This window comes from Typopeltis vanoorti, chromosome 4 (genome assembly GCF_054136105.1).
Source record: "Typopeltis vanoorti isolate ZY-2024b chromosome 4, IOZ_Tvanoo_1.0, whole genome shotgun sequence".
In the NCBI taxonomy this organism is placed as follows: Eukaryota; Metazoa; Arthropoda; class Arachnida; order Uropygi; family Thelyphonidae; genus Typopeltis; species Typopeltis vanoorti.
Window position 1 is genome coordinate 13,306,419 of NC_143552.1, and position 72,089 is coordinate 13,378,507.

The 72,089-nt window shown below is 33.8% G+C and overlaps 1 protein-coding gene across 1 annotated transcript; it reads right to left on the minus strand.

The window, feature by feature from the left end:
- Positions 1-1,845: 1,845 nt before the first annotated feature.
- On the minus strand, positions 1,846-37,828 carry LOC150107116 (myosin regulatory light chain 2-like). Its single transcript, XM_090391643.1, has 8 exons — positions 37,693-37,828; positions 21,931-22,089; positions 20,871-20,946; positions 15,910-16,011; positions 13,216-13,291; positions 9,924-9,972; positions 5,075-5,200; positions 1,846-2,230 (listed from the first exon to the last, which is right to left on the minus strand). Exons 1-7 carry the CDS (start codon positions 37,693-37,695, stop codon positions 5,087-5,089), a joined length of 579 nt encoding a protein of 192 aa, XP_090247769.1. The 5' UTR covers positions 37,696-37,828; the 3' UTR covers positions 1,846-2,230; positions 5,075-5,086.
- Positions 37,829-72,089: the final 34,261 nt, after the last annotated feature.

The following is a 72,089-nucleotide window of genomic DNA, read 5'->3' on the forward strand; positions in this document are numbered from 1 at the left end:
TTACAAACATCCATGGCCACGGCAGGATTCAAACCCGCAACCTTTTGGTGGGAGAGCAGATATGCTAACCACTCGACCAACGAGGCCGGCAAGTCATGACAAGTGAACTTCAATCTTATCCATCACTCCAGCTTTTTCTCAAGATATCTCTTACATTTTGGTAAGGAACCTGGAAATGAAAGACCAATTCTGCTAACTTAAGGCTAGAGTGTAGTTATAAAAGATTTCTCCAAATGCTATTATGTAACTTTACACTGAGTTTCTGTATTATGGTTGAGTTTATGTCTTTATCCCCTTATATGAAGGTATTTTCACTTAGTTATTATAACTAAGCGAAAATACCTTCACATAAGAGGATAAAGCCATAAAGAAGATGATGCCATTAAGACTCCATCGAATTTCATTATTAGAATGATGCAATGCACAGGTAGAATTCTTCAAACTAGAACTGATAGAAATATTCTCAACAGTAAGGACTATTAGAGAATTGTAAAGACGTGCGATATTTATGTGTAGTGAGGAAAAGATCCATATAACTTGCTGGACAGAACAAGTCAGGGTGGACGTGTTTGGAGACAGTGAAGATACTCTCTTCATTATTATTTCATCCCTGTTATAAAACTTGATGAACTAAAGAATTAAATTAAGTCCATGTCATGTTATTCAGCTCACTGATCATTGTTAATTTTAGAATGTCTCAGCAGATGCAATTGTAAGATACATTCGTGTTTTCAAAAGCCGAAAATTAGCGATCTGATGAGACTCATTTTGGTTACTTCTCATATCACTAATGTTTGTTGTATACATTTTTTGAATCTAATCCTTCTTTACATAATAATGCAAAATACTTCGCAGAAAGTAATAGATTTAAATAGAACATATGTTCATTATAATTTATAGGAATATTTCAGGATTTTGGTTTTGTTGTAGCATGATGCAAAGTAAGACTAAGTTATTTATATGAGTAATCCGTTATATATCGTCCAATAATGTACATGAAAATAAAGATAACTACAGAGCTAATTCGTTTTAATCAAAGCCGCATTCTTACACATCTTTGGTATGGTGGGACATACGATCGAAGTAATTAAGGGCATGTTGTTTGATTGTATCTGTTATCCAACTGATATTCTTGTTTTGTCCAGCACAGGTTCCGGAAGGGACCTCCTCCCCCATACCTTCTTTTGAGACCGTGCAACTTATCTTCAATTCAAAAACTCCTTTATTAAACTTCCTGCATCCTAGATAGGATTCGAATCAAGATCTTTACAATCAAAAGGCATCCGTCGATACTGACCAAGTTGGAGCCTTATCGTTCAAGGCATTATCAGCAGTTTCTCATATTATGCTGATAATAGAGAAGCAGATTTTTTATTTTCATATGAAAAAGTTCATGTTCATGAAATTTTATATATTTTATATAGCATTTTATATTAAATATAAAATCATGCTTGATTTTCATTTTTAGTTTTATTATTTTTTAAAATATATTTATTTAACTGCAATCGTTCTTCTTATGAAAAATAAAAAGCATTTGAAGTTATCTTCTAAAATTTGCTACCCTGTAAAATAAATACAATTCATGCATGCATACAAGTAAATAATATTTTTTGTTATGCTTGTTATGTGTCCTTGTGTTTTGTGATAGTCATCAATGAGCAAAATAAGTTTTGTTGGGGAGGGGAATATAAATGCGTATTACTGGTTAATATTATTCGTTTCATTAGTTTGTCTTCATATATTGAAAAGTTTTCTTAACAAACTGGTTTGTCTGTGCGAGAAAATATAATAACCAATTTATTTGATCCTGATGCCAGTACAAGTACTCGCTGTGTAGAAATCTAGTCGACGACTTGAACGTTTTTATTACACGGATTTTTATGCCCATAATACAAAATAAATACCATATTGGCCAAAGGCAGACCAGTTCGATGGCCTTGGACGGTAAAAGAATGAGGGAAACAGTCCTCAGGCAGATGAACCGGTTGAAGAATGCAAACACAGACACACATGTTACGTAGAAACAATGCGCGGTCATAAAAAGATTGGAGGCTGTTCTGTGGACTGAGTCCATCCTTCCGGCCGTCTGAAACGTGACAGAGGATCTTTGTTAAAGCATGTAGGCGACAAGAAATTCCAGATGACACAGAAGTGACTGAGAAGAAAGAGGCTGAGAAGTGACTAGAGCTAGATTTCTGGGCCACGTACTGACTGCCTTAGGGTAGTGTTCCTGTAAAGAAAAAAGTTATGAACAAACCAAGTAATAACAAATCAGACAGAATATTTTTAATTTAGAAAAATGTAATGATTTACTTTATTATAAATTACTATATAATATATTTATTTATTAATATATAATAAATTACTCTTTTGGATAATATTTAAGAAGTACATTCTCATTCTTCATATTCTCATCACTCTTTGTTTTAAGATAAGAACATACTTTTTTATTTAACATAAAAATCTTATTCTCTCTTTAGAATCTGTTGAACACACACACACACACACACACACACAAAATTTCCTTTTAAGGTATAATTAAACAACTTAATGTCAGAAATTTATAAAATCATAACCATAGAAAGTGCTTAAGATCAGATCGCTGGCTCTATTTCGGATCAGTCACTATTCTAATTCAAGATTCTGCGAGTCAGTTTGGTATCAAATGCGATTTACTAGTAAATACAGCACTGAGTGCATGGAAGTGATGTTTTGATTCTGGTTTCCAATGTGGAGAGTACGCCACTTAATCTTTTAAATGAAAAGATTTAAAAAGTAAAAGTTTATAAAAAAAAGTAAGCGTTTATAAGAAATTTTGATAGAAATCTGAGCACACTTTTATATCATAGCCATATTATTTTAATATCTGCTATTGATCTCATCAGTTTAATTTAATTACATTAGGGTTGTTATCAATTAAGCTTTCAATATCCACTTTTTATTAATAAGAGTAAGCTAGTTATCTAAAGAGGTAAAAAAATTCGTAAGAATGAAATTTCCCTTCCTTAATTCTCTCTTAGCACAATTATCCACAGAAGTGGTGCAAAAGATAGCAGTTAGTTGCACTACGTGAATGCCCTTCATTTACTCTTCAAGGAAATCCTTGAATTTCTAAGAATTGATCTACATTACGTTTAGAAACTAGAGTACTGTAGTTAGTGAATTCTCTATAAATAATAGAATAATTCTCAAAGTACAGTGATCGTGGCTTGTAGCAAATACAGATACAAACAATGGTGAACTGTATCCTTGGTATTTATATTTTAAATATGAAATTTGTTCTGACAGTCCCCTCCTATATGTGATGCTATTTTTAAGGATCTGAAATGACCGAAGGTTTTTCTAATGCCTGGCCTGATAATTTAAAACATTTATTTCTTTTACTTATCGAATGACTTTCAGTGTCTACGGTAATATTCTGCTCTAATATCTTTGCTACTTTCTTTATATTTCTTTGATGTCCGATGAATTTTTTTTCTAATTCTTCGTTGACATCTCTGAGAGTTCCAGGAAATAGTCTACGTAAGCTCAAGAGCTGTATTCTAATGCTTATGCTGCAACCAAACTCTAGTTTCTTGAAAATAATTTGATAATTTAGCTCTCTGTAATTATTTACTAAATTTTTAAACCCAGTTCAATTTATATTTTATTTTTACCATCCCTCATCGTACTTTGAACTGTTATCCGAAGTTGTCATTCTCATCTGAGGATCCATAAAAGCTGATTTTTTTTATGCTTGTTTCTGAGAAATGGCAAGGAATCGATCATATAGGCACTTTCGCCTTTGTGTAAGGATTTTATGGACTGCTTCATTGAAACTTCGTGCTATTGATTCCTCACCCAATACTGACGACCTACTCTTCTGTACTCTTCATGCATAAACATCGAGATACAAATATCTGGTTATGTAGAGTGTGTGTGTAACCGGACTTGGCTACTTAATTTATAAAGTAGCCAAATTCATATTTATTAATATATAACCTCATTAAGTAGGTTAATGAGATTAGATATTAAGTTTTTCTTAAACATTGAATTTCTGAAATATGGAATTTCTACTTAATGATTAAGACTAATCATTAAGTAGAAATTCAAAATATTATAACTTTCCCACAGTTGCTACTGTTGTTTGGGAATTATAGTCGAAACAACTAAGACTGTGAGTGCTGTGTTTGTTAACTGTGTGTTTTTCTCGTAGGTTTTGCACGTTTGCAGGAAACGAAGGATTCCTGCAAATGAGGAATCCTACTTTAGCATATTGTACGAAATCAGCATTGGGAATGAATGCATATAAATGGATGCACTATGTAATGAGTACAGAGTGTATAAAGTACTTAGTTTAAACTTTTGAGTCAATCTCTGTTATATGTGAAAATAACTTGCATTTTAAGATAAATAAATTTCTGTATATGCCATAGCAAAAACATAGAAAGATTTTGGAATTAGCATGAAGAATTACCAGGAAAAGAACAGATAAAATATTTAAAAAACTAAAATCCAGTGTCATCTCTCTCTCTCTCTCTCTCTCTCACTCACACTTTCTCTCGTTCTCTTTGATAGAGGATTAAATTTTTTTCACGCAAGCTTTCTAGAACTAAATTCTGAGCATCATAATTCATCAAGGACAACAGACAAGAATAAACTTAATTTATGAAGTAAATTAGCAGCGTAACAAATCTCTAGATGAAAGATGTCTTTAGGTGGTAAATGAATGTCACCCAGCAGTGTATGACCTTGTCATTAGTCTTGAAAATGATTTCAAATAAATAAATAAATAAAATTAAAAAAATAAATATAAAAATAACGCCATAGCAGTGTTTGCGAATTATGCAGTTCTTACTTACCTATGGTAATAATACAAATGTACTACATGCTCATAATCTCCCATGAGTGAAATTCACATAAAAGTATCATCGAAGAGCAACAAAATAATAATTTGTTTACACAGATTATTTAAATAGCAACGTAACATATCATTCGGTGTCATTTGCTGTTGATCTCCGAAAGCAATGTAAGTGCTCGGTTATTAAGGACAAAGTTATATATAATGCATTTAATATAATTTAGTTGTGCTCACCTGTGATGTAGCTTATGCGCCAGCGCCTTCGTCTTCTTCAGCTCCTCTTGTTAGGAGTTGAGCAAACTTTTTGATGTCAATCATACCTTCCTTGTCAATTGGAGCCTCGTTAAATGCTTCAATGACCTGCAGCAAAAATATCACCTGACTTAAAGAGAGGCATTCTGAATGAACGTTCACTCAGTAACGAAGATGATGAAAACATTGCATTCTAACAAAGAATTTAATAAAATCTAAACTTATCGGTAGCAGATATCTTAGTTAAACTGTTTTGAGAATCCTAATTGTTTTTGTATATCTTACGTAATACTGAATTTGAGCCCCGAGAAATTTTTAAAGATGCATTAACGATAGCCTTTTCATAGAAAGAAATTTAATGAGTAATTTTCGGCAAGATTTTTTCCTGGAATTCTGCATATATCATCATCATCATCAACAACCATGGGTTGTTGATGTTGATGTTGATGTCATCAGACACCTGGGCCCGTAGGTGTCTGATGCCATCTTGATATGATTCTTCCATTGCATTCTATTTTGTGCAAGATGACTCAGTTTGTGTATAGAGTTTCCGCACCATTTTATAATGTCATAGCCCCATTGTCTGTTTGGTCTTCCTTTTTTGTTCTTTCCTTCAATCATCCCAAACAGCAGCATTTTTATTTTCCTCTCATCGTTCATTCTACATTTATGGCCAAAGAAACGTAGTTTACTTTTGATTATATTCTTGATCAGCTTTTCTTTTGGTTGTATTCGTCTGTAGTTTTCTTCATTGTTCACTTTCTGGATCCAGCTTATTCTCAAGATCTTTCTATAGCACTTCCTCTCAAATGCTAATATCCTCCTTTCAGATTCTCTCAGGAGTACCCAGGCCTCACATCCATAGAGCATGCTGCTGAACATACAGGTTTCTATAATGCGCAGTTTAGTTTGCATCTTTATAGCTCGGCTCTTTCATATTTTGCCCATGGTTTTTAAAATAGTTGTATAGTTGTTGCTCTGGCTATTCTAATTTTTATCTCTTTTTTGGGTCCAAGTCATGCGTCATGAGGCATCCAAGATATGTGAAGTGTTCCACATTTTACAGTTGAAATCTGTCTGTCGTAACTCTGTTCCGTAAATCCTGTTGTCCAAATATCATTGTTTTAGTTTTTTCAAAGTTGACATTTAGTCCATATCTTTTTCCTTCTGTGTATAGTTTTTTGTAATGTCTGTTCCAGCCTTGCTGCGTCTTCTTCAATTAGGACGGTGTCATCTGCAAAGCAAGGGTAGTTTATTCTCATGTCATTTATTGAAATGCCTCCACCTTCTTCTTTAATCTTATCTAGTGTTCTTCCCAGATGTGTGATGAAGATGATTGGTGATATTGGGTACCCTTGTCTTGTGCCTTGACTAGTGGAATACCAAACTCCAGTCTCACCTGCTATCCTGATTTTTGCTTGTGCTTGGCTGTTTATATTTTTCAGCAGGTGGATCGATTTATTGTCCAAACCATAGGATTCCAAGACAGCCCATGTTATATTTTGGTCATTATTATCAAATGCTTTTCGGAAGTACACAAAACAGCAATATATCATTTTGTTCTTTCTTCCAGCTTTCTCTGCTATTAGTTTTAGTGCGAGTATTTGTTGCACTGTACTTCGATCTTTTCGAAATCCGGCTTGCTAATCAGGAAGATGTGCTTCCATATGACCCTTCAGGCGTTCTGTTAGTATTTTCATCAGCACTTTGCCAAGATGACTCATTAATGCAATAGTTCTGTCATTAGTGCATTCTAAAGCACTACCTTTCTTATGAAGAACAACCAGGACTGATTTTTTCCACTCTTCGGGGCCTACCCTGATCTTCATATTTCATTACACAGCTAATGCATTTCTTTTACAACTGATTCTCCCCCATATTTTAGCATCTCGCCTATTATGTTGTCATCTCCAGGACTCTTGTTGTTCTCGAGATGGTTTATAGCCTTATTCACCTCCTCTTCCAAGATGTCATTTTCAAAGATCTCTGCATATTTAATTTAATTTAATTATTTTTAATTCTTAATGTTATTATATTTAATTCTTAATGTTATGTTATGAAATTTAAATGAAATTTAAAAACAAGGAGAGAAAAACAAAATAATAATAAGATATGAGGAAAGACTCGAAACTTCACAGCAAACAAAGCTCACATTACTTAATTTAACCATTATAATACCGAATACCAATTTAATTATATATATAATATTCATCCAAGCTTGATTTGCTTCCTCAGACTTAAGTAAAAGGCTGGTTATATTTCACTAATTCGAGCCCTACCCAAAAGGCTATGAATTGTGGAATTACCTTCTGAATATGAATGCTGTGCTGAACAAAGCGGCCTTTTGCAGCCTCCCAATTTTTAATTCATCTAACTTGAGTGCTTCTAGATGTTTATTCAATGTTTTAGGGATGGCGTCTAAAGCACCTATTATTATGGGAACAATTTTCGTTTTCTTTTGCCAGATTAGTTCAACTTCGACTTGGAACTCGTGATACTCTCTAATTTTTACAGTTTCTTTGTCGTCAATCCGATTATCTCCTGATACTAATATTTCGACAAACTGAACACGCTTGTTTTCACTTTTTTCAACCATTGCTATATCGGATGTATTACATTCTAAGCTTTTGTCAGTCTGGAATTTGAATTCTCAGAGTATTTTATCTTTTTCATTCTCAATCACTTTCTGATGAACCTTATGCTTCCAATAGTCTTTAGATACTTTATACCGTACGTTTTACATCAATGCCAGTGAATTATCTTAGCTACATTATCATGAATTTTATGGTACTCAATTTGTGCGATTTTGTTGCATCCACTTTTAATGTGGTCGAACGTTTCGTCCTTTCCTTTGCACAATCTACATTTACTGTGTTCTAGAATATTTTGCATTTTTGCCTTCAATAACATTGGTTTTAATGTTATTGAGTCTAGTCTTGTGCGACAAAAATCACCGATTCTGTTTCTTTCTTTAGTGCTTCATTTATCAACTATTGCCAGGTCAAATTGCTGTCAACACTGTCCTCTATGCTGTGAAGGTATTTCCAATGCGATGCCATATTTTTCAATCTTTCAGTTCTCACTTTTACTTGGTTGGTTTTGTATTCCAATTTTGTCTCCATGGGTTTAAACAAACCCTCTTTTCTTACATCAATTAGAAAATTTTTCCGCTGTTTACTGCAGGTAATCATTCAGATTTCGTTTTTCTTTTTCAATAAATTGCTTAATTGTAATAATCCTCTGCCTCCTTTCTTGCGTGATAGATAGAGCCTATCACTGTCACTCCGAGGATTGAGGGCATGGTGCATTTTCATTAATTTTCCAGTTTTTCGGTCTAAATCTTCCACCTCTAGCTGGGTCCATTCAACAATGCCTGCTGAATATCTCAGAACAGATATAGCCCAGATGTTAATTGCTTTTATCAAATTTCCAGCATTAAGCATTGACTTAAGGAGCTTCCTTAATCGCCTTATGTATTCTGCCCTAGCTTTTTCTTTCATCTTATTGTGAAGAATTTCTGATGCTTCTAAAATCCCCAAATATTTGTAACTATCTTCGAAGTTTATTGCCTTGATTGTTTTCACCATTAAGCATCTCGAATTCCTTCAGATCTCAAACTTTGCTCTTGCTATTCCAGCAATTGTGCATTTGTCTAAGCCAAAATCCATTGATATATCTTGACTGAATATGTGCACAGTATTAAGCAACGATCAGAGTATATTCTCTAATTTTGCATACAACTTCAGATCATTCATGTATAAAAGGTGAGATATCTTTTCACTTTTTTTGCGCAGTTTGATAACCATGAGCAGTTTTATTTAAAATTCTAATTAGGGGATCAATAACAAGATAAACAATAGAGGAGATAATGAGTCTCCTTGAAAGATATCCCTTTTTATGTTTAGCTCTCCAATTTCTTCTCTATTCAGAACCATCTTTGTTTTCCAATTTTTCATGCTGGATTGCAAAAATGAGGCACTGAATCAAACGCTTTTTTATAATCTATCCAAGCCATATGAAGGTTGTTTTTTCTACATTTGCAATTTTTCAGAATCATTTTATCAATCAGCAATTGGGCGTTTATGCCTCTTGAGTTTTTGCTGTTACCTTTTTGTTCAATTGGGAAAAGAGAATTTGCTTTAAAATAGCTGCATATTTTATCAGCTAGTATGCCTGAGCAGCTTAAAAGTTGTTGGCAGGCAGGTTATTGGTCGGAAGTTTTCTGGGTTTGGACCTTTTTTTTCCCTTTATGATCAAAAATATTTTTCCTACTGTGAGCCACTCTTCTTTGCTTTGTCCTTCTAGAACATCATAAAATTGGCCAGCAAGTATATAATTGTTTATATATATATATATATATATATATATATATATATATATATATATATATATATATATATATATATATAAAGAATTCTGTTTACTTAATTCAGATTATCTTCAGTTCTTCCTTCTCTTATCTTAACTATAGTAAAACGATCACTAAAATCATCATGAATTACGGCTTAAACTTGGTTTTCACACGTACAATTTTGTTCATTTTGTTCATTTATTTTGTAGAACGGCATAAAAGACGACTCTATAACCATGTTAAATGAAGTAAGTCGGGAAGCGTATGTAAATAAACTTAGGCTTAATTTGATGAATATCAGTAATAAATAAATAAATAAATAAACACGAGAGTATGAAGTTTCGTTTAAAAGTTTTGTTTGATTAAAAATTCAAATATTTCCACACGAAATATTCCAGCAGTTTTTAGAAATATTCAAGAAATATTCTAACTGATTTGCTTCGTATTAGAAGCACGTTAAGCTAAGAAATTTACCCTCACCTCATCTTCGCTGAACTTTTCACCCCATGTCATGAGCGCATGCTTGAGGCTGAAAAAAAAAGAGAGATTAATTAGGATATTCAGAAAGCATATAACATATACCATTTGCTATAATTATGTTCACATGTATAAAAGTTTACCAGAATTAGAAATGTTATATGTTGCGATACTGAACAATAACTTTTGATTCCCTAATTGTTAATAACACAATTAGGGAATCAAAATGGACGAACGCATACTATCCGTATATGAAGGGAATCAATCAGTGATACAGAAATTGTGTCAAATCATTCCCCCCACCCACCAAGAGTTCCTACGGGAAGACCGATTTGGATATAATTTCTGTAGAAATAATGCCGCCAGTTCTGTCCTAAAAGAGTTGCGGGCAATGAGCCTGCACTGATGTGTAATATTCTATGAAATTAATGTTGGAGATTGTGGGTGAGCTAAAAAGACGAGCGATTTCATCTGCTTATTCCTTAAACGATTACCAGATACAACATGTTTGTTAAGCGTTATAAATGCTTTGCAACCGTGAAAACATAATTTGCCTTCAGAGTATAAATATTCATCATCATATTTGTGACGACAAACGTCGTCATTTCAAACCAATCCATGAATTATAACACAATGCAGTTCTCATATATATATACCCACTTAATGGGAATGAATTTAGTGCCTTATATTAATTTTTCAACTTCAGATACTTAACAATCCAACGACTTTTGTCTTGGTAAGTCTGAACATCTGAATATATAAGTTAGTTATGTACCGCTTTTATTCTCGAAAGAGTGCTGACTTTTGTTTATGGAAGTTGTATTTAAAAGACAGCGAGTGTATGAAAGTATCATGTGAAGCTTTATGCAGAGGTTTCCACGGACACACATTGATGCTAATGGGAATAGAAATTCTAATTTTGACAGCAACCCGTGTATACATTTGTAATTAGAAACAGAACAACATTTTATTAACACTGTCTAGGGAAAACTAAAATATGCACATGATGTCGCAGTTAAAGGAGCAGCCTCTTTAAAATTGCAGACTCTTTAAAAATATTGAAAAATGAATATAACCAGCTGGGGAGAGAAAAGGGGAACAATTATATCAAATATCGCTAATCTGTTTGCCTTAATTATATTTTAATCCTTGGTGAAAATTACCACTTATTATAACGACGCGCAGCATCTTAATATTTTCCTGGATATTTTTATACATCATATTATGTAAAGCAACGTTTCCCAAAATGTGATCCAGGTCCAGTAGCGATACATGAACAGAATATATCAGTCCTGAGAAAATAACAGAACTGAAATATTCATATGACGGTCGATAGAAAAAATTAAGCTTAAAACCATCACAACAGAACAGAAATAGAAACCTCAATTAGACAACAGGCCCTGATTATTCAGGGCCTGTTGCCTAACCCATATCAGATACCAATAAAACATTAGACATTTTTAAGTTAAGGGGATAAAAATCCCTTATTGTTTATCAGCCAGTAAGCGAAACTAAGATCGAAAACTACGATCTGTAATATCAACCTCGCCAGAAAAAAATAGCCGTTTGGCTTTTCATCTTAGTTATACTATGTTATAATATATTATATTATATAATATAGTGACACACCTTTCGGGCAATCGTATAGCAAAAGTATGTAAGTTTTCTTCACTTAAACTCTGATATTCTAGGTCTACCTACTCACTGATGAGACCCCAATCAGGGTGGAAACCGGTGCGGGGAAGATCTGGCTTTGAGAGGCTCCACTTGGAGGTAGGGTTTTGCCTGTCTCTGAGTGGGGCCACCGCTGAGATTATGGCTCTGCTTGGTGGTGGGGTGAGCCTGCCACTGGGTAGAGCCAATGCCGAGAAGTTCTTCTCGGTGACGGGGTGAACCTGTCATCGAGTGGAACAACGCTGAGTTGGGCGATCTTTCGGGATCGTCTTATTTTTAGAGTCCGCTTCACCTATACAAAAGGTTGAAACCGGTCTGGGTAGTGACCTCTCCTCATAATGTAGAACAGTACTACATCTCTTAAGAGCTGTGTGTTTTACATTATGAGAAAATATCAAGAACAGTGAGGGACCTTGCTCCACCTTTGCAACGAGTTGCCGTAGTGTGGCACTACCAAGTGGTCACTTACGTTTGGATACGCTGACAGTTCGTCGGCATGAAACGTTACAGATCGTAGTTTTCGATCTTAGTTTCGCTTACTGGCTGATAAACAATAAGGGATTTTTATCCCCTTAACTTATATCAACCTCGCCAGAAAAAAAATAGCCGTTTGGCTTTTCATCTTAATTAGACATTTTTGTTGATATTTCCAATACACTTTTTTAATTCTGGGAAACTACATATATGACTATATCAATGCTGAAAAGTGAGGGAAATCTACTTTCTTGTTCGGATCATTAATAAAAAAAAAACTTGTTCTGGTCTATCAATGATGGATGCATAGAGAGCATGGCATCCTGATCATTCAAAATTTGTGCCTTCTTATTCTGCGACTTTCGTGTTTTGGGAAATCGCTCTGGCTAATTCTACGAGCGTGGTTTTAGTGACAGATTTAAATGAGTCTATTTTTCATAGATCAAATATTTGGTTCTTCGGTTCTCAAAGAAAACGATAAACAAAATGTTTTTGCGCATATCTTTCTAAAAAGTGTCATTTTATTAGAAAATAAAAAGAAAACAGGAAAAAAAACCAATATGATTTGGACAAAAGTAGAAGCTTACATCGATTACTGCGAACAGAAACCTGTTATTACTATGGACAAATCAAAGTAAAACATCATGTATTCTAATGCTTAAGTAGAATATAAACAAGAAAACCTCTTTAAAATGTACAGACGGATTTATCATGATTTAAAAATATAAACTATTAACTTTTGTCACAGAAAACTGAAATAATTAAAACTTTTTTTATAATATGTTTACAATAAAACGAAATGAAGAATATTTTTGCAACTTTTTATATAATTAAAACAAACAAATAAAATAAAACATATTTCCTTATGAAAATATTCTAGACTTTTCTTGCTAATTAATTAATATTTATTTTTATTGATATATATATAACCTGCCTTTCTTTGAATTTTAAGCATGTTTTTCATCCGAAATCATTTATCGTACTAGTGCAATTACAGTAAAACTATACCATCTATTATTAAATCAATAATAAATACGCTACTTCAATCACAAAACAAGCAAGAGATTTTCTCTCTTTATCTTTTGATGTGTTGTATATAATCACTGGTCAACGTATATGTAGATTATCTGAATAAATGTAAACTCACGTTTCTTCCTTGCATTTTCCTTCACCCTCATCATACAGGTTAAAGGCTTTGATGATGACTTCCTCTTCGTCAGTACCTGCACATAAACATGTCGTGTTAATTACCCCATATTATAAACAAATGAAGATTAATATGTTATTAGCGAGAAACAAGAGAAAAGTATTATAATACTGTACTGTAATTGCTATTCAAGCAATTTCACGAAAAAAACGTAATATTTCGGATAATTAGTGGCAAATGGATCAGCATACCATAATTATGAGAAAAAATAAAGGAAGAAAAGTACCTAAAATAAACACCAAATAAATAAATAAATAATCCAGTAATAAACTGAAGATGCTGGAAAATTGATCTGCTCTGTCTCTGATGTACACAATTAGAAACCAAAATTTATGGCTGTGTTAAATTTTCGATTTATTACGCTGAGATGTTTAAATAATTAATTTCTGTAGCAGTGAAGGAATTAGTTTGCCTTTTTATTATTAAATACCTCAGTATGGAAACCGGAAGTGATTCCAAAATGTTCCAAATTTGATCTGTAGAGCAGGACTACACGATTACCCTTTGCCCAACCATTGTTTTGATATACAATAGGTTTACAGCGCCTTTATTGAGTGGAATTCACATGAAAAAAGTTACTAGTTGTTGTTTAGAATCTATCAGGATTGCCATATATATATATATATATTGCAATACTTGAAAGAGTTTCTGGTAAGCGCACTTGCGCATATTATAACAGATTTTGAAGCGTGTATTTGTTTCAACTCTACAGAAACATCACTTATATCCGTAACTTATTGAGACTAATCCTTAAGACCTCTACATTTCTAAATTATCAATTAACAATTGGATAGAAGTTTTGAATAAAAGTTTAAAAATCAAACATCTTTTTTTGAAAATTTACTGAGGACCAGTTAGCACTGACCTTTTAAAACTAATTTCAACTTTTTAAATTAAGTATTAATAATAATACTTAGTTTAAAAAAGTTTAAATTAGTTTTTTTTTGAAAGAAAGCATTTTTTTTTTTGTAAATACCTCCTATGGAAAGGAATATTCCTAGAATAAAATTCTTAATTAAATTCGGACCAGTATTTGCGAAAGATTAGTAGCAAAAGTAAATGGATAAATCCTTGAAACGTGTTATGGCTGAGGATATCCTGGCGTATTATTTTCTCCTGATCTCTTAAAGTTTACTTTGCTTATATCGATTGCTCTTATATTTACACTTCTAGCCCTCAAGGAATAGTGACAGATCGTAAGGTTTATAAAGAGGTACGTATGTCCTGTATAGTTACTACAAAGTAGCGTCATATGTCATGTTTTGTACCAGTTTTTTTTTTTTTTTTTATTATAATCAGTTAACGTACTTTAATGGTGCTTTTAAGAGGACTAATTTATTTCACCCCCCCCCCCCAACTCCAATGAGGGTGGTGTCCTTGCCGGACGTCATTGTAGTGCATATTATTGTGTCGAATGAATATAACAAGCAGAATATAAAAGATGCTTTTTTTTCGATGTGTGGAAATGTTCCCAGGTATCATCTGAACCGTTTAGCCAAGTGGTTAGCATATTCGTTATTTGATCAACAGGTGGAATTTCGAAACCACCCATCCGCGTGTAGGTTTATGAAGATCTTTAGATAGTATACGAATGTCATTGCCTGGCGTGAAACTATCCCACACTGTGTGTTGGAAAACTGAAAAAGTTAAAATGAATATAAGAAATGTTCGTTGTAGATCTCTAATCATCCAGACCAAATTTGTTCTTGAGAAAAATTACAAAGCATCAGTAAGTTTCGCGAGTGATTCAGTAAGTTAAGAAATCAATTTTGTATTGCGCACATCTCTGTCTGCTGCATAATCTGTTAAATTAAGATTTATTTCAAAATATATATGTAAATAAGTATTTATTTAATTACGAGCGACAGTTTTGCACGTGGTCTTTTAGACCATCGTTTTCTGCTTACATTGGTTCTGCCATGCTTCCATATGTCATTATGATCATAATATGCATAATGTTTCCATTACACATGTTAACTGAAACGTAATATTTGTTAAAACGGAGTATTAGATTAACGCTTGATTAAAAGTTCGATAAAACAGCCTTTTATTTATTACCTGCGATTATTTTATTTATTTCTCACTGGTTTGCTTGTGATAAAGAGTGGTAAGATTCACATTTAGTTAATTAAAGCTATTTAATTGTATTTTGATATTTGACAAAAGAAATGAGTATTACTTGCAACATTACAAATGAGAAATTATAACTGCAAGATTGATTGTATCAACTAAAATTCCTTCTGGAGTACATTGAATTGTCATTATATATGCAGTATATATATCTGACAAATGATATGCAAGTTGTGGATGGACAAAACTCGGTTCTGGTTAAATATTTAGTTCACATTTAGATTTCAGGTTTGAAATAACCTGAAATTAGCTAATTATTTCTTTAAAAAATATCAAATTCCAGAAAAAAATAGGAATGCTTGTTCATTTTTGAAATCGATTCTGGTTGGAAATGTGTTACGAATCTTATCTCCAGATAAACGAAAGTGAAACTACCCCGTACCCACAACTAATATACTGTAATATACTGAAAAGAAATCGAAGATATTCTATAGATTAGGTATTGCTACTTTTAATTTGCATCAGAAGCTATCATACAAAAAATAAAATAAAGTGATTACTTACCTGAGATTCTGTCACCAAAGATGGTTAGGAACATGGTGAAATTAATGGGGCCGGGGGCTTCGGAAACCATGGAATCCAAATCTGCATCGCTGACCAATCGGCCTGTAAATTTACAGCTTCAAATGTATAATATTATTCGAAAACATTATCAAAAAGTTTAAAATATGAGAGATCAGAAATGATAGCACTAAATGATAGGTTATAAAAGTTATATTGCACAACGTTATATGTAACTATAGTAAGTATATAATATAGTATAACATACACCTACATTTTGTGAACATGTTGCAGTTCACTCTCTACTTTCATCTGGGCTCGTTTAAAGTAGCGAGTGGTCTAAAGCAGTGGTCTTTAAACATTTTTGATCGCGTACCCTCAAGACAGAAAAAATGAATAGCGCTTATCCCCAATTGATTGAGCAAATATCTATTGTAATAAGTATTATGAAGAGGAAATATGCCTTGTATCATCATATAATAATTAAAAACGCTAGATATTTTTACACATTATTTTTATTATTAACAGCTTACAAACATATTTATTACAATATTTAATGTGAACAATGGCCTTGCATTTCTTTCATAATTTCTTGAAATTCTGGTTTGATGGCTTCTGATACTGCGATACGAAGGTCTGGTTCCAAGTTTAATTTATTTTGATATTTGGTTTTTATACCTGTCATTGCAGAAAATGATACCTCAAAAAATAAGTAGAACCAAAACTGTAGGAGTTCATCATTTGCTGTGCTTACTAAATTGTTATACTCGGACTTCAGTCCCATCCACCAATTGTGAAGAGATTTCTGCTGAAATTCGTTTTTCAAAGTTGTGTTTTATCTAATGGCAATTAATTGCTCTTGAAAAATAATCGGAAGGTGGTCAATTTTTACATTTTCTGCAAATGGGTATAAAATCCATTGAAATGCTTCGGCAGGAAGATCTGTGAATAAGTTACAAAAATATGTCTCTAAACTTTTTAAATGTGCAAATGTTAGACTTTTCGTTTGTTTTACATTTACATTATTTTCTGTAACGAAATCAGATTAAGATGGAAACATTTCTAAACATCCCTTTTCAAATTTCTCTCTCCACAGCACCATTTTCTTTCGAAATGCAGTTATTTTTTCATTCTTTGTTAAAATGTTACCTTTTCCTTGAAGAGACATAAGCATGTTTACGTTTTCAAATATATCAGCTAGGTAGCATAGTATTAATAACCACTTATCGTCATTGAAAAGATCTGCAAATTTTTTATCTTTATCTAGTAGGAAAATGCGTAACTCATCTTTTAGTTCTACAACTCTCTTAAGTACTTTTCCTCGAGATAACCAACGAACCTCCGTGTGGTATAGAAGATTTTCGTGGATACTGCCCATCTCTTGACATAGTACGGTAAATATTTTACTGTTCAAAGGCCTCGTTTTTATAAAATTAACTATATTGATAACATCCTGCAGTATTTTGTGTATATCAGGATGCATTTTTTGCCGCAATAGCTTGCCTGTGGATAATACAATGAATGAATTTGACATGTGGTGCTATTTCGGTTACTTTTCCTTTGAATCCTTTCTTTGTACCAATTAAAGCAGCTACTCCATCGCTAGTTATGCTTAAACAGTTTTTCCACAAAATATTGTTTTTTAACTAAGAAATTATTTACAGTTGAGAAGATATCTTCCCCTGTACATCTTTCCTGAAGTGCCTCACAAAAACATAGTTCTTCGTGTAATTCATTATTAAAATAATATTTAGTAAATACCAATAACTGAGACATGTTGGCAACATCTGTGCTTTCATCATGCTGTATAGCAAATTTCCCACACTGAGTCATTTGTTTTAATTTTCTTCTTTAAATTATCTGCAATGATTTCTATACGTCTACCAATAGTATTTGCTGATAAGGGAATACATTTTAGTTTATCTGCATATTCTTTTCCATGGATTATTTATACCATTTTTATGGCGATTGGGAATACAAGTGTTTCCTCAATAATGTGTGTGGCTTTTGGTCTTTTGCAATTAAGAATGCAACCTCAAGAGATGCCTCCAAATATTTATCGTTAAGTTTAGTGAATTTTTTTAAGTTGTTGGATTGAGAATTACATGTCTTCAAACATCGTTCAAAGAATTGAAAAGATTTGTGTTCATGTTCAGGATGTTTAGTTTTTAAGTGTCTTACTAATAATGATGGTTTCATACTTCCATTATAGCATCTCATGACACAATACACATGTAAGACGAGGTTCATTGTTGACTATCGTCGATGTAAATCCTCATTTCAAGTAGTCTTCTTGATAATTTCGAACTTTCTTGGGCAAGGTTTTTTTAAGTTTCAGATTAATGTTTTTATCACTTAATTTAACTGATAACGAACTTGTTTGAATAGAAAAATCAATCCTATCTTTTCCTTGTTGTTCGTCTGATGTAGAAGTACTATCATAATTATCTTCAATTCGCGGTTTCTTTGGAGGAAATGTTTTTTAACCATTTATCCATTTTGAAGGCTAATTTGTAAAATTTAAATATAATTCATTTACTATTGATAATATCAAATACTTTTAAAAAATGAAGCGATTTTGATAATATTAATTCACTATTTCAGTGTAAACGTAAAAGTAAGCACAAAAAGATGTTGGAATTGCACAGAAACAATATACTAAAAATCGTTAAACTTACTACTAATAGTCAAATAATTAATACAAATTGGTATCATCTGTGGATAGCAGGATAACTAAGCAATTTTCCTTTTCTAGTTCGACTTGTCAACACTAGGATGCTCTACAAACAATGGCAATCATAAGAAGTAAGAGATTTACTCCTTAGTTTTAAAAAACATGACAGCTTTGCCACGGACGATTATGTGTGCAAAGTCGCCCAATGTGCGCTACTCGCAAATTTAAGTTTACAGGATCTTTATAACGTCTTTGTCTATATTAGATATATGTTTAATTGATGAAAGAAAGTAATATTCTTTATCTTTAATAAATTACTTAATTTTTTTCCTATCGATATAAAACATTTTTTGACGTACCCCCACCTATCGACTCGCGTACCCCCTGGGGTACGCGTACCACACTTTGGAGACCACTGGTCTAAAGCATGTTCAGAAAACTAGTAATGTTTATGAATCCAAAGAGATTCCCCCTTAGTCTTAACGTTGTTTGTGTGTGAGTAGTGACACGTATATATAGTACGCATTTTATATATATGATATAATATACGTATTCTGTATGATTCATTTAAGTGATAACATCTCTTAGCTATTGCTGCTGTTAAACAATGAAAATACTTTTGCTTTCGTGAACACCATTCCCTCCTGGAAACTGATATTTCGTGAATTAATCAATAATTTGGTTTAAAGGCTGACAAAACTTCTTTACTTGTATGAAAGGACTGTGAAGAAGGTTTTAAGCACAAGGCATATTGCATTTGCTGTGATGAAATATGCTTATACTGACTGAACTTGCGAATAATTTAAAGCTTTTTCACAAAACGAACTTGCTGATTATCCCACTAGAACAAGGTTATCCAAAAGAGTGGATAATTATACAAAATTAACGTTAACTCCAAATACATAAAAATAAAATCCTTGATGTTTTTAATTCATCTTTGGAAATTCGCGTTTATGATAAGATTATTATATAAAGAACTAAACAGGCTCATATAAGCTAATGCATTACAATACAGTAAATTATATTCAGCAAAAAATGGACGTTTCCGTCTATTATTAATTTTGCTGTCGTTCAAAGTGAGTGAACTTTGCGAATAAGTAGGGAACTAGGTACCGACGACAACCGATGGTTCTCAATAAAGTTGTCTGCAGGAATGGAGAATACTTGTTGAAATCTAATAGTGAACATCTAAGTTTTGCAAGGTGAGAACTCAGATCTTGCTGACTTGTCTATTTTTCAGCGTTCTCTATTAATTAATTTTAGAAAGGTCAATCACTCTTCTGAAAGGATAGCATAGTTTTAAGTTTATTAACTTAAATTCCTCAGCACTGGATTCTTTACACTAGCAGAGATCTTTCTTAAATAAGCATTCGATATACAAATCCAGCATTAACAACTGGGCGCAATGTTTGGCAATATTAATTTCCTCTATATGTATACGTGTATGTTCTGGACGCGAGAGGGGAAGAGTTATCTATGAAAACCTCTATATCGCTATTGATAGTTGCCACTTTTGCGGAATGGAACAGTACAGTTTATTTAATATTCATTTGGCATAAGAACTGCCAAATGTAATCGTATCAAGAAAAAAAATATATATATAGATATATGTAATTTTTTTTTTTTTTTTTTTTTTTTTGTAAATTGCGAGTGTTCTTTCTGGACTCCAACTGTGATTAAAAAACCTGAGTGTTAGAGAAGAAAATCCGTCCATCTCCTTAAGGTTCTTTGCATTCTAGACAAAATTGAAAGCCAGGTCTTTAAAACATTTACAGAAAAAACCCAGAATTGCATGGATAAATAATACTGACTATTATTTATAAAGGGGAAAAGGATAAAAAGTACGAAATGTATACTTAATATGACCCTTTCAGCAGGTAACTTTAAGTTACTTTGAGTAAACGGAATAATTTGAAGAATCTTTATAATTAAACTGAAATTGTTGGAAAACAATTTAATTTAAATTACTTTTAAATATTTATTATATTTTAGAAGTACAAAGTTGGATTAAAAATGAAAGTGTGAAAATGAAAGCCCGTATTACAATTCCTGTGAGGATAAGGTCCATCCATTGACCTTTCTTATACAACAATTGCCTGCTTTGTATTGTATTGGCAATAGCCATGCTGTATATTAAATACTGGCTGTTGTATTGATATATACATTGTGGAATAATAATGCTAAAGAAATTGAAACAGTACTTAATGTATAACAAAAATGTTTAGATTAGAAAAAGAAAATATGTAATCTTTTCTTAATCAGATGCAGTTGTACCACATTAGATACGTACCTAGGGAATCAAACGTTGCCCGGATGTCATTCTTGGAAATGAAGCCATCTTTGTCCTGGTCAATCAACTGGAACGCCTGCAATTAAAAGCTTGACCTTCAAGGACAAGTCATGCTATTTCAGTCATGTTATATTACTTAAGATATCATTAAATCTATAATCGTTCTGCGTATAAAAAGCTCTAATGCACAGAAACAAAATATGTATATATATAAAGAAATGCAAATACTAGATGGTTATAAATTAGAAATTATGTGTCGCGCTTGATTAAAACAAAAAACTGCCAGGATACAACTGCAAAAAGAATGTGGTTTAAATCAAAGTATTATTTTCTCTCTGTTTTATCTATGAATTTAGTTAGTTTAAAATGTTATCATATTTTTCCATTAACCCACCCATTATAGACATATTTTTAGATCAAACAATTTTCTTTAATAATAGTCGCAAATTAATTTTCAGACGAATGAAATATAAGTAATTCTGAGTTATTAATCTTTTCGACACTACAGTCAACTCTGTTTTCCTTTATTTTAATATAACAAGCCTTAAAGACATTACTCGAAGAGACTTATTAATTAGCTAAATGGATATTGCAAATCATGTAGTTGTCTTATTAACCTATGCTATCTTTTCAGAAGAGTCATTGACCTTTCTAAAATTAATTAATAGAAAACGCTGCGAAATATGTTATATCAGTTTGGGTAACGCCTGTTGTGTCCATGATGATGAAATCTTAGAGGACAACCATAATAAGATATGAATAACGAATAAATTCCCGATATGCGTCTTCATTTGGGCACGGTTAATGTGCTAAATTATCTCTGGTAGGTTTCAGCACACTAAATTGTTATAATGAAAACTATTCCGTTTTATTTTACTATCTTGCTTCCATGCTTTTGATTGAATTCGATCAAAATGCATTGTTGTTAAAGACACTCATTTACCGCTATCAGTAAATGATAAAGGATTTGTTTCCTAAAAACTTCAGATAAAGCTTATTCACCGGTGGTGAAGATGTTAAAACATCACATTAACATAAATACTAACATCAGATGTTTTACCTCTTTAAACTCCTGCACTTGATGTTGAGTAAACATGGCGAACACATTTGATCCTGACCTCTGGACCCTTCTCTTCTGAGACGGGGGTTTGGGAGCATCCTCACCTTCCTCTCCCTTCTTCTTACTCTTCTTCTTCTTTTCCTTTTTCTCTTCGTCTCCCTGTTAGAAATAAATAAACAGATTTAATTGAAATATATCTATTATTAGCAATGTCTATGTTATTGCAATTACATTTAATGAAATGAAAACCAAAAAAACATCGCTAGTTAAAAATTCATTTACAAGACAGAGAGCCTCAGAAAACTTCCAGTAAATAACTCTTTTACAGTTAGTTAGCCAGTTAATTTGAGTTAAATGTTTTAGCATATGCATCCATATATGAGTGTACATCGAAGGACTGATAGATAAAGTTGCCCACAAGGCAATAATCTAATTGATGCAAGTAACGTAGTGTTACCAGGAAGGTACTAATGGCTAAGTAAGCATCAGACCTATAACTTTGTTAAACACCTTCGTTCAGGTTAATAAATATTTTAAATCCATTGAAAAAAAAATTAAACATCCTTAATGTAAGCAGTTCATTAAATATATAATTATTTTAAAATTTCTATTTAATAATTAGAATAATTAGGTATAATTTTTAAATGATATGTTTCTTGAACTTCCTCCCATGCCTTGCACCTATTAAAAAAAAAAAGAAAAATCTTACCTTTATACATACATTTTCTTTAAGAATTCCGGACTTTTTTTGTGAAATATAACTTTATACACACATAACTGTAAAAGAATGTAACTCCTACATTACTAGAAGTATAAATTCAATCAATAACCAGATTTTATTCGCATATGAAGAAAATACACTGAATTACTGATTGGCTTATTTGAAAGTCCATTGATTAATTAAGTGGAGCCTCTTTTCTCTGATCTAATATAGGATCGAATACATAGACTGAAATTGACTTTTAAGGCTTAGAGAATGGTATGATAGTACGCCTGTAACTTTTAAAAAAATTTCTCTGTGATGACTTATCGTACTGATAAGTATACGTATGGGCGTAGGTTCAAAGAAGCGACCGAAATAATGCGATTTCCTACTCAATGTGATAAAAGCCAGAGTCTCATCTTAAATCAACTATAGACAGCATATATAAAATACTTGCATAATAATAATAATAATAATAATAATAATAATAATAATAATAATAATAATAATAATAATAATAATAATAATAATAATAATATTATTATTATTATTAATGAACTAGGTTATGAGAGAAGCACATCGCGTTACGATATTCGCCATCTTCTTCAAGCTTAATTTGAATAATAACAACTGTTAATTCAGAAATATCTCCATGAATACCTCTTTGCTTTTTTAATCTGAAGAAGTACACGAAAATGTTGTATGGAATTTATTAAATAAAATAATTTCTTGCTAAAAAGATTGTATGTGCCAGTCAGGAAAACATCGATTTATGAAGCCACGAAAACCTTAACCATCAATGTTATATATTGTTTAGCGTATTGTATTCAAGGTCGAATCCTTTTCCAAGAAATCGTATTAACATTTTGGATGAAATGCAGAAGGTGACTGATCAGGCTGATATTTGGCATGAAGAAACATGCATAAGGAGCTTTCTTCATGAATGTTAAAGGAATGAATAAATTGAATTATACGAATATTTCTTAGAAATCAGGTTTGGGAACATATTTTTAAACTAATTAATGATCGATGTAGGACTTCAAGGTTACCAGTCCATCATTAAACTAATTAATTATTGCCGTAATAGTAGTAGATACTGAAAAAAATGAAGGCGCTGTCTATTAAATAACTGCTTGAAGGAAATACATGGCCTTTTATAGATGGTTCATTTATTTGCTTATAAGAATTCTTTTATTGTAAATGGTTTCATGAAACCATATCAAGAGTTTGCTCAAAATTTCTTTGTGTTCTGCCGTTAGTACTACCGTATAAGTCGTTTTCCATCAGATTTAAGCTAATAATAAACTTGATTCATAAGACCTAAAACACAGTCGAGGAGTATAACGAAAGATGAGAAGTAATACTCATTGTGGCATGTTCTGATGTACGTTTTAATAAGGAAGTGGAAAGAAATGTTTGTCCAAAGAATTGCGGTTCTTAAGAAGACCGCACTCTTAAAACGTACGGAAGAAAAAAAAATTATGTGGATCCCACCCAGATAAAATTATAAACGTATAGTTTCGTGCACGAGCAAGAGGAAATAGGCCTGGAACTATTTCAGGCAATTTCGACTATTCAGGAAACGTAGCTGTGTCACACCGGTAGATGAAAATCATCTACCACCTAAAATTGAGACAATAGTGAAAATTTGAACAAAATGAATACTTCAGTTTCATGAATAGATTATGAATATTATATTGCTTTTTAGTTTGTTCTTTTTCTCAATTTTTAAAATTAAAAACAATTTTAAACGCATACTTTTAAGTTTAATTTAATTTAATTTTTATACTAAAAACAAACACAATCATGATCAATAGCCGTATAAATTATAAATATGAATAATCACAAAGTAATATTCATAGATATAATAAAAGTGATTTTGCAAAATAGCCCACACCCTCCAGAACCCACTGGATTTTTTCTAGTTCTGTATATTAAGAATTATGATTAGGAATGAAACTTTCAAGTATTTCAATTTATTAAAGTTTCCTTTCACTTAATTAAATTTTTTAATAATCTGCGACGCCAGATGTTTCTTTAGAGATATGCCTAAATAAGAACATAATTCAAATTAGACCGTATGGATGATTGAATAAATCAAGAGAAAAAAAATCCTGACGTGAAACAATCCGAACAAAGTGTGTAATTGCGTTTCATTTATTGAAAATCGAACAGCACTTCAGAGCGCAGATAAGAAATCTAATATCAGTTTTGTTGGTGTTCCATTGCTGTCATAGGAAGTACAACCTCGTACCTCTTTTCTAAAATTATCGAATCTAGGAAGTTGGCTTCGTTTAGTTGGCTATCTCCCTATCCTTCGTTCTACTTGTGCTGTCTAAATGCAGTGTGTTTCGTCAGCTTGTATTTTTATTGTGACGTGTCTGAAATTCTTCTCTTCTCATTACGCACTGGCAAAGGCATTTCTTAAATAAACACAAGACATTCATTTCTCTGGGAGAAAGGCAGAAAGGAATTTGATTAAACTTGCCTCTAGGAAACGTAAGAAAAGGAAATAAATAACAAGAAACAAGGTAAATTACAGTGAACGTTTGAACATGTCCGGTGTTCCTTTCTGATCAGTCGTTAATGAGAATCAAGAATAAGATAATTTCATGCACCAGCAATTCATGTTTTCGAGTCGAGCTTTGATATGCAGAGACTATTTTTCTATGGATGACAACAGTTCTTATCACGCAATTTTCCGGCTTAAAAGCTACTTATAGTAGTACAAATCTACAATTACTGTGCGTGTTACACAAACTAGCGGGACTGTTTCTGGAAAAGGATAGGGTCTAAATTTGGCAGCAGACCAAAAAAGGCTCTAGGGACTGTGGTTTCCCTGTCTTCAACACCAAGTAGAAAGAAGACACTGGTCACACTATTTTTAGCACCTCTATACTTGTTTTCAGCGTTTCCTTTCTCAGCTGCCCCTTTGTTTTTCCATTATTCAGATAGAGGGTGCATTTTGCATCACTTGCTAGTCCATATTCACTCCCAAAGTCATGATAAAAATAACTTGGTCGGCTAATCAGCAACCAAGCACTCGTGGCAGGTTCAATTGCCAAGAATAACATACTTTTAGAAATATTTGATTCTTTCATTTCACTTCTATCTGCCATTTTAAAATTCTCATGTTTATAATAAGAAAGCGATGAGAAAAAAGGAAGTCCATCCCATTAGTATATTTCAGGATCAGAACATGTGAAGAGAACTTCTTTTACTCGTAGATAAAAATGATACAAAAAGACGGTTTGAAACTTGAACTAGTACAACAAGTACAAGTCAATTGTAATTAAGCTACAGTCTTATCCATAGAACACAGAAATGTATAAAAGGATCTGAAATAAAGCAGATAAGTTAAAATAAGTTAATGTTGCACATAAGCACATAAGTAAATGAAAAGGAGATGCATATCTTGCATTAACATTGTCTAATAATGCACAGAAGACGGTGCATTTCAAGGAGAAAATTTCTACAGTTCTAAATTTCGTAAGATCCATCATAATACAACTTGAACGAGGTAGAACGTTTTGACTACTAGTAGTGAAGAGAATGTAGGTATTTCGAGCAAAGTGAGAGAGAATGGAACAGAAATCAAGCTTTTCGAAAGCCAGGTCAACCATATATATATATATATATATATTAAAACCAGGTTTTTATTTAAAGTAGCTTGGTATCTTTAACACACACACACACACACATATATATATATATATATATATATATATATATATTCTGAACATTGATTTTTATTCGGTAGAAAATATTATAAATTATTTAAATGACTGATACCGAGAGCTAAAGAGATAAAGAGATGATAAAGATATATATATATATATATGTGTGTGTGTGTGTGTGTGTGTGTGTGTGTGTGTGTGTGTGTGTGTGTGTGTGAAAAATAGACTAGTGCAAAATCTACTTACCAATTAATTTTTTTTTTCGTGAGCCTTGGTTGCAAGACGTTTGATCTCACACATACACTCACGAACCAAAACATTATGACCTTCCACCTCACATCATTGTCACCTTGTAGGGCAATACCTTTTCCAAAACTCCCTTGGAATAGGGAGAAGGGGCCCAGTGATATGCAAGAGAACAATCCCCATATCAGGATACTGCCACCACTCCTTTCCTGACTAACCAACTGCATGGTCTGATTGGAGCGAAAGAGGATGGATGGCCATAATGTTTTGACTCGTGAGTGTACGCCATCTGCATTTCTTAGTGATAAGTCTAATGTATCAGGCATTTCTACAAATAACCCTATCCTGTTATTTTAGTGATATTTGTCAAAGTTCGACATTCATTTATGTCAATTTAATTGACAAAATTTGTAATTTACGTCAGTGTGTTATAAAAATTAAAAAAAAAAACAGTTAGAAAACTAAATGATATAAAGATATAAAAACATAGTTTGAATAAAAATAATCGTAAATAAAGCTAACTTCTCTGTAGGAACACAAATGAGTGATTGTTAATAGGAACAATTTACAGCATTTATATGAGTTCTTTCAATCTGAATAAATTATTTACTAATATCTCTTACTTTATTCATAAAATACGATTTCACCACTTTGGTATAATGAAACGTCACACATATATATATATATATATATTTTTTTTTTTTTCCCTTTTTGCAAGCGGATTAGTATGAAGTTCTTCAAATGAAATGTAATTTGAAATATAAACACGTCATTTGGTCATCGATTACAGATAGTTACTTCATGGAAGTTTTTTCACTTGGCTATGCTACTAATTATTATTGTACTAATTATCTATGCTACTAATTATATATAGGTAAATACGACTTCTCCACTACTTCTACCTTAGTAGAAGTAGTGGAGAAGTCGTATTCACCACCTCTGGGTCTGGCTCCCACTGATGAGACCTCAATAAAGGTTGAAATCGGTCTGGGTAGTGGCCCTTCCCTTAATGCATAGCATTATACATGTCCGCAAGGAGATGTGCTTTGCATTATAGGAGATACTAAGGTAAGTGATGAGAACTTATACCACCTTTACCACGAGTTGCCCCAGTCTTGAAAGTACTTGAGGCAGAAATTTGTTTGCTTACACTTGGATAAAGGACAAAACCCAATATATAATTAGATAGTTACTTCATTTGTAGCCCCGTGATATGAATTATGATAGTTCCGTATACTAAAATAGAAAAGGATATTTAATTGAATGAAAGGCGAATATGTTTCTTTATGCGGATACTTCTCGGAAGAAAAGTTAAACGCCTGAAAAACCAAAACCCTTCCATTTTATTTCCTAGCATTATTGTTTTGCTCTGCTGGGAAGTTATGTTTACTTTTTGCCCTTAAAGGTACTCTCAACAACTATTGCCGTCTTATTTTGTTTTTCACTTCATGGGATAGGCTAGTAATCTCTTTCCGTTTGTTAGCATATGTGCAATATATTTCTTTGGTAATTATAAGCCTATCTCTGTTTTTTATCTATTTTTCCCAGAGAGCCTATTTCAGAAAGAATGGCATATTTGATATTGGATTTGATATTGGATCCGTTTGTTTATTGTAACAGCAGTGAGGTTCGAATTCCGCATAAGGCTGAGATGTCCGCAAACTCATGAAAAAGATTATGTTCCGAAAATTAAAATCTTCGAGAAATATCTGTCTTTATTGGGTTTTTAATATTTCGTTTATTATATAAACATTTGATGAAACAGCACTAGAGGATACGTTTTTATAAGTAGGATTCTCAAATTCCCTAACAATTAATATTGCAAATGCCATCTTCGTGTAGAGTTTATTTATTTTGTTTATTTATGCATTTATGTATTATGAAGTGTCATGCCATTTTTTGTTTGCCTGCATAGCTTTCCTGAAGTAGAAATTCATTGTAGAATTTAATAAAAATCATGAAGATTAAGAATACGTTAATTAATTATTTTAAACAATGCATAATAATTATACCTTTCAGAATACTTTTAACATTTGTTATTCAATTCTATACCCTAACAAAACTTTATTTGATTAAATGGACGCGTAGCTGTACGAGTAGACGAAGAGTATTTCATCTTGCAATTCTAGTTGAACTCGAGGGACACTAATAAGGGGTTACTAAATAAAAATCAGTTATGCATTGTAGAACAAAATCTCCACGGTTTCCTTTCCCTATTAGGCAGTAGAGTTTTCGCAAAAGAAAATAAACCAGCAAGAGAATACACGTAATTGAGAGATGCAATATGCTTGGCTCATAATCTTATTTATTTGGCCTAAATTCTAACCGACCACTTCGCTAAAGCATTAAACGAATACTTCCTCTTAGTATCATTTTAAATCATTTTAAGTTTTGTGATTTTTTTCCTAACACAAATAAAATCAGGAAAATAGGATCTCTTGGAACAAATATAACATAATTATTAAGATATTTGAGGAAACGGCTTGCGTTGTAGTTTCTTTACTTGATTGTCGATCTCGCGATTCTTTAAGTTGCTGATGAAGCTGTTTATTGAATCCTGCTCATTATTCTCCAAAGACTGGAAATAACATTATAACATACGAACTCTTTGTTTTCATACACTTATCTAGTATAAGTGAAATGTTTAAATGCATTTAATTTTCATCATTCATGTTCTTAAAGAAGAGAAGGAGTAAATAAATAAATGTGGTTATCCCTAGCAGTTTTATTATGCGTTTCTTTAGCCATAGAGAATAGAATATCAATTCATAAAAAGATAACGATAAAAGAAAAGAAAATATTTCTGTGAGATGAGGAAATAATGATACGCTTGTGAAAAAAGAAGAGGATGAATTCTAACATGCGAATAGATCGCTTTTGTTTGATATTATTCGTTTCAGCAATCTACAATGGCGTTCAGTTCAGATTCGCCTGTCATTTTGCATTTCGGTGCACCTCGTATGTGAAGAGTCAGTAACAGCAATGTTACCATAGCATATTTTAACTTAGTAAATACATTTGTTTTTAACTTAGTAAATACATTCGTGAATACATTTTGTTTTTCTCATTAATATGAAATTTATTTATATTTTTCGATTTTTCCTCTTTTATTTTCTTAGTAAACAAGTTAAAAAGAGTATAATACGTGTGAAATATGATTTTCCATTTGAGCATATTTATAATCTATGCACTTTCATTATAAAAGTGTCATCAGATCAGATTTTTATTGAACAATTTTTTTGATTCCTTATTTTAAACTAAACTGAGTTATACTGTCTCTGTTGTACTACCTTTTAAATATCTTGTATTGTTATTAACCCTACTTACATTCTTTTTCTTATTTAATTGCTTTTATTAAATGAAAACGATTAATTAGTAAAGAAAATAGAATAAACAATTAAATAAATAAATTACTGTTATTTCTCATAACAAATAACAAAGTCTCTATAGGTAATTTAATATTCGGTTATTAAAAAGTTAGAGAGTGGTAACAATTACCTTTTTTCAACAAAAGTTCAACATACATTGTGTAGAAAAGCATTTATGTATTTGTTAGTGCGAGAGATTTTGCACTAACAAATAACACTACGCGCTTTACAGAATTACAAAAGAACCGACCAGAAATGGAATCGAAAGACAGCCATTCAACGAATAAATAAATTTCTAATTTGAACAACATTGTTGGCTAAACAACACCAATGGCCTAACATAGTCAGTCACACGAATAAAAAGAAACTTCATAAGGAAACATGCAATCATAATATCATAATTTTATATTTCTTGAAGAGTCCAATTCTTTATCTCTGATTGTATTTCTATAATTTATAAATATATTTTAAATTATAATTTTTAAAAATATAAAACATTAACTTTCAAGACTGCTTTATTTTTTTCAAAAATAAAAAGTTTTATTACATGCTGTTTTGTAATCGCCCCTGAAGTAGAAAAAATGCTGATGAGTTCATTGAAGTATGATGTGCATGTTTTCACTCGTTTCATGAACATTCATTAAGGTGTAGTAGGGATATATGACTCTAAACTACTGCTAAATATTGTTCCTAAGTTATTGAACTTTTGGTGATTATGGTGATTAAAATGCAATGAATTTAAACAGAAAAAAGTATTACTAATAGGTAGAAGAAATAAGGAACATTAAAAACCCGTGGTTATTTCATAACTGAATCTATAGAGCATTTAAGAACGTTTCGATCAAGTATAATCGAAGGCAATTCCGACGCCGAGAAATGTATTCTCACAAGTTCTCTGATCTATTGTCGAAACGTTCTTTGTTTCTGTACGTTGGGTTATGGAATAAGGACGAAATTATAATCGCCGAATTAAAGCCTTTTAAGGCTATTCTTCAATAATTATTAATAGTGTTTTCTGAATTTTGCTCATAGCGAACATTATAAAGTATTTTATCTTATAATGAAATGGAGTAATTTGTTTTAAGAAGCTAATAATGATTATCAATTGTTCGATGTATTTTTTCATTTATTTCACGAAAACAAATTTTTGAGATAGAGATCTCAAATATAGAGATCACGCGATTTTTCTTCTGCATAACTGAGATTTTTCCTACTGCAAAAATAAGCTACAGAACATATGCTTTGGCCGATAAATTCTGAACTGTTGAAATTCCTCCTTTTTCATTGAAAATTTTAAATTTATAAGAAGTGACATCATCGGACTGTAACACGCCAGTTGACGTAATATAAAGGCAGAAGGAATGTCATGAGATTATCATTATTATTATTTTAAATTTATAGTCATCAATGGCAATATAAAGAAACAACCTATTTCATTTCATAATAAAACTCAGTTTTTCTCAGTGGTTTTTTGAGATCAACAGATCTTCGAAGCAGCCGAATACCGAACTAAGGATCACCCATTTTAGTAGTAAATAATAAATCACAATATCTATAATACATGTATTATATTATATTATATTATATTATATTATATTATATTATATTATATTATATTATATCTATAATATAATACTTGTACCCTGAAGATGCCAACAGCTAAAGTTTGGTGAAACTAGTAGGTTTAATAAATATTTATTAGTTAACACTTGATCTATTGTCCAAATAATTACTCTAGTTAGATGATCAAGAAACATGTATTATAGATTCATTATGAATCTATAATACATGTTTCTTGATCTTTCTATTTTAAGCCTCATTTAATTTATTGGACAGCAAAAATAATAGTTTCAGCTTTAAATGAAATCTTTTTATAAAAAATCATTATTAGGAAAATATGATCCATCACACTTTTTCCGAATCTCAGTACTACGCAAATCCAATTTCATTATCTAAGATAACTGTGAAGTTCGTATTTGTCCATATATGGATGATATATTGAATATATTAAAATCGTATGTATACACATCATATTTTTCAAGGTTGGTTGTATATCTTGGTTTAGATTTGCAATCTGTTATTGCATATTGTACCTAGCAAAAATTATTCACTTATTCGCTATCAGTAAGTTTTAAGGTAAGGAATTTATGCTGTTGAATTCAACTCTAATGCGTTTATCTTTATAAGGTTACTGATTAAGGTGATGAAGGGGCTTTTTCTTGAGTAATACTTTCTAATTAATATCTTTAATTAATTAATTATAAATTGATTAGTTAATTTCTAATGGTGAAGAAAAAAGTAAAGCCCAAAGTCGAAGTTAAGTAAACCTTCAACTCCTAAAATGATAGATGATAGCCTAGACAAGTTACCTTCTGCTATACCATAAACAACGAATTCCATGCCACTCTTCCTTTTGCGTTAGAAATACATCAGAATAAATTTGGCTAGCTTAGTGATAAAATTCTTCTGATCCTTATCGTAACCCAACCCTTTCTGAGCTTAGAATTTGCGTCATGGCTACACATTCTCATATTCTGCAACATCGGCCTCTATAGCTTGGAAGTTAGCCCGTATCTAGCCTATTCCTAAAAAGGGAAATAAATAAGCCTGCCTACCTAGCGTGACCTTGCTTTCATTTGGATCGTCTCAAATTAGCGGAGAACGTCAACAGCCTTATGCACTGCATGGAAGCTCACTTACTGATCAACAACCACTAGTATTGGTTTTGCCATATCTGGACACATATGCCTGATATGAGAAGGATTCGCAAAATTCAAGCAATTGCTCCTAACATTTTTCGGTATTTGAATAAGTCTGCGTATAAACCATTCTCAGCAAGCTTCTGTCTTATTCATTTTCTTCTGACTTTGCAAATACGAGGTCAGTAGCGCTCCGTATTATAGTAAATACGGATCGCTACTGACCTCGTATTTGCAATAATAGATACTTTTCTCGAACTTCGTTATAAACTGCAGCATTCTGTTCTCTGACCTATCCTTTAGATCGCATACATAAATGATCTTCTTTGAGTGACAATCTATTCTATCTATATTTTACTGATTACTTCACTCTTTGTTTTTACTGAAACTTTTACAACGCCCATTGTCAAAGCTTTGATATTATTTCTTCATTCATTCATTCATTCAAGAAGACCTTTCTCGCTTTCTGTCCTCTGCATGGGACTGATGTATCCTTACATGTGTGGGAGCAAATATGAAAATGGTAAACAAATCGCGCTCTCTAAAGAAAAGAAAAAGTGAAAGTTCTTTATTTTGCCATCCACCTATGTAAAGATAGGAGTTTTCACCCACCGCACATTTTACTTTTAATATGAAGGTGTTTGTTAATTTACACATATTAGTTCAAGTAATGTGTGAGCAACGAACACTAGTATACCATAAACTGAAATTTCAAATGTAGCTAAACGCAAAATAATGTTACTTAAAACACCTCTTTACTAATATTTATCTTGGACCCAATAACTCTTTTAACATTTTTCAAATAAAAGGGAATTACCCAGCTTCACCTTCACGAATTCGTATTTTTATCCTTCTGAAAAACAAGCTGACCTAAGAACACCGAATTAGCATACAATGACTTCAAGTTTGAATTAATTATCCAAGCGTAATTTAAATAATTTGGCAAAACAGTCAACAGAAACCGGGTCTAATGAGGGTTTTCTATTCATAAAATATCGATTTCTTAATTAACACAAACCATGTATAAGAATACCAAAGGGTAGATTAAAGTCAAAAATCTTATGCTATTGATAGGCTGGTTTTTGAAAGATCATTGAATTAGTCATTTTTAGTCGCACTACCATTATCCAACTGAAGCAAGAGACAGTGCAGTTATCAAAACATCGCATTGCTGAATTATGTTATAAGTATGGAATATTTTGTTTTATTTATTCTTAATGCGAACAAGTAAAGTTCGTGACATTAACAGATGCTATTAATTGAGAAAAGGCAATATGTTGTAATAATAATAAAGTGTACTATTAATTTGGTTCAAATTACGACTCTCTCTCTCTCTCTCTCTCTCTCCGTATACAAAATGCAAATATTTTTTCGCCTCTTTTCATTAAATATCGTTCCTGACTTTTTTTTAACTGACATAAAAACTACCAGTCTCATTTTCATAGTTTAGTGCAAAAATTTGAAATTTAATTGTAAGTATAACTAATAAGATAAAAGTATAGATTTTTTCTAAGTAATAATTTGTAAAACATAATAAAATATTTAAAGTAGAAAGACATAAATCTGTAAATATATATTTTAAAGGGATTTAAACCGTTTTAAAAGCGAAAACCTAAACCTTTTAAGTTTATAATATACTATTATAAATTTCGTATATAGGAACTATCAATAAATAAGGTTTTACATAAACTTATAAATGAATAACGAATAAATACAATAAATATTAATTTACAACTTGAGATTATTTTCCCCCTTTCTTACCGAATAAAATGATGAAATTATTCTGGAAGCAATTTAATACTCAGACTGTGAAATTAAACAACCTGTATTATATTAGAATCGCGGTCACCAAACCATTTGGTGGTTAACTTCCTTAACCTGAATTTGGATAAGTACAATCCTATATAAATTAAGGAAAATGCTCAACATAACCCTCTTTTTTTCACTCTAATGGAAGCTAAGATTGTACAATGTTTCAGAAGGTTTTTAATAATATGCTAATGAAGTGAATCTGGTAATAGCTTAGATGATTTCGACGGAGCCCGTGGGTTGTAAGCTTCGGGTTCGAATCCCGTCTGTGGCGCAAACGTTCATTATGGCTTTTCATTTGAAGATGATTTAGTCAGTCTAACATGAGGTTGAGGGATTTTTTTTTACTCACAGAAACTCGGGTTTTTTCCCCTCGATATTGCAAATATTGCAGAAAAGCAAAATGACGAGTCTATTAGAAATTTATTTAACATAAAAGGAACAATGGCATGGCTTTCTGACGAGACAGAAACGAAATACTGAAATTCAACTAGTTTTGCAAAAAAATAAATAAAAAAATAAAATAAAATTACTGTTGCCCTTCCCGTCGTCATATTTAGTTGAATGTGGCTTTAGCACTGTAAACAACTTGCTACTAAAAAACGAAATCATCTGGATGTCACAAACCATCAGGATTTGAGATTGAAAATAACTAAATTAGTACCTCAAATAAAAATTCTTTGCAGCAGACATCAAGCTCAAGGATCGCATTAACTTGGATTTTATTTTACCGAGTTCAGTTCGATTTATGTTTTATAATATACAAAGTGTAATATGAAATTTATATTCATTGAAGAGAGTAAAATTAAAAACAGTTTTACTCATGTTCCATTTTTATTTAAAGTACATATTTATATTATACTTTTTCAGAACTTGGCTGACTGTTATGCTAGGGGGGGGGCATCAAAATCTTTCGGGCGTTGAGGTGGGGCATGATCTAAAAAAACATTGGGAAACACTGACTTAGACTTAGACCCTTTAGTTGACTGAACTTGGTTCAAAGTCGTTTATGATGGGAACTTCTATATGGCTTTTATAGCTGAGGATTAGATAATCTTTCTCATATATCATTTTCAAGGGTTTTCCTTCAGGAAATATATGTATCGTGTCTTTTTCCTCCACATAAATAGAGAAACTGGTTGGCTCATACACAAACTGACCAGCATAGTAATCTTGCAGATGGATAACAGTCCTATCACAGCGTTATTAGGTTTCTTCGAAAATAAGTTACTTGGCTGTGACAAGTCCAGCCTCATGCTAAGAGGAAGAAAGCAGAAGATGGCGATATTATAGTAGACTAGAATGACTGATATTTGAAGGATTTGAAAGCAGACTGGAATACTCGAGTGGATATGCTATTTAAGATGTTATGTAAGTTTTCGAAAGCAAAATCCAACTCAATAGGATGGTTGGTTTTCATTCCTATAGTCTGCTAATTTCGTGTTTTCTCTTGCAGGTTTGTCTGTCTTGCGGAATTTTTCTAGAGATAAAAAAAAGAAACACTGCAGCCGCCGTATGAGGCCCTCTAACTCATCTTCAGTTGAAAAGCTAAGTATAAATGTCGGTGGATTTCCCTAGAAAGAATTTGAACAGAGTGCTTTGCAAACAAAGGAACGTTGTCAATGCAGACCAAGCTACTGACTCGTGTAACAGAAGTCATAGTATATTATGAAATTAGATAACAAGTAGGGAACTAATCCGAGGTAATGCTTTCTTCAACTCTAATCCATTCCACTAGTATGCTCGACTATGCAATGGTATTGTGCGATGATGAACTTGATATAATGAAGAGAGATAAAATATAATGTAACGAAGTGCGCTAATTGACTAACCATATCATCTTTATCTTGCATTCTTCTTTGTAGTATCATCAAGAGCTCTTCTTCCACGATTTTCTAAATCGTGTACATTATTTCTTCGTGTTTCTGCAATATTAGAAGCTATATTCACCCTTATTCTTCTGGTTTTTTAAATAACATATTTTGCTAAATACTGAAATGGTTGCTAAAGAAAGCGACAAATCCACCCTTTTCTCTCTAAAAGCGAGATGTTACAGAAACTGCACCATCTTTCCCTGCATATAATCATATCGATTTCCTTCCAATATCATCAGGGAAAATTTTAGGACATTACTGATCTGTGCACTATGGTTTTTGTTGTTTTGAAATTTGTGAATAACATATGAATGCTCTATATTAAAAAAAAAAATAGACTCCAGTGTGATGGTCGATGATAAGTATTTGCCACTAATAAACACATTCTGATAGGTTCATTTTCTATAAATGTAAAGATATGTGCAACTCTAAAAACCAAAATTTGCATATATGCAACACTTAGAAAAGCTCAAAATTTGCTTTGTAACCCAATGCTAAGAATTCATCTGAAAAGGACATTTTTAAATTGCCGAAATATCTCAAAACCAGAGCCAATCCACCAAGGTCGTTAATATATGTAATTTCTCGTCCTCTAAAATATCGTAAGGGTTCACAATATACCATTACTCTACATATGTACTCAACAAATTTACCTTCATGGGATGGAACGTCATAACAGAAGAAAGCGCAGGTTGCATATTTGGAGTGCAGCCAATTTGCAACAACTTGTTTGGTATTCGAGTTTTACTTTTCGTTTATGAGTTTACATCAGTGATAACCTCATTCTGCAAAGTACGGCATACTCTATACGATATTTCATGACATTTACACCTTAAATAAATAAAATTGTATAAAGTTATTTTTTTAATAAATTTATTTGATAAATACCGAATATTCTCTTCGATTTTCCTGTCGCAAAATGAAAGAATATGAGGGAAATTTGTCAGAAATTTAATCGTATATAGTTTGTGATTATGCTACGAAATGTATGTAAAATTTATGCTGTAACTGAACACAAAGTAATTTTTGTCCTGAAGGCACTTTTGTATTTTCTTAAGAAAATAGGTAAGAAACAGCAAATCATTTCGTAGTAGGATATTAAGCGAAAACAGCAGCACTTTCTCTTCTATAATTTAAACGCAGGTTTGTTTGTACAAGGGCCATCTGTTTTGCAACAAAAATAAACGGAGTTAAACGCACTTCAGAACAAACGTATAAAGCTTTTCCACTGCACAAAACTACAATTAAGTGTTAAAATAGATTTTCTCTGTTGAATATCACCGTCACGTTTCCGAAGAAGCGATCCTCGGGAAGCTCATTATTGACACCCCTTAAAGGGTGCCGAATACAGGAAATAAAGGAAGGATGAGATAGATGACTACTCACCATGATGATGCTTTACCCTGCCGTGCGTCCCAAGCAAGAGAAGAATGAACAAATGCGAAGGATGGCCCGGGAGTAAGAGCAGTTTTAGGCCCCTGAAGTAGCCTTCAGGATATGCCGCATACCTCGCTGACGTCACTGTCTTGTGCCAATAATACCCTATCGTAACAGTAGGGCTACTTTTATGGAGGTGCGCCAAACCAATAAAATAACGTCATTATCTTTGCCCGGCATTCTTCACCCGCCTCAAGACGATGCGATGAAGCGCATATTTTCATTCACAGGAATTAGAGCACACCTAAAAATGGCGCTTTCACAACGGGAATACTAACTGTCTTAGAGAGGACTCTAACTATTCACAGTCGCTGAGAGAACAATTGTCATACTGCAACACTTCGGTATATGCTGTACCGTGTTCAATGGCAATAAGTAATCTAAGTTCTGATGCCTGGATTATCTTGGAAAAGAGAAGAAAGCCTGGTTTGATATATTGGTTTCTAACGTCATTTGTAACCACAAGCTTGGAAATTTATCATACTTGACTCACTGAAAAAAAAGTAATAACTACACTTAGCAATTAAGGATAAATTAAACACTTAAAGGAATCCAGTTTGTGTTGCTTAAATATTCAAGCTAAAAAAGCAGATTTAATATGTCAGTTTTTCTACTTAACATTCACCAGTGGATCATCTTTGATATTGTCTATCATTTACCAAGAGGGCATTAACCATTCAGCATTATCAGAGCAACAAAACTGCCTTATACAAAAGTGAAACATGTCACCTTAAGTACTGTGTGTCACAAAATTCTATTCATTTTAACGCAAAGATTGGTTTGGTTAGTATGTGTTAAAATGCAAAAGAATCGTATCCAGGATATTCTTGATAGAATCACTTCTCGAATACGATATGGCATGGAGTGGTTTAGTAAACTATAATTAATTTTATCAGGCAGGCTTTTTATACAGCAACTTGACACCAAAACCAGTTGTAATGTTTCTTCCTCTACTAGAATTCCCGAGAGAAAAACTTTGTGAAATAAGTACAAAGATATTATCACTCAGGAAAACCTACTGAATACGTTTCAGCTGAGATTCTTTGAAAGATTTGGAATAATGTTTTAGAAATCCAAATATCTCTTTGACATTAGATCGACTGGTCGACTGGTTGTTTGGAATTATATACACTATAAGAATGACCTGTAATTCGGGATTATATATATATATATATATATATATAATATTCATATTATTTACTGACTGAATTCCGAGAATTAGAAAAACAAATTACAAATTAATTTAATCTAACACACAACATGTTTAGTCGGAATGACGACTTCTTCAGGCGTGAGAACATTAAACGCAAACACAAAAAACACCATAAAGAAACAGTACACTATAATAAGAGACTATTAACTGAAATTACGTTTGAACTGAAGCTGCAGTCAGAACTAAAGTTCTATTGTTAAGCATCTGCTAGCGTGTGACTTCACGAGTGCGCCAGTATCTGATAGCAGAGCTATGTGAGTATATCAAATTATAACTGAGGTCACTATTTATGTGAGAAAGAGTGTAGGATAATTTCTTTGGATTCAAATATGCGGCATTCTACTTCATCATGGCATATGTGAATGTTTGATGTTGCATTCTAGTCTATTTCGTGTTGGCGGCCTTCATTATTTGTGTTCACTGAGAACAGGACATGGCTTGAGAGGGCGCTAGCTTTGGTTCTACTATAAGCGATGTCTCTCTGATGTTCTTCGACACGCAAGAGGATGGACGTCTCGGTTTGGCCATAATATGGCTTCCCACAGTCACATATGATTTCATATACACCTGGAAACTGAAGATGGTTGTGAGCCTGTTTTGGTTGGCTTAGAAATGACCTGAGTTTAGGAAGAGTGGAAAAACACGTTTTTATATTAATTTTTTTCAAAATTCTTCTTAGTTTCTGGGAGATCGAGCTGATGTAAGGTGAAGAGATATAATCATTGGGGTTGTCTTGTGTCTCTATGTTGTTTTGAGGACGGCGGTATAGTTGTTAATTGATGGGTTTTTTAAGAGTAGCCATTATTTGTGAAGGTTCTCTTGAGCTGTTGCAGTTCATTTTTCAACTGACAATACAGACCTGGCACGATGAGCCAGAGTAGAGATGATACCTAACGTCTATGCTGGATAGTCGTGTGAGGACGCATGCTGATCTATCCGTGTGCGTAGATTTTCTGAAGATAGATTTTTAACAAGTCAGATATCTTAGTCAGTTTCATGTCTGAAAAAGGCAGAGATCAATTTTCTTCAATTTCTATGGTCAATTTGATGTCTGGGTGGAAGTTGTTTAAATGATTTAAAAAGTGTGAAGATTATCTATACCGTATTCCCAAATAAGGAATATGTCATCCACGTAACCGAGCCAGATTTTAGGTTTAAGTGTAGCAGTAGAGATAGCCTTATCTCCGAAATTCTCGAAAAAAATGTTGGCTAGTATTGGAGACAGGGGCTGCCCATTGCTAATCACTTATTTTGTTTATAAATTTTTTCTTCAAATTTAAAGTAGCCTGAATTAACACAATGTGACAGCAGAGCAAACATCATTTTTGAGATCTTGTTACTTAAAATATTGAGAACCTCTTAGGTTGGAACATTTGTAAAGAGTGTGACTACATCAAAGCTCGCCATTATGTCTGAATTCTTGAGCTTTATATTTTTATTTTAGAGATGAAGTCCATTGAATTTTTAATGTAAGAAGGAGATTTTCCTGCTAAACCTTTTAAGGAGGATGCTAGATATTTTGATAACTTATATGTAGGCGAGTGAATACTATCAACAATTGGCCTTAGTGGAAAATTTTCTTTATGTACCTTTGGAAGGCCGTATAATGTTGGGATACATGGATGTAGAGAACGAAGAAAAAGTCGTATGTTTCTTGGTAGCTCCATGTTTTTTTTAGAAGGTTGTTGGTTCTATTATGTATCTCTCGTTGGGTCTCTCTCTAGCTCCGAGTATATATGTGACTCTAATAACGCTAAGATTTTATTACGGTAATCTGTTTTATTTATGACGACAGTTTCATTAATGGATAGTCTTTAACCAGGAGAAACGTTGTGAACTGAGAGTTTTGTTATTGATCGCAAATATGGCTTCCATGGGAAGTAAATTCGCATGGAAGTAGAACCAGAGCTATCGCCCTCTCAAGCCATGTCCTATTCTCATTGAACAGAAATAATGAAGGCTGCCAACACGAAATAGACTGGAATACAATATCAAACATTCATATATATGCCACGATTAAATAGAACGCCGCATAATTAAATCCAGAGAAATTATCCTAGATTCTTCTCAAATAAACAGTAACCTTAGTTATAGTTTGGCAGAATCACATAGCTCTGCTATCAGATACTGGCGCACTCGTGAAGTTACAAGATCACATATGCCTAACAATTGAACTTTAGCCCGGACTGCAGCTTCACTTCAAATTATATATATATATATATATATATATAAAGATTCTTTGAGTTTCAGACGAGATTGAAATGCAGGAATTTTCATCCCTTCAGTTAGTAATGGGAAATCACTATCCAGTGAAACGATGTTTGGATTATCCGTCAAGCTATTCCCTTAAGATATAAAATTTTTGACATCCTGGAAAAACGAACAGCAGAATTTTATTAACATTTTATTTACTAGGTCATCAAGGTCAGTGGTTGGTTGCCTAGTAGATAAAATTTTGACTTTTTGCCAGCGAAGGTTGCCCATTAGAATTCCACTGTGATGTTTTCGTGATGAATAGATGTTTGTGAGTGCTTTGAGTGGGTGGCCTATTTCATTAACTGGTTTGATTTCATTATCTAGAGTCTCTGTAGCTTAGTAGGTATAGATCCCTTTGGTGAGAAAGCCCTGGGTTCGATTCCCGTCAGTGACGTGACGAACCTTTATCTGTTCTCTTTCGACTAAAGGTGAGTGAGCCGTTCTCATACAGAGGTATGGTTTTTTTTCACCCGGAAACTCGGGTTTTTCTTCCCCCAGAACAGGCGAACCGGCCCCGTGAACACACGGCTTACAGTCAGGAATATTAAGACTCGGCCATAGGCCCGAGTCGTCAGCTATATGCAGGTCCTGAGCCCGGATAAAAATGGGGGAATTGAGATGGTGCCGTACTTCTCCGTAAAAGGGAACTCACGGCCGTTGTTTCATCATACGCTAATTAAATAAATAATGCCATTATCTAATTTATTAAGAAGTTGAAGTTGAACAATAAAAAAAGGATCGATCATCTGCACAGGAGTTATCTCTTGACACTCCTAGAGGACTAAACGAACAATAGGTTTCAATTTCGTTACCCAACTCACGCGCATTTGTGTATGTGTGTGCGCGCGCGCGCGCGTGTGTGTGTGTGTGTGTGTGTGTGAGAGAGAGAGAGAGAGAGAGAGAGAGAGAGAGTTAAGTAAAAATTAAATGGTATGCCAGAGTCAAAGACATACCATATTATCCAAATTAAAAAAATAAAATATGATCTCCTTAGTCCCGATGTGGACTTTCTGTCTTATAGTTTGTTTATGTAGTTTACTTCGTTACTTTGTTGTAGCCGTAAACGAGGTTGATTTACGTAATGCATGAAGAGACAGCTAGCATTTTGAAACACTCAACTTGTCAATTGAGCAATACTTTCTTTAAAAGTAAAATGTTCTCAATTAGGCTTCTGAGACATAAACACAAAAATGAGAACGCTCAATGTTTGTGCCGCCCCTAATTTGGCACGCGTCAAATAAACAAGTTAAGCAAATACTACAGGTAACGCGTTAGTCGGTAATCACCACCATCGCATAATAGCAGGGTGGCGGTGATAAATGGACTCGAGGGAAAGCGCTGAATAATGGACGCTCGTTAGCGTCTTACCTCTTCACCCACTAAGAGCAGATGGAGGATTTCTTTACTTACTCAAAGCGTGTAGCCGTTAAAGAAAGAAACAGAACTAAAGTGAGAAAATTTTTCTGTGTGTTTGGGGGTGGGTTAAAGGAGTTTTGTGAGAACTTTCCACTCACTTGAATTTGTTTAGTAGGATATCAGTGTAACAGAAATTATCCAGATTTTTTGATCATTAAGTTCTTCTTATGGAGGTATTTTTAAAGATAATAACTCACAAGATCGCGATTTAAAAAGTCACATGACTCACTCTCTACTGTTTCAGCCATTAAAAAATATCTCGTTTCTAGTATATTTAGTTATTTCTTTCCACAATCTACAGAAGGAATTTTGAAGCATTTCTAAGATTCGTCGACAACAAATTTTGAATCGGCTTGTTTGGAGAATGGTGATTTTTTTTTTTTTTTTTGGCACATTACTTGCAGTGTCCCTATGATATTTGTTTATGAATATTAATGAAATTAAACAAATATTTAGGATGAAGATTCGTTTGAGAGAATAAAGAAGCTGAAATCGGAAATTTCAAATTTAAAAAGTGTAAAATTTCAGTACTGTAAACTGCTTGTTGCATGCGGATAAGTAGAGACCAGTTAGTTTTATTACTGTTGCAGACAACGCAATGGAACAGTTAAGTAGGAATCGATCAGGGATATCCTAAATCACGTCTTGAATAAGTCATGGCATGATTTCGTTATGTGAGACAACAATTATGATAAATCAAGTTCTTTTTATGAAGAGGTTATCAGGAAAATAGATTATGTTAATTGATAAGATGCATTTCTTTGGATTTTATCAAAGATTTTGTTAGGCTTCTCCTAAACATACCGTCACTGAATTAGAAACTTTATCCAGATGTACGTAAAAGTCAATTACGCAGCGTATATGCAAAATACTTGGTCACGTGGCGTCGCCACATGTTTTAGGCAAAAGCTGCTGGTCAGTAATCGTCAATAGTGTTGATCACAATGGGAAAAACAAAGGATTTTTCAGAGTTCCATAAAGGGCTTATCGTGCATTCCTGTCTGGCTGGAGCCACGAATTTGAAAACAGCAGAGCTGACTGACTACTCAAAAGGTGAGACATATATTTAATCAGTGAATAAATAACCCACATTTCTTGATTGAGAGGCATAACTGTGGTGTCAAAAGAAGATCGCTATTGTCGGAGAAGGCTTGAAAAAACAGAAATTCCTGTGTGCAACGATTGATCGAAACATTTAATGAACGCTGTTCTTGAACTATCCGAACTATGCTCATGGAATTGAAGAGGAACAGTATTGGCTGTCGTATGCCTATATGAAAACGACTGATTTCTGCGAAGTTTCTAATTCAGTATCCAGTATGTGTACATAGCAGTTGATCAAAATCCGCGAAATATGTTTTGACGATTCCATAATAAGATGAGCAGAAAATTGTTTGAAAAATAGAAGACAGGAAGTAGTGACCAAGTCGGACTAACCAATGGTTTTGTGTTAGAAGTGAAATATTCCAGGATTAGGTTTTAGGACATTCATTGTTTAATGAATAATTAAATATGTACAAATATTCTCATAAAACTATATATATTTAAGTAGATACACTTTAAAGCTATTCTCGATGTAGTGGTATTGCTGAACGCGTGTGCGTAGTGGTCTCGCGTTCGTCAAAGTCGAATTGCAGTTGAACGACAATATATGTAACTGAGACTGACATGAATAAGTATATCGAAAGATTCTAATAGTTTTATCTCAATCTAATTCGAGATCTTATGCCAATTCATAAAATTGGCATAAGATCTCGAATGTATTCCTTTATCCTAGATATCTGGTAGATTGGTAGTCGTTGTAATATGCGGAATTTAGAACATGATTGGACTGAGCTTAGACCCTGGATCTACCATATGCGATATCTTTGACATGCTTCTCCACACGAATTATGTGGATTTTTCTGTTGCCTGTAATAAAGCCATATTACAATCATACCAAAGGCGATAAAAGCAAACATTTTAAGCGCAGTATTTTGGTTTACTAGACGAAGCAAGAATCGTAGTTTGGTGAGAGGTAAGAAGTTCATATTTCTTGAGAATTTTTGCAAATATGCTTGTAGCAGATCTAATGTACTGAAGACAAAACAATATTTCATTTCCCCATCAGCTACATTGCATCTTAATGGATGATAAGTATGGAAACAATCTTCATTTCATAACTATACTTGAAATGTGCCCGGAAGAAATTTTGGTTCTTCTTTGGTTATTTTTTTCATCATAATTAATGGGAGTGCGGACTTGTGCTCCTAAAGTTCATATGAGCCCTAGCTTTTGTGATCAATGATAATAATAAGGATGAACATGGTTACCCTTTCCTCGCTTTTAAGGGAAACAACCGATATTTTCACAACCATTCAGAAAATTTGATTTTTGGAAATAAAATATTTGGATGGTAAGAACTCTTGGAGTGTGTGTGTGTTCTGAAAATAACGCAATGTCAAGAAAACATCATCAATGTATCTCTTTCAGAGTCTTGGTTTTGACAGGAAAATGTTCATAATTATATATTTAATTAAATTTAGTACAAATTAAATTTCAATACGTTTTTGGCAAAAGTTACAGATTTCCTAAGGAAGTAGTTAAGGAATTAATATACAGTGTTACAGAAAACTATGCGGAGAGACATTTCAGAATGGAATATGTCCACCTCGAACTGTGATGCAGCTCTCACATTGTCGTAACATGCTTAGCAAAGTGATTCAGGAGCAAACTGACCCACTCATTCTTCAAACTAAGGATGAGGTCTTGTTTATTTTCTGGAGGATAATTTTGAGCAGAAATGCGTCTCCCTATTGCGTCTATGAGGGTTGACATCTAGGGAGCGTGCTGGCCATTCGGATCGGTGAATATCCTCTGTCTCCAGAAGTATTTCCACTGCTCGTGTACAATGTAGTGTGGTATTGTCATCCATAGAAATGAATTCTTCGCCTACAGCACCACTGAACAGTCGAACATGACGTTGAAGAACTTCGTTGCAATATCGTTCACCAGTTATGGTCACTTTTTTTCAGCACTTTTAGCTCAGTGCGTCCATGAAGGATAATGGCTCCCCACACCATGACCCCAGCACCGTGTTTCTATCGCTTTCAAGAACATTCTCCCGATGGTAAGCAGTACCACTATCACATCAGATCAGGTGTCGTCTAGAACGATTAACATGACTCTCATCTATAAAGAGTACAATTAATCATTGGTGTCGTCCAATTGTTATGGATACAACACCACTGAAAGCGTGCTCTAAGAAGAGTCGTCGTGGATAAACGGACGCAGACTACATGCCTTCGGGCGTATAGGCCAGCTTGTCGAAGTCATCTTGACATCTTGTTGAAATAGCCCCTTATCTATTCCTGAATGGAGCCGACTTGCAAGCTGACCTGTCTTGTTGAGTCGATTATATTTTGCTGCTATAACCAAACCTCTGTCTTCATGATCAATAATAGAGCGAGGAAGACCTCTTAGCAAAAGTCTGGAACACATTTTATTGGTTTGAAATGCTGCTCAGAGCCTGGATACCACTATCTGGCAATATTAGTAATTCCAGCCTTCTTGAAACTTCTGAATAATTCTTGTGTGAAATCACCACGTGAAATCTAGATGATTTCACGCGGGGAAGATATCCAAGTTTATGACTTCATTACTTCATGAAAAGAGTTACCTACAACCACAAATCGCTTAGCACAGCCTTTTGGCTTTTAATGCTACCAGGTGATCCGTGTGTGTGTTATTCGAAAATTTGAATAACATAGGTTTTGAACACCAGTGTCGTTGCAAATCTATTTTAGGTAGGTGCGCACATATCCTTTTGCACATATCAAAAACCTACTCTTCTGACTCTACAGACGTGGAAGGGTTTTTCACCCTTTCCAAAAACAGAAAACACAGCAAACAGTCTCAATATACTTGTCTTTCAGCGTTGCCTTGAGCGTAATTCAAATCGACTGAACCCTTTGTTCTGATTTATCTCTGAAACGAATAACATCAAGAAGCTATTGTTGTGTGCTGTACCTTGTTGCAATCCATCATGCATGTATATTCAAAATCATGATATTATTTTGGAAAAGGTGTATATACATAAAACGGTTACAGAATTGCCACTGGAAGGTGTCAAAATAGACGTAGTTGAAAAAAATGTATTCCAGTCAGTGGGAGTCATATGGTAAATACATCTCTTCATGGGCAGATCTAGAAGGCAGAAGCAATACAAGAAACGCACAGTTAAGCATGGTTATTATAACTAAATACTGTATTTCGGTTATAAAGCAAACGATGATTTTCAAAGATCCCACGAAATTCCACTGAACAGTTCGTCTATTAATTCCAAAAAAAGAGAGAGGAGTATTTCGAAAGAAAAATTTATAACTAAAACATATCTCTGAAATAGGAGAAGCAGTAGTAAATTTTAGCACAATACATCGTCATCACTTCTCCATAGTGATGACGATGAGATATAAAGGAAAATAAATATAGTTGCCTGTAAGCATATCACTTCACCTTGTAAACAAGGTAGAATACTGCACAGAAAGAGATTATTTTATTTAAATAATTATTTAGGAGGGAAATGATAAATGTTTCTTCCGAATTATTGCGAAGTCCTTCTGTTTCTGTTCAGAATACACTGCTTCGAATGAAGTCAACGGGCATCACTATAGGCAAGTCGCATCGTGTCATGTAACCAGTCACAGGTTTATAGTCGGTACAAATTGGAGGAATATGATACTCCCAAGTCAGCGTAATTGTGTGCTGATGAAACGGATGGGAGAAGGGAACTGACGGAGTTTGAAAGAAGCGTTGTGATAGGATGCCATGTTGCAGGCCTATCTGTCTGGCCAGTTTTGACAAATTCGGCCACCCCAGGTGAACAATCAGTGATGCCATAATGAGATGGAAGCGCCGGGAGTGAAGTGCTACTTGCAGTGGACGCTCCGCCACACTCACCGAACGTGATCGTAGGATGCTATAGGATGCTACGAAGAATCATATTTAAAAATCGCTATTTTTCAACCCTGACACACTGAATACGGAGTTCCGGGCATCGACTGGAACACGAATCTGCACAAAAACATTCAGAACCGAGGCTCATAACATGAGTTTCCATGTTAAGGCCACACTATGCAAGCCCCACATTACTTACCCGAACCAACATGCAGCGTCGTTTTCAATGGTGCAAAGAGTGTGTGCAGTGGGATGTTAGGCGCTTGGAAATCTGTGTTATGGAGCGACGACTCAAGCTACACCCCTTTACAGAGCAGATAAATGAGTGTGATGGATGCCCAGTGAACGTCTCTTACCAGAGTGCGTAACTCCAACTATGAAATTTGGAGGTGAAGGTGTAATTGTATGGTCCTGATTTTCCTCGGGCTTCTGTTTGTTGTGGCACGAATATTGAACTCCACTTGATATCGGAACAATTTGGTTCATTAATGCAATGCAATGCTTCATAGATTAAGAAGCATTGCATTTTCAGCAAGAAAATGCACTGTGTCATAAGGCAACTGCTGTAACTGCATGATTTGTGGACATGAACGTCACCAAAGTTGACTGGCCTCCATAGAGGCCTATTGAACATCTGTCGGATGAACTGAACTGAACTGGGGCGTTCCAGATAGAAAGTCTATCCCAGAGCACTCCAAGTTCTTATTACATGCTTACAGGAATAAGAGTCGAAAATCCTATTGATTGTGCACTTGTGGAAAGCATGCTCCGTGGGATTGTTGCAATCATCGCAGCGAAAAGAAGTCCCACATCTTATTAAAGTGGGCGCCATGGCTGTTTGTTCTTAACGCTCCTATGGTATCTATTGACTTTTTTCCAAGCAGTGTATATCATAAAGACTGTTGATTAAAAATCGTGCCTGCAATTTTAAATGAAACCAGATATTAATATAATTATTCTTGTAGTAGTCTTACTAATGAAAGACTAGAAAATTTTAATTTCTTGTTAACGGGAATGAAGAACTTCATTACTATTACTATTATTTGACACCGCCGAGTAGTCCAAGGAATAATTGAGTGAGGGCATTCCACTCTACTGCTGCTATTACTAACACACACACACACACACACACACACACACACACACACACACACACACACACACACACACACACACACACACACACACACACACACACACACACACACACACACACACACACAATCAACGTCTTCATTAATCCGCGAACTACACATAACGCCGTCTACCGCCCATTACTAATAGTATATTTTGTCTGTAAATTGCGTGGATTCTCCTAGAAGGTTGACTTTATATAGGATGGAAAAATCCTAGTCTACGAGAGGAAAATACCCTCATACCTCCGTATGAGAACTGTCAACTCACCGTGAGTTGAAATACACCCATACATAAATTCCTCTTGTCAAAAAAAGAATTCGAATCATTTCAATCGAAGGGTGCAATGTATTGTCGTTCTACTAATTGCGCTATGGAAAAGCTAATGAAACAACTATTTTGTGTGTAGCATTATACAAATGATGCAGTTTTTATATGCTGCATTTCTGACAACTTACTTGAAGAGTAGTAGTAGTAGTATCAAGTAGCTCGACTCCTACTGCGATTTGCATAATGTGCAATTTTAGTTACAAATAAAATACTAATATAGATATCCTATATAATTAGAGAGATAATGAGAGATATAGAGGGAAGTTTCCAATATTTCCGGCCTGGATGTTTAGAGAATTTTCTCTCTCTCTCTCTCTCTCTCTCTCTCTCTCTTTCCCCCTCTCCCCAACCAAATGGCTGCGAGTTCAATCCCATCCCCCCGTGGACATGAAAGTTTGTAATTGTCTTTAGGTGATAGACGAATTTCATCACCCGATGTGAGCCCATCACCCTACTTACTGGAAGCCTGAAGTGGCTTGAAAACTTTCGATATTTGATCTCTAGAGCAGGATTTCCGGATTAAGTAAAATATAAATATAATATAATAAAAAAATTATATAAACTATATATATAATATCAGAAACACGCTATAAACCCGTAAAAAAGCTTAATGGGTGGAACTGATGTACTTGAATGAATTCCTACGCATGATAAGTAATTAACTGGGAGTCTTCTAACTAGTGCAGAATGATTTTCATGGTTCTTCTGAAAGTATTAACAATGAAATCGTCAGTAATTGGATGATAGAAACGTGTTCACTCATTTTCCGGATGAACTGACTAAGGATGATAAATTACAAAGGGATAAGAAAGTGTAAAGTTACAATATAAGATGGCCGTTAGTACAGGAACAATTTCTTTAGACTGATACGTTCAAGAGGTTTATTTTTTTATATGTATGCATTTTGCCTATAATGCTTCTAATTTCTTGTTAACGAAACGTATATGTATTATTTACATATAAGGAGATATTGGTCGATCAATGATGAGAATTTGAAGAGAAGAATGAATCCAGGAGATCTGCATTGTCTTAATCTTGAAAGGGTGGTTGCCGAATGGACAGCAGTTTTTTTAAATGCTTTACGAGTAGCATGCATGCATACAGAAACACAACCTGGATGCACACTCAAGTTTTCCACGTTATACATTCTTTTTCACATTCTGAAAGAATGTGAAAAAAGATTGCTTGATTACTCTTTTTCCAAAGACAAAAAATAACAAGGTAATAAAGAAAAACAAGACAACACCAATATGTGAGGGGATTGCGATGTGTCTCATTCTGTATAGCGGACTACAGAGATATACATCTTGCAGAATCATGGCTTTGATAAGAGTCAAGAACCGAAGGTAGAATCTCGAAACCAGTAAACATTACTTCAGGAAATATTCAGTAAAGTACACTTGAAAATCAAAAATTGAAACATTGGTCAAACAGCAAAAGAAGAATGCAGAGAGAGAGAGAGAGAGAGAGAGAGAGAGAGGAGAGAGAGAGAGAGAGAGAGAGAGAGAGAGAGAGAGAGAGAGAGAGAGAGAGAGAGAGAGAGTTAATAGATTATTAATTGAATTGTTAGGAAGGGAAGTGATGATCACTTGACTAGCCATAAAATGCTACAGCAATAATTTTGTTGGAGCGTTTTCTCTTGTCAGGCTGTACTAAAACTCAAATTCGGAAAAGGAAACACGTGCTAGTCTATATTATATTAGAAGCTGTTATAATCAGTTTCTGTTAGGCAATACTGGCAAGTGCTATCTAACATGTCTTTACTTTTCTGATGCAACATAATTTATATACATAGTTTATTAACGCTTGGGTTCATCTAAATGCTTATAATCTTTTATTTTTCACATTTTAGTGGAATCCGAGATGATTTTCGAATATTTGCAATTTGTTCAAGACTCAACTGATTTATTTACCTTCTTAGCATTCTGCATATGGAATAAATGTCAGTGCTAATTTTTCCGTTTGTGCTCCTCTTGATATTTTAAAATGACAATTTTTAATTTTATCTATATTATTTCGGTAATAATGTCGATCTTTCCCGCTGTAGCTGATTATTATGGTAATTTATCTTTCTGCTATTTGTTATTTTTATTTTCTGTCAACTAAAGATGTCTTTAGTTGACAGTTACAGAGCTATAAAAGTGAGCTCAATTTGACCTCTTCAATGCCCACAATGTCCGGACTCAGGAAATGGGTGACATTTTTGCCGATTTAACAATAAGCACGCACGCGCACACGCACGCACACGCACACACACACACACACACACACACACACACAACACACACACACACACACACACACACACACACACACACACACACACACACACACACACACACACACACACACACACACACACACACACGATTATTTATTATTTTTTTTCAAGTGCACTTAATTTTTAATGTCGCACGCATCCTCAAGGACACAAGTGAGAACAAAAGAAAAGCGAAATGCTTATGTAACTGACTGTAGTACTTTTTTCAAAATGATGAATGGAATATAAGTACGACATATATTTTTAATGCTAGTTCTGTCTGTGATTCCAAGGAATGAAGACTTAACGTTAAAGAAAACCATCGACATTTCAACGTAAACAACGATCAACAAAATATTTTTAAGTAGCTACTCAAGTTGCTTCAGCTGTCTTGAGAAGCAGCAGCAGTATTAATGTAAACCATTCGCAATGGGAAAGCTCCTTTCTTGTCTTCTAAGCAGCTAAGTATGTCAAGAGACGCTGAGATAGCCTCCTTTGTACGCATGTGCGGGACTTTCGGTTTGTCTCAGTTACCGAACGAATCATAATACAAAAATAACCACACGCTTATTTTTTTGTTTCTCTGCTCTCGTTCCCCTGTTTTTAGATTGCCTCGACCTGTAATACAAGAGACGAAGGGCCAGGGCGTAGCATCCCTTATCCATTTACTTCCACCTTTAAAGTAAGTTGCGCAATAACTGAGAACACAACTAATCAGAGATCAGTCACACTAACTATCTCTAAGTGTGCTTTTTCCAGTTAGTAAACAGTATGGTACTAGTAATAATGGTCGAATCAGTGTTAAAAGCAGCAACCAAATTACATAAATGTGTAAAATGATGCAATATAACAAATGATGAAATATAACCCTCCCCCACCCTTAATAAATAAATGTAAGCATCGTGTCATGTTAGATTAAGCAAAAATAAATTTATTATAGTTATTAAAGTATCGCATAGATTACAAATCAACTTTACCAGATGGTATTTTTTTTTTTTTGAAATTCTTTTGCATGAAGGGAGACTATATTTAGCTTTAGATTGCTTGGTGGTGAAACGGCAGTGGTAGAATTCACGCAACTTCACTCGAGCGGTGGCTAATTGGAGAGGTTTGAAAGAAATTAATAATTTGATATTACAATAATGTTGTATACAATGAACGACTATTATTTACACGCTTATAAAGTAAGTAAATACAAGAAGAAAGAGGAAATTGGCCTTGTTGAAAAGAAAGACTGAATTTTATTAATCATCTATTGATTTAAGTGTTCCACGTATATATATATATATATATATATATATATATATATATATATATATATATATATATATATATATATATATATATATATATATATATATATATATATATATATATATATAATTATATATATATATATATATATATATACATAATACAAATGCTGCTTATATACAAATTTTGCATTTTTTATTAAAATAAAAAATTTAATACGTTTTAGCATATTTTAATAAACATTTGTTTTATTAAGAAATGGTGCTTTACGAATGTAATGTTCTATGTTTCTTGCAAGTGTATACAGAATAGAATAATTGCAATTTTCTTGTAAAATATAAAATTCTAGAATATCAGTCCTTCTGGGATAAAATTTTGGACTTTTCAACAGTAACAACCCTGATTTTTTTTCAGCAAAAAATGGAACAGCTTTTACAATGTTTCAATTTCGCTCTCTCTCTCTCTCTCTCTCTCTCTCTCTCTCTCTCTCTCTGTAGTTCATAGTTTTCAAATATTTTTTAAAAAGATTAGTGATCGAGATTTTAATTACAGAAAAGCATTTTAATTACAAGAAATGGAAGTTATTCAAAAAATCTTGAAAAAAAAACTCAGTAGGAACGATACCATCCATGGAAACAGACATTGGGTGAAGCGTATGAGTGTATCAGAACACGGAAATGTTGATCTGTATGACCAACTTATCTTTCCTCAATGAAATCGTGTTAGGCAGTAAGGCTATTTTTAAGCATCGTTGTCTAAATGGAAAGTCTGATGAAGTCCATATGTTCAGCTGGTTTTGCAAGCCTTGCTTAGGAACGAGGGTAAGATATCCCGAATTATGAACACAATTCGACGACTACAAGCAGAGAAAAAGGTGATTTTTATTTAAAAAGGTACTTTAGAATAATGTTAAGAAATATGATATAACAAATGCGCTGAGAGATTTTATGAAGTCAATCGTACATTAGTTCACTGTGGCGAGCAACGTGAAGTTGGCTTAAAAAACATAATAGAAAAGCTTTGAATTTGAGCCGCTTTTTCGTAATACGATTAAGAGAGACAGACACCTCTAGTGGCAGTCTGTCTCTTTCTCTTTCTCTCTAGGAGAGAGAGAGAGAAAAAGAGACAGACTGCTTGAGGAAGGGAAATCTTTATATATATATATATATATATATATATATATATATATAAAGATTTCCCTTCCTCAACTAATGACTCTATGTAGCGTACTAACTATTTCTGATGCAATCAGAAATAATTAGTACGCTACATAGAGTACTATATTCAGTACTAAACAACAAAAATAAGGTAAGAATCCTTGATCTGAAAGTTCTACAAATCTGGCAATCATGTTTACCTTGGAGAATATTCAGTTATTTTTCCCGGTCAGTATTCTTTCGAAAATGAGCAAAACAATTGGTTTTAAGTCTTACAGGTTGGTTGTAAGAGGGCGCTTCATTTCCACTGTGCTTTGCTATTGCATATACGGGTATCAAACAGTTGAAGCTGCACGAAAGTAATTTACAGAAATTCAAACACTTTAATATATTAACTCACCCCTCTTTTTCCTAAAGGCTCAACGTTTTGCTTTTTATTTTGAAATCTGGCAGTCCTGCATCATTCCTCCCCTACCCTTGGCCATATGTGTGAAAACAACGTGTCCCTTAAGTATACCCAAGTTGACCATCGCTGGTTTAGAATATCCCTGCTTGATGGATGATGATGGATGAGTCATGGGCTAAGATAAAAACAACAACAATTTCGAGAGAGAGAGAGAGAGAGAGAGAACAAGCCATAAACTGCTACTCTGTACTAGTATAAAAAGTGAACTTTCCCCCTAATGTTTGTATCCCTTTCCATACTGTGACATAAAAAAGGATACATCGCTAACTTCATGTTTATTAACAGTTTGAATTTTACTTCATCCTCTCGTATTAAATTTTCATTAAATTGCTAATAGAAGTTTGAAAAATAAAATTAATAGTTGACAAAAATGAAGTGTTTGAACCAATGGAAGTTCGACTGGATGCTGTTGGAATCACTGATTCAGAGAGATCGGAGACCTTTTAATGAATATATAAAATCTTGGTGTCACGCTATAATTTCTTTAGAATTTCATATAACAGTTTTTTAACAACAAGAACTGTGGTTTATTACACCTAGACAAATCTTAGCAAAATTATTCAACAAAGTGCATCTAATTCAGGGTATGATCACTGAAATATACTGGCTTTTTTGGATTTTTTTAAATTAAATAAATGTAAAGAATGAACATTTTATTTCTTGTGTGTTTTTTTGTTACTTGCAACTTATAATTTATAACTTATTTTAACATTTAGAAAGAGTCACAAGGGGAGAAGAATAACATAAAAACATAATTCTGAAACTTCCGTTTAATATGCAATCCGAAACATCACACTTAAAACAGTCTTGTCTTGCTTTCCACTAACTATAGAAAAATACACTTAAAATACATCTGCATGTAATTTTTTTAAGAAAGAGACAAATCATACTAGGTTTGAGAAACATTGCCTGTAATTAAGCAGTAAACTCTGTATTTGAGCAGGGTGTTTGCATTTGATTAGAGCAGAGTACTCTGATCCTGGATTCCCGATGCTTACCAGCCTCTGCCCGTTATTCGTGTAACTGCAGTTTTTTTAACCTACCTGCACTAATTTGAGTTCGTTGGCTAACTCAGAGATAACGATTTACTTTTTTTGTAAATAGGTACAGGATGTTCCAGAGTAACTGCAATTTTTTGTGAGGGGAGAATTGATTCCGGAATTATTTTAAGCAATATATCAATACGAATCCTTCCCACCACAGTTAGAATCCCACTGCACATTAGTATCAGGAATAAGTAAGGATTATATAATCAAAAAGCTACGCTGCACCGAGCAACCACTAAACAGAACGTTTTCATCCACTTTAGGCCAATCCCATTCCAGGCAGTTCAGGTATTTTTCGCCACCTGGATGATCGTCGAACACAAGTAATCCAGTTAATTGCTTATTTACAACAAACACATGCATATACCGAAAAACTGCGTCGGAAATTCATTTCATCTGTCAAATGAAGTTTTTTTATGTCTTAAATGCTCATTACGAGTATTATTCAATACACCTGGAGTAAATGTTGTTTCTAATGGAGGCGTGTGCACATGATAATTGAGGAATCAACAATAAAACCTTGTATTCATGATATTGCTTCCCTAAAGTGCTTTTGTTGTAAATTGTGCAAAAGTTAAGACACAGATCTTTTCAGAGTTACACGATTACGCTGTGGTGAGGAAGCACGTTACTTGAAGAACTGATAATTTAGACTATAAATCTACCACATATCTCATGTTCATATATATGAGAAAAGGACCACATTTCCGCAGATGTTGATGCGCATCAACATCTGCGGAATTGCGGCTAGTGTAATCTGGAAATTACCATCAAAATCCCGCAACAAAATAACAACTCAATCGTTGACGCACACTTCTCGTTTGAAAAACGTAAACATTTACTTTCAGACACAGTTAAACCAGATCATCACATGTCCGAACAACACGCACGCACGCACGCACGCACGCACACGCACGCACGCACGCACGCACGCACGCACGCACGCACGCACGCACGCACACGCACGCACGCACGCACGCACACGCACGCACGCACGCACGCACGCACGCACACGCACACGCACGCACGCACGCACGCACACACACACACGCGCACGCACACACACACACATGCACGCACGCACGCACGCACACACACACACACACACACGGAGCTCTTTTCACAGTTCTCATACCTTGCAACAAATTACACACACACACACACACACACACACACACACACACACACACACACACACACACACACACACACACACACACACACACACACACACACACACACACACACACACACACACACCGGAGCTCTTTTCACAGTTCTCATACCTTGCAACAAATTACACACACACACACACACACTCACCGGAGCTCTTTTCACAGTTCTCATACCTTGCAACAAATTACATTACTGGGCTGTAATATGTGAGCAGTTCGGCAGCGTTACAGTACCTAACCGAATTATAGAATAAAATGACCGTACTTCCCACCAGTCCGGAAATGGATGATCCACACTGATATAAACGTTTCTGTGCTTCAAATAACTCGAGGGACAGGAAGTCTGTTTATTCATCGAGTGATTTTATCTTCGAAACATTTTTCTTAGATCATGCATAAATGGAAAGAGATAGCATTGAATATTTGTTACTTAAGCAATAGATGGCGCCATTTCTCCTCAGGCTAATATCAAGACACGTGACTTTTTTGACAGAAATTTCTTACTTATGTGTAATTCATGCAGAGAGAAATGGCAATACAAAGAAGGAAAAATTACCCTGAATAAGCACCAAAGAAATTCTGACAGTAAATTGTAACCTGTGCATGAAAAAAAAAAGCGTTTCTTTTTGAGTCATTAGCGAGAATAAATGGCGAAAATTAGGAAGTCTTCTAATAGAAGTTTATAACATTACACATGAAAAAAAATCCAGTAGCTTGTTATCAACTCAGGAAAGTTGCTCTTTTTTATGTCAGTGTTGTGTTGGAAGAATATGGGAATTAATTTCAACATCGTCTATTTCTAGGTTATAAAATTAAATAAATTTTCCTATCAGTCCTATCGTTATAATTTATGATTTAAATCTTCAGATAATAATATCAAATCGAATTCCTCCACATTCAAAGTAAAATTTAAAATAATAATAATAACAATACATAAGAAATAAAATAGAAATAAGATGAAATTCATTTTCGAAAGACACCAAATATAATTATATACATTTTGCAGAGAGAGAGAGAGAGAGAGAGAGAGAGAGAGAGATAGATCGTAAAACGCATTACGTAGTTACAAAGGAATGTCTCAACTCGACAAAGTTTGAGCATTCCAAAGCTGCATTCTTACCCAGTGATGTGCACGAATATATACTTCTCACAGTGATTATAAATAAATGCGTATATATTCCCACTTAAGTTTCAGACATCAACTTAACCTCTGAGAATAGATCTTTAGCATCGGCTGTGTGCCCATTTTTACATGCTGAATCCAAATTTAACTAATTCATTCTTAAAATTCATTTTCACGTTTTTATTATTGATGCAAGACTTCAGTAGGCAAGATTCCACTTTGTGCCAATTCATGTCACCGTATATATTTAAAATCAACTGAAATCTGTATAGGATTATGAGCATTAACTGGTAAATATCCAGGTAATTGAAAGATAGTGTTACAATGAAACAATAATAAAATAAATCTTATAATAATAATAATAATAATAATAATAATAATAATAATAATAATTTTACGATCTCTCTCTCTCTCTCTCTCTCTCTCTCCCCCTCTCTGCAGATTCGGAGATATCAGCATTAAACGTGGAATTTTCCAAGTTGATTCCTTTTAACCATTGCTCTTCAAATTTCTTTGATGCCTGTATCTATGATTCTGAACAAAACAAAACTTGGATATGAAATTCTTAAATCTAATATTAAAATTTCCCATTGACGTTATATGGAAAATCGGAACAGCAAATAGACTCTTTACTGAACACAGTTCGTATTTTCAGTCAGGACATCAAAATGGAATTTGGTTTAGATAAATGCGCAATTATATCTTTAAACGAAGAAAAATTAATGATATTAGCAATTTTAATTTTGATCAAGAGAAATACATACAAGCAATTTCAGCTGACAAACACTATAAATACCTAGGAATATTAGAAGCCAGTGACATTCTCGAATCGAAAGTTAAACAACAGGCAGCAGAATATACCAAAAGAGTTAGAAATTTTCTGGCTTTTCTAGAGCAATGAATTCTTAGGCTATACCAGTGATCCGATACACAGCTGGCATAATAGATTGGACAAAACAAGACCTGGACAAACTGGACCGCAAAACTAGAAAACTAATGACTATGCATCATGCAAAACATCCACGAAATGATGTTGACCGGTTGTACCTACCAAGGAGAATAGGTGGACAGGGTCTACTGCAAGTGAGACAGACTGTGGAAGAAAAAGAAATTGACTTAAAAAGAGAAAATGCTTCAAGCAGTTACACAAGAGAGTCTTCTGAAAGCAACAGGAAACAAATGCGAGTACAAAAAGGATCAAGGATCAGCAAAATAACCGATATGTGCTTTGGAAAAATAAACCTTTTCATGGCCAATTTCTTAGAGCTACTAAAGATAAAACTGACGTGTAGAAGACGTGGCAACGGCTACAATATGGACATATTAAAAAACAAACAGAAGGATTTATTCTATCAGCTCAAGAACAGGCATTACAAACTAATGCAATCAATGCAAAAATCTTGAACATCAGTAATAACAGCAAATGCAGATTATGCGATCAGAAAGATTAGACTGTAGAATATCTAATCAATGTTTGAACATCTAATCAATCTAATCAGTTTGAGCTATCTTGCCTTCAGCAAGATAGCTCAAACTGATTATAAATACCACCATGATCAAGTGGCCAAAATAATTCATTGACATGCATGCAAAAAAAATGGCTTTCCTACATCTGATAACCGGTGGTAGCATAAAATAGAGACTGTATTGGAAAACGAAACAGCAAAACTTCTCTGGGACTTTCGAATACAAACTGATCGGCGTTTGGAACACAATAGACCTGACATCACAATTATCGAACATCGACAGGTTTTGATTATCGATATCGGAGTATCCAGTGATGACAGCATTAACAACAAAGAACTGAAAAAAATTACCAAATATCGAGATCTGGATCGGAGTTGGCAGGCTGTGGCTTAAACACACTAAAGTTATCCCAATAGTTATCGGTGCACTTGGCGCAATTTCAAAGAAGCTATCTAACTATTTACAGCAATTAAACATCAGTGAATTGACCCCGTATGATCTACAAAAAACGGCATTACTTAGAACAGTCTATATTTTAGATTCTTCGGTAGAATCTGAATTGTTCTGTATTACCAGTCAAATTGTTGTTTAAATAATATTGTTTAAATCTTGTTTTGACTGTGTATCAATTATGTGAATAAATAATGATAATAATTATAATAATAAATCTTAATATAAACAACTCGGAATTCGTATTAAATGAACCATTCTGTCGTAATCATAAAAACAAACATGTTTACTATTTATTATTGATTTACTATTTATTATTTCAACATATTTCCATCTAATGATGAGATGAGGCAAAAAAAAAAAAACACCCGGAACATTTGAAGTAAGTGTTAACGACTGGTAAGGATTTCATAGGTTCATACTTCAATTTTTTTTCGTTGGTAGATATCCTCCTTTAAGTTTAAACTGTGCTATTTAATGCTTGTAAACTTAAAAAATATATATATAAATCGAAAATATAAATTTAAATACTGAATAAAATGCTAAAAATGTTTTAAGGAGAATGTTATTTTATTTACCAGCTTACCGTCGACGTGTGCAGCAAGTTCGAATATCTTCTACTTCGTTATTTATAAATAACGGGTAGACAGTCAATATAAAAATATCTTTATTTATTTCTATTTCCAAAGGATTTTTGTGACTTACCTGTAAGCTGAACGCAGTATCTGGAGGACACAATTTGAATGTTATGACTGTGCAACTAAAAGCAGAATAAAATAAAACAAAATAGAACAAAAGCAGAATGTGGGTGTGATATTTATCATGGAAACATCACACTAACATCTAATAGCAACTTTTAAATGCCTTTTCTAGTATTGTCGTTATTCTTTCCGCAATCGATACCATTGCGCTGAACTCAGTGTACTCCTCGGTTGGTCATAATGTCTTTCCTTGTAGTTCAGCATGTAACCTTTCTTGAATGGAACATCATAAAGCTAGCCACTTCCAAAGTGAGTACCGCATGATCACTGTCACCAACCGGAGGTAGAATAGTTATATCTTTAACTAAAATCCCCTTTGATACCATTATGAGATCTAACACTCTTTGACCTCCAGTTCCTTTTGTCTCGCAAAAGCTGAATAAATTCAGCTTCATTTTTCTCATAGGACTTTATTTCTGTCATTATCCGAACAATGATACCCAGTCATTCTTCGGATAATTAAAGTGCCCCTTTATTACTCGTTTATGCCCCATCATCTTTATTTGGTAATGAATTTCTTCCACACTAGCAACTGATCCACCAGGTCTGAAACAACACCCCTTTATGTATTTGATCTTGTTAGATTCCACACCAGATGGCTTCAAACTCACTGCTACATGAAAAACTGTTACTAGTATTGCAGTCATAGGTCTCAACTGGATTCAGGTCATCAATAGCACACATCCTCTGCTCTTCTATCCTCTTTCTATCCTTCCTAAAATACTGTACCCTTTACACTCGACACAAATTAGTACGTCTGCTTCAGATATCGAAGTCTCGCTAATGCCTACAATCTGAGGTCCAAACTTATTGACCAAGGCAAAAAAAAATTACTCCTTTGTTTCTGATACTTCTAGAATAAGGGTACAGACATAATACGTTACCTGCATGTTTTTTGTATACGCTTGTCTGTAGCCTGTGTGACACAGTTGGAAAATTTGCAGATCTCTGTTCTTATTTAGTGTCTTATTTATGTATACATCTTTTGACATGCTTGACAGGCCTAAAATGGGCGAACAGAAAGTCGTTCTCTCCGCAAAATCATTTCCCCGTTAATACCCATTCCCATCATTAACACAGATACATAACATTGTCACACACAGATTTTCACGATTCCTCCCATCATAATTCAATTTCCCTGACTCTCTGTGTTAGGCCTCATATCAACTAATGTTTTTTCAAAACTACTGATGCCAAACGCATTCACTTTCGCATATATATATATATATATATATATATATATATATATATATATATATATATATATATATATATATATATATATATATATATATATATATATATATATATATAGAGAGAGAGAGAGAGAGAGAGAGAGAGAGAGAGAGAGAGAGAGAGAGAGAGAGCCTCTGTAGCTCAGTAAGTATAGACGAAGCGCTTGGTTAAGGTGAGTCATTAGTCAGATTGTAGTCTCATATGGAGTTGGAGGGTTTTTCTCCCGATTACTCGGGTTTTTCATCCCCCGAAACAGGCAAACTGTTCTCGTGAACATAAACGGCTACAGTCATAAATACGTATGGCAAGGAAGGCAACGGGAAACCACATTGCGTGATATCTCCCTAGTAACCAGTTGTAACCCTCTCAAAGAGAGGAGGCCATAGGATTAGTCCGTAATGATAATGCCCATTGGTCGGAAAGACGAGAGTTACCTTCTGGAACTCGAAAACCTTAATCAGGGTTTTTCATCTATAAGTGAGTTAGTCAGTCCCATACTCAACTGAAAGTTGAATATGAGATCGACTAACTCTTTCTTCTTTCTTTCTTTCTTTATTTCGAATTCGAGTTTACAATCTCCCAAAAGATGCTAATAAAATACACTCAGTTAACAGACAGAAACCACTGCTCTGATACACTTGGTTGCTTCGGCCATAATACCAAAGAACTATCCAACCACAGAATATTTGAAATTGTCTTTTAACATTGTTGCGGGCGCACGCGATTCACACTGCACAGGATGACTCGCGATGTGATGTGTAGAATGTCTGAGATCTGCGAGTGCTAGGTTTTTTGATAAAATATGACCAAATAAATCTGGTGTAGGGTTGTACGTTAAGACTGCATCATTTTTCGGTGTAGAAGAATTATACATAAGAATCTCCGTGCTGGCAGACTAGTCTCCAGATTTGAGAAACGCTGTCGCTGTTATCGTCGTGTCCTCGTACGTTACATACATCTGCCGTTAATCAAAGGGATGGCATATGCTGAAATTCAACTTTCCTACCTCTCCACTCCCCCCCCCCCCCGAAGTCTACAATGTCGGTTAATTGCATGTATAGAAGACATGCCTCTTCTATATATATATATATATATATATAAATAAACTAATAAACTATATATATATATAGTAATCAATCAAAAATGTGGTAACTCTAGAGTAATGCAGGAAAATGGCTTTCGTCACTTGCTTATTGAAAGTAATGTTTCAATAAGCAAGTGACACCTCGATTTGTTCATTGGACTAAAAACAGAATGCAGGCAATAGTTTAATAACTCCTAACAGTTGATTAAAGTCAATCTCTTGCACGTCCTTACTTTGTCATCCTACATTTGGCTTCATTTTGCGTGAGACTTCTCATTGTGTCCTCTCATCCTTTTCCACACAAAGCCCGTGTGGAAAAGGATGGGATTATTGTGACTATACGATCGGTGCGAATGAATTAGAACAAACGCCTAGTTGATAAATGAGAAAAACGAAACGAATCTCGAGTATTCTCGTTGTGTCGAAAGAAAGAAAAATGCAAATGAAAGAGAGATATTAAAAGATTTAATATTATAGACTAATTTAATAATTGGAGACTATTATATTAAAATTAATCATTTATTAAATACTTTAATATTTGTATGGCATTGTAATAAAAATGCATTATTCGTTTTTTGCTTTTCCTGTAGGTACTTTCATGAGTGCTGTTCTATTGAAGTGGCTGCCATTGCTCTTCCACTTTCGCTTAAGCCTGTAAACACGCGAGCAGCTGCTCGTCAACACCCGTTCGCTGTTCAGCTTCAAAGGTAATGGGGAAAAATCCCACTGCTCTTTCATTTTATCTGCTTATTTTGAAACAGCCTTTTGCTCTCTCTCTCTCTCTCTCTCTCTCTCTCTCTCTCTCTCTCTCTCACACACACACATATAATTCTGAAAAAAAAATCATATTTGAATATATATATATATTCACATATGACTGAAATCTAATCGTTTTTCTCATTTTAATGTCATGCTGCATAGTTTTATTGATTATAGTGACGGATTTCTCTTGTTATGTTGGTTAGCAAGTGCAAAGTATATCTAATTACGGCATGATAAGGCCGATAGAGACATTATTGTCTTCCACAAATGTCCCTTCTGTGCATAGCCATTTGAGTAAATTAAATGAGCTGAAAAATTTTAACCAAACTTCCCATATAATTATGTAGAACATAAAGAATTAAAAAAAAATAACTATAACTTAAGTCGTGTAAGAATATATCAATAAGCAGAACAAAATGTGAGACATACGATGTAGTATACGCTCATGATATGTCCGAATTTTTTCTTTTTACATATTTTTACATACTTAGGTATTGCATCTCTTTTTGAACTGAAATTATTTCACATATATTTCATGAGTGAATAAATACAAAGCATCTCATATGAAGCTTCCTTTTTTTACTACTACTGTTAATAGGTTCTTTTGCTTGTACTATTAGCACACCGAACAAAACAAGTAATGAATTAGTGTTGATTGGAAAAATGCTATTCTGCAGCCGCGGCGTTAGGATTGTTCAGATTGTGTCCAGGAATAAACAAAAAAAAAAAAAAAAAGGGAAGCAGCATTTTCTGCTGAATAATCGGTTTTCCAGATAAAAGATATCTGTTGATGCAATGAAAGACTCCTGATGGAGGGGGAGTGAGGTTATTTTGGGCAAAGGCACGAAGGGCAAGTCACGTGGCATACACATTGTCACCTGCCAAGTACTTTTACATAAGAGGAGATGCGGAACAGGAACTAAGTACATGTACGGGAGCGTACGTGTACCAGTTCCTGTTCTGCATTATATCTGAATTTAAAGGTTTTGAGGCACATCTGGTATACACTTGAAATGGGCTGTTTTATGATAATATCTTGTTAAAGATGTAGATTTATTAGGCTTGTTCGACATTGTTGTATTTACTTTATTTATTGTTGAAAGAACGAAGCGATTAATTTCTGCTTAAGTGTTTGAGATATCTGAGGTATCTTGAGTAAGTGAACATAAGCGGAAGTGAATTCGGTTTCTTCAGCGCCTTCCACTTATTACCTTCTATAAAAATGTTAAATTCCTGAAATTCAAATCTCCAGCGTCGTTTAAAGACATAATGGCAATGATAATAAAGAATCACAAACATTCAATAAGATGTTTAAACATAAAGCTATCTTTTATTTAATAGTAAAAGAAGGGTGTACATTCCTCCGCCATATTATGCAAACAAGAAGAGGAATATTCGTTCCGGTTTCATCGTCATATGATAAGGAATAAAACGAAATTCAGAGAAAAATATTAAGAAGTAGTAGTGATGCGTTTTCCTTGTTTTAGGATTATATCTTGCATCTACTTTTACATTAAGCTGTTTCTTCTTTATTTTGTTTACTTTCTTTGCATTTGTGTTCATAAATATCTCTTTATTTTCAATATTTTTTTAATCTTTTTAAGGAACAGAAGGAATGGAAACTTTTATCTTAATATGCATCTTCCAATGACTAACTACCTTGCTTTTATTCTTATCTCTTAGATGTTTCTGGTTTACATTAACTGCAGGTTATAGATACTAACTCGGTTTTCTAATACTGAGATCGTCTGGAAAGAACTTGACTAGTTTCCATACTAGTTTTTGAAGTGTACGTCTGCAGTAATGTGACACTATTTGGTTCTTCAAACCACAATCATATCGAAATTTATCTAAAATTACTCTTCTGATTTCAATGTTTTTTATAACTAAAAGGCTATTTCTAATGTAAAATGCAACTTTTATATTATTCCATAATACAGTTCCTTTTTTTCTATTAAATGTTGCATTGCTGAAAACAGTAATTATAAGTATACATAGATGATAAGCAATTTAATTAACCTTACTTATTAATACCTTTTGCATGATCATTATAATCAGGAAAGGTTGGAAAATTAGCACACTCTCTTAAAAGAACTAACTGCTACATAATTCAAAAACCTTGCTCTGAAAATTCAAACATCATCTTTCTTCAAGCTGCTTCAGGACTCCAATAAGTAGAACGGTAATCTCAAATCACGCTATGAAATCATCGAAGAGCCAAAGACTTTCACAACCATGCAGCAGCGGAATTCGAACCAGCAGCCTCTTAGTTGGGCTTGGAGATGCTACCAACTTAGTTCACCCGAGGCAGCTATTACATTTCTATATCACTTAGGTAGATTGCTAAGGAAACCTACTACTTTAGGTAAATCATGCTATCGTTAATAAATGGTTAGGGACAATGTATCCTTAATCATCCATTCTTGACTTCATAGCGTAATGTATCTTTAACTACTTTAGACATATTAATTAATATGAAATTCACTGACGATTCTAGGAAATGTTCTTACGCAATGTCTTGCTTTATTACCGTTATTTTCAGATCTTTCCAGTTCAGTAAGGCTCACATTAAATAAAAAAGATCAAAGATATTACCAAGTGCCCAGCATCTTAACATACATAGCGCTATCCCATCTCATTCATTGCAGTAACAGGATTTCCCCTCCGCCATCCATCTCGATTATCTCCATAGATTCAAATGGTCTGGACAATAATTTGAAGAACTTACTAATCCATAATTATTGAAATGGAAAATATTCCATATACTGTAAATAATTGTATACTTATTATATATTTTTTTGAAAGTGATGCTAAACAGCAACAAAATGTTTAATTATGGTTTACTTTAAATAATATTAAAGACCCTATTTGTATCCTAACCGTTTTGTTGTCTTCATTCTCATGTCCATTCTGAATGCATATTCACGAAACTGCAATTTTTCATATTTAATAACATTTTTGGATATTTTTTAATTCTAGATATGAATTTGAAATCTGCGATTATTCAAATAAGGAATTTATATGCAAATATAAACTCCTGATTATGCAAATCGTCTGACCGCGAGTGAGGTGCAATATCTTTTACGTACGTAGATTAGTTTAAAAATGTTGATATCCCCCATTGAAAAAGTGTAAGGATTATTGCCTATTTTTACAATCAACAGTGCAAGAAGTCCACGGAAGTAATAGTGTGGGGCACTATGAACAAGATCAAGATAGATAAGGATTCGTTACGTCATTGGCTGATAACATCAGTGACGTTTTTGTGATGAGATCAGTGACGTCATGAGTATGGAATGTTTGGATATTTCCATGGGGAGACCATCCGTCATTGACATCATGTTGTGTCTTTGGTTCGAGTGTAAAATTCTGGGTAATGGTTCGTGTATGGCATTGTGATTGATGGTTAGAGATAAGATAAGGATAAGTGATGTAATTTAGCCAATGATGGTTAGAGTATGGAATTCTTGGATTTTCCCTGGGGACCCATCTGTCACTGATGTCTTGTTGTGTCTTTGGTTCAAGGGTGGAATTGTGGGCAAAGGTTCAAGTGTGGAATTCTGGGTGATTATTAGAGTATGGAATTCTTACAAGTGGGATGAGTTTTTTTGTTCATGTGTGGCATTATGTTTTTTTTTTCACATTCGGGCATTAATTTCACAGTAGTGATAACACATGGCAGTACGATTTGGTGATTTTAGTCTGTGTGATATTTCATATTTACATCTGATAAGAACAGACAGGGATGACAGTGACAATGCATCCCCTCTCCTTTAACATGTTCGCTGCCAAATACGAGTATACTAATAGTTAGTATATGAGCCTCACAAGCCAACTACAAATATATTACCGACCTCCTATACCAAGCACGGGTTAACCCTTAGTATAAGCACCTTAATTTGGACTCTTCGCTTGTGAATAAAGTGGAGAGCATGTCTGACGGCTTGGTAGAAGGGAAATAATTTCAGCTAAAATATAGTATATTATATATGTGCCTCAGAAGCCAACTACGAATATACTCGTATGTTGATTACCGACCTTCTATGCCAAGCACGAGTTAAACCATAATTTGTAAATCAAATTAAAACTAACAAAATCAATAAAAATAACAAAATGAAATCAATAAAATAAAAACCAATTTACTCAAATTACGAATGATACACTTTAAAACCAATTTTCCATGCATAATGGTGGATTTTCCTGGCAAACAGGACAATAATAACGCGTTTCGCGTCATTGTTTGTTTCACGTACATACTCGGCATGGCTTTGTCGGGCAATTCTTTTTTTCTGTAGGTGGTAAAATTTCCCAATTATGAAGAACCCGAATCCTGCAGATATTCTGTAATGCTGTAAGCTCATCCATTCCAACAAAAACTGAGATAAATTGATCTCTAAATTTTAACGCAGTCATTGCGTTTCCAGTAATTATATTATAACATTTATGCGCATTTTGAATATATATATCAAAAATGCGTATTGCGAATTTCTTTGGCCATCTAATTGTCTTTCGTAAGGCAGAATAGTAAGAAAGCATTTGATCAGAAAGATTAATGCCTGATATACCCAAATTATAGTCCCTAACAATATTTGGTTTTAATTGAATTTTACCATTCCGAATTTTTGCTTCAACCATTTCAAATTTGTGCATATTTGAAATGGAAAGAACTCCCCTCTTATCCTTCCACTTGCGATGATGAATTCATTAAATTCATCATCTCTCATATTAGTGTAAGCTTCTAATTCTTTATCAGTAAGTTTTCTTTTACTGGTCATGGCGAAACTGAAGGTTTTTTAGAGACTAGATACAATAAACACAGTCGTCAGCGCATGTAATAAATTTTCTCTTACTTTGTGACATCTTAGGACAGTGATTTTCTCCGTGCCTCGAATGGTTTTCTTTATTATTTATCATTACTATGTTAAGTATTTTTTTCCAACACAAATAAAGTAATTATTTATTATTGTTATTATTGCTTCAACTGAACATTAGGTCTGATACTACACTTTTCATGTTAAATCTTCTGCACTAAAAATTCTGGCTATTAATTTTGCACCGATTAACTGTGCTTCCATGCTACCTCTGCAGATGAAATTTTTTTTCCAAAAGTTTGCACAGTTTCTTCAAATATTTGAAGGTTGGTATGAACAAATAAGACTAATAATTCACTGAGTGGATTTTCAAAAAATCTCTGATTAGTTTGTGGCAAGAAATTTCACAAGATTTTTCTGCAAATTGGCAAATTTCTTTTGTTACTATTCCAGTCTATTGGATACAACTAATATAGTAACAGCATTTCCACTGTTTAATTCATTTTGTACTTTATCCATTAAAAACCACAATTATATTATTTGCTAGCTCTGTCTTTTTTGTTCTGCCTGTATAGTAAGGTCAAAAAGTTTTGACATAAGTATCGACTGTCAGCCACATGGTTTTAAACTTTTATCATGTACAACTGTGTGAAAAGAAAAGAAAATGTATCTTCTCTTTATTTTGAAAACACCATTGAGAGTTACTAATATTACTTGCTCAAACAGCGTTTTTGATGCAAGAGCAAGTGCAAGTTCTGTCACTCATATGTCCATAATTGTTGGGATGGAAAAAATATAGCATTAGGTGGTGGAGGGTGATGGGGTAGTCAAAAGGTGGATGACATTCTTCCCTACAATGACCACCTCACTCACTCTCCTCTAGAAGATGTCCACTCAGTAAAGGGGAGACCTCTCAGTTTGCAGATGTCTATTAGTGATGTCAATTATCTCAAACTGATAACGAGATCTGTGGTTATCAGTATTCAAATATTTCAAGAGACTGTTTCAACTTTTTGGGGAAAAAAATTCAGCTACAGAAGTAGCTTGGAAGCACAAGGGAGCAGATGTAAAATTAATAGCCAGAACTTTTAGTGCAGAAGATTTAACATGAAAAGTATAGTATCAGACTTAATATTCAGTTGAAACAATAATAACAATAATAAATTATTACTTTATTTGTATTTGAAAAAAAAAACTTAACATAATAAGGATAAATAATACAGAAAACTATCCGAGGCACAGAGAAAAGCTCTGCCCTACGATGTCACAAAGTAAGAGAAAATCACATCAACATCATGTACACCTGCATGCGAAAACATGTTCATGAGTCATCTGTGCGAATGTTACATTTTTGAAGAAATAGTCAGGGTAACAGTACTATAATGAATAACACTCGAGTGCATTTTCAGTTTGCTGCAATTCTTACATACATTGCAGCTATCGTATTGTGTTGTGCTGTTTTGTATGTAGTAAAGTAAAATAATGGGTTAACCCCAAAAGCCTTTGAAATTTTCTTTCTTCAGGAAAATAGCATGAGACAAATCACTCCATATAGCTCTAAAAATGGAAACTAAATATTATTTTAGATTATACATGTGTTTTGTTGTGGTTATTGAGAAGTACATGGTAGAGGTTGCACCACCAGTGGGGTGATATCCTAGGATACTTGCAAAAAAGAGTAGGGTACGAATATGGACATTGGAGACTATTATATTCTCAAATGCCAAGCTGGTGAACTAATAATCAAGGAAACAGGAAATGGTATAAGTAAACTTTTCTCTATTACCTGCGAAGAGGTTGAATGATTTTCACCAAAAATGTAAGATATTGATAATCATTTACTATTTTTGGGAACTGAATTACCATCTATTCGTATCATGGGAAGAATTATCTCAACCCATTTAATCTCATCGATGATTAAATTAGATCTTCAGGTTTGTAAATGTCCCAAGATGTTATTCAATTCAATATACTGAATTGAATAACATCTTGGGACATTTACAAACCTTTATGGACATTTATTTTGGGACATTTACGAATACTATAAGAAGACTGCTTGTGTATATCTCGTGATAAAAGAATATGAGGAATCCATAAACAGGCATGATGTCATTTCAAGACTAACACTGTATCAAATGTATGGAGCTGTGCTTCCTATGGTGTCTGATCTTGATACCCTTTTTCTTTACCAGGGTAAGGGATAATTTCTTTACTGGGAATTATTCCAGCGTAAAGATATGCGCAATACATCTCTAATACAGAGACTTAGCATCTTCTTTACCAAGACCATTCTGCATGGCAAAGAGTCACATCCTTATAGAGGTGCCCCTGTTTTTATAGAACAGCACAGATCTAGACTGGAAAGTGGAAAAATATTCCAGAGGAAGGCAATGCAAACCTCCTCTGTACCTTGCCAAGAACATTTTATGAACATACCAAAAATGAGGAAGTATGATATGGTGCTCTATGGTAAGACCCCTGGGCCTGAAGGCATCCACATGCAACTGGGGAAGAACAGAGGGCTTCCACAAGTAGAACTAGATTTTATGATGTGCCCAGTTCAAACGCAGAAGGAAGCTTGGTCACTGATGTTGCTGGTTGGAAAAGGGTGGCTCCCTATTTCACAAGAAATCACAGGATTGGAATTTGGAATGTTAGAAGTATGAACCAAGGTAATCTGGAAATAAGAAAGATGGAAATGGAGGGCAAGAAGCTGGATATATTAGGAATAAGATGGACAGGAATGGGCCATTTCAGTCAGGGTGTATATGTTGTATTACTCAGGCCATAAGACAAGTCATAAAAATGGAATATCTTTCTTAATCAGGAAAAAGATGGCTAGGTATGTATTAAGTTATAATCCAGTGAGTGACAGAATCATTTCTCTCAGAGTGAGTGTATATCCAATGAATATCATTCAGGTTTATGCACCCACTACAGAGGAACCAGAAGAAAACCTTGAAGAATTTTAATGGAAGTTATAAGAAGTGATAGATGCAACACCAAGGTGCGATTTATGGCTACTTATCAGAGATTGGAATGCAAAAGTGGGAGAGACTGAGGAACAAGGAATAACAAGTCGTTTTGGTTTAGATATTTGTAACACTGCAGGGAAGAGACTAGTGAGTATTGTGGAGAGAATTCTTTGTTGCTAACTCCTTGCTTTAAACAGCACAAAAGAAGATTTTACACATGGGTATCACCGAATTGACAATACAGAACTCAAATTGACCTACATACTTAGACAAAGAAGATGGAGAAGTGCAATTCAGTCTGTCAAGACTTTTCCAGGTGCAGATTGTGGAACAGAACATGAGTTATTAGTGGCTATGATACATGTGACATTATGGAAATTGAAAACAACACAAATGTCAATCAGATATGATCTCGGAAACATACCAGCTAAATACAATATTAGTATACAGAACAGATTCAACACGCTCAATTTGTGTGAAAGAGAACCAGATGAACTATGAGAAGAGATTAAACATGTAATTAAAACAGAAGCAAAGAAGAATATTCGAACAGTTTGTAAGAAGTTTAAATTTTGATGTCAGAAGATGCCATCAAAACTGCTCAAGAAAGATGGAAAATGAACGCCACAGGATATTTACAGGAAGTATGGCGTTTGAATGCAGAGTTTCAACAACAAGCCAGAAGAGACAAGGAAAATTCTTTAACCAGGAATGCCAACATATAGTAGACCAAAACAAGAAAGGAAAAACGAGAGATCTTTTCAAAAAGATCAGAGAACTAACAGGGAAGTTTAGTGACAAGGTGACAATATTGAAAAGTAAACAGAAAGGATATCTTACGGAAGCTGCAGACATCCAAGAAAGATAGAAAGAGTATACAGAAACCCTTTACAGAAAGGAGTCCAAAATTACTGAGAAATTTGAAGAGCAGGATTATACACAGGAGCCAGTACCACTGGAGAGGGAAGTCTGGTGGGCACTACAACAGCTATCCAGTAAGAATGCATCAGGAGGAGATGAAATACCTATTGAGCA

What these genes read in the sequence shown, in the direction of transcription:
- LOC150107116 (XM_090391643.1), bottom strand. An exon ending in GGAAAATGCAAGGAAGAAAC is followed by an intron (nt 9,973 to 13,215) that starts GTGAGTTTACAT and finishes TTTTTTTTTCAG; the next exon opens with CCTCAAGCATGCGCTCATGA. An exon ending in AAAAGTTCAGCGAAGATGAG is followed by an intron (nt 5,201 to 9,923) that starts GTGAGGGTAAAT and finishes TTTTTGCTGCAG; the next exon opens with GTCATTGAAGCATTTAACGA.